The 70623-nt window shown below is 51.2% G+C and overlaps 1 protein-coding gene and 1 long non-coding RNA gene across 2 annotated transcripts; one reads left to right on the plus strand and one right to left on the minus strand.

Annotated features, from left to right (window-relative positions):
• Positions 1-578: 578 nt before the first annotated feature.
• On the plus strand, positions 579-4611 carry LOC123945908. The gene is made up of 3 exons (XR_006819529.1): positions 579-699; positions 3625-3779; positions 4282-4611. It is a non-coding gene; the product is annotated as an uncharacterized LOC123945908 (long non-coding RNA).
• A 1614-nt stretch (positions 4612-6225) lies between these two features.
• Positions 6226-39473, minus strand: VDR (vitamin D receptor). The gene is made up of 8 exons (XM_046011146.1): positions 39326-39473; positions 28458-28588; positions 21333-21517; positions 20975-21095; positions 17946-18117; positions 11073-11224; positions 10747-10863; positions 6226-9235 (listed from the first exon to the last, which is right to left on the minus strand). The coding sequence occupies exons 1-8, from the start codon at positions 39469-39471 to the stop codon at positions 8976-8978; spliced, it is 1284 nt and encodes a 427-aa protein (XP_045867102.1). The 5' UTR covers positions 39472-39473; the 3' UTR covers positions 6226-8975.
• Between the last annotated feature and the right edge of the window lie 31150 nt (positions 39474-70623).

A 70623-nucleotide genomic window follows, 5' to 3' on the forward strand; every position in this document is an offset into this window, starting at 1 on the left:
TCCAACTACTCCCTTCTCCTGAGACATAAAGCCTCGTTGTCCACCCCCACCCCTTGCTCCCAGGAAACAACTGAACCAAAGTGTTTCTGGTCAGTGCACTAACAACCCGCGGGAGGGCATAGCCTTTGGCTCGGTCTCAGCCAACTCTGTACGTGGTCTGAAGACTAAGTTTTGGAGATATATGACCAGGGGTGATGGTCAGAATATTGAATGACAGAATGAGGATTCAAAGGATCTGAGCAGACTAAGGTGTGGGATAAATCAAATCAGATAAGTAGGAATCGAGAGAAATGCTGAGTTCTACATTTTGGTCCAAAAACAAACCGTCCACGTGGGGAATGAGGGAGATATGGCAGATGCTTTAGGGAGAGGGAGGTACTGAGCATGTATGGGTTCTGAAGCCACCCAGGGTCTTAACTTCTCAGTTTCCAAAGTTCAAGGGAAGGTGTTTAAATTTGCATAAGTCCGTTTGCATTTCATTTTCTAGCAGGGACCCAGGCAGATTTTTTTTTCCCCCTTAACATCTATGGTGAAGACCAGATCTTTTCGAGCTCACTGAAGTGGGTAGGACGTTGCCCATTATTCATTCATTCATTCCAACCTTGTGGAATCCCTCGTTCATTCCAGTCTGGTGGGAAGCCCCAAAGGCAAGACGGAAACTTACAACACATGACCGTGGATGCTTCATTCTACAGTAGGGTAGGTGAGCACTTCTCCCCGAGAGAGAGGGCGCGCAGGGCGAGGGGTGGGGTGCGGCATAGGGAAGTTCCAGAAAGACTTTGTGAAAGACTTGAACCCTGAGCCAGCAAAGGCAGGAGCAGTCAGAATCAGCCCCGTAGAGAAAACCGAGGGATCAGGGAGGAGGGGAGGGCATGGCTGGCCCCAGAAACAACCGCACAGACAAAAGTACAGCGTGGGTCTCAGAGTGTAGTCTGGGGATCCCTGTGGGCCTCTGAGCTCCATGCAGGGCCCTCGCAAGGCCAAAACGACTTTCATCGTAAAACTAAGGCATGGTTTGCCTTTTCACTCTCATTCTTCCACTGCGTACAGAGGAGTTTTCCAGAAGTTTCATGGTGTGTGATATCCCTAACAGACGGAATGCAGAGCTAGATATGAGACCCCAGTTGCCTTCGATGGAGCCAAATGGTAAAGAGACTCGCAAGACTGTAAAACAATGCCTTCTTGTCCTCAAATTGTTTTGCTTTGGAAAAAAAGGTTATTTGTTTATTTATTTTTAAAGCTTTATTTGTTGTAGAGAGAGAGAGAGGGCACCCAGGTGCAAGGGGGAGGGGTGGGGGGAGACAGTCTCGAGCAGACTTCCCGCTGAGCACGGAGCCCCACAAGGGGCTCAGATCAAGGCCTGAGCCAAAACCAACAGGCGGACATTTAACTGACTGACCCACGCAGGTGCATCCAGAAAAAGTTTATTTTTAATAAAAAACGTGTTATTTATGTTAACACATTCATTATTGTTACTTTTTTTTTTAATTTAAAAAAATTTAAGGATGCCTGGGTGGCTCAGTCGGTTAAGCATCTGCCTTCAGCTCGGGTCATGATCCCAGGGTTCTAGAGTCGAGTCCCGCATCGGGTTCCCAGCTCAACGGGGAGCCTGCTTCTTCCTCGGCCTGCCATTCTCCTTGCTTATGCTCTCTTTCTCTCACAAGTAAATAAATAAAATCTTTTTTAAAAGATTTAATAAATACTTTAAAAATGTCTCAATTTAAATTTCCAACATGGCCAATATGGGTAGACACAATCCCACATACATAAAAGCTCTTTGGGTCCTTATTTTTAGTAGTGTAAGGGGGTCCTAAGACCAAAGCATTGAGAACCACCGTTGCAGAGACCAACCCCCAAGGCACATGAACATTCAGAGACCTGCAAGGGGCCTGGACCCAGCAGTAGCTGGAGTTTCAATGTGTGGACAGTGACACGTGAGAGGCAGGCAGACGGGCTGGATCGTGGCGGGCTGTCCACCTCACCAAGGGAGCAAGGATCTAGTGGACAGTGGTAAAGAAAGAGCGTCACTGGAAGAAGTTGGAGACAATATTTATCTAGAGTTCCATGTGTTTCCGATTTCCGTGCCTGGCTTCCCATCTCCCTCACCTCTCCGCGGAGGGTGGTTTAGGTAGTGCTGCTTTGGGCTTATTAAGTTGCACACCTGCCCTCTGGTGGCCAGATTGCACAATGATTCCTTCCTCGGGCTCTAACAGCTATTTGGGGAGCAGGAGCCCTCCCGTCCTGAGGCCAAGGACACCACCTGGCGTGAGTCCAGAGGGCTCAGTGGGGATGAGTGGTCAGGGGATGGGAGTAATGTCAACTTCTAATGAAAACTTACTGAACCCTCCCTCTGCTCTGAAGCCTAATAATAATGCCGCCCAGGGTTTCTGAGTCATGGCTGCATCCAGGAAGTGGGGTTTGTTTTTTTACACTGATCCCATCACAATAGCAAACCAGAGGTAGGCACTATTTTGTTGCCATTCTGTAGGTGAAGATTCTGAGGCTCGAAAATTTAGAAAATTGCCCAAGTTCCCCCAGAGCCAGGGTGGTGACCCAACGGTTTATGGCGCTGAGTGATTGACTCGCCATCTACTTGGTGGCTTCTGCACGTGTTGCTGGGGGATGCTCTGTCTGTAGGTCTGTCTTGTCCTCCTGGACTGCACCTTTCTTAAGGGGCAGTGACTGTCTTAATCACATCTGTATCCCCAGCACTGAGCTGATGCTTGTGTTTGAATGCAATAAAGCCAACGCAATCAGGCTGGACCTCAGAGGAAACCTGGAGCCAGCATGGAAGGTGTCCAGAGGCACAAGAACTCAGTCTTGGGGGGGCCCTTGGCTAAGATGTGTCAGATTCGCCCCCTATGCCCCACAGCTGTGATTCCAGGGATAGCCTGGGAAGCCAGGGAGCGAGTCCCTTGTCCATCCTGCTTGGTCCTTGGCATGAGGAGGCAGCAACAGCACCAACCAGGTGCCTCCAGCAGCAGGGAGTCAGGACCTTGCTGGATCTCAGCTCCTTTACAGAGATGGAGAGAGGCCAGAGCGGGAAACAGAGGGAGGAGAGGGGGAAGAGGCCAAGCAGGTAGCTCAACCCTGTCCCTATAGGGCAGTAGCACCACCTAGTGGTGAAGTTCAAGATGATTCAGGAAAAGAGCACTAGATCGTCCCTAGCTGGGAAAATGCCAGGAACACTCTCCTCTGGAGGGAAGCTCCGGGGACTATTGGGGTCCCCCTCCAGAGAGCCAAAGGGCAGGGCCTGGGAGCCTTCTGGCCCCTCCCCAAGCAGAGCAGCTCACTCTGAAAGGTCCCATCTGGTTGTACAAACTGTGAAGAGACACACCTCCAAGTCCTACCTGCCCTTGGCTGAAAAGGGCGACGGAGCTCAAGGTCCTGTCAAGGTCATACACTCTTCCTGGGGACTGGCCTGCATCCAGTGACTCGCTGATGCAGGGATAAAAAAGCCGGCTTCCTCACCTTAACTTGGGGCCCTGTGAAGGTTCATCCCGGTTTCAGAACTCCCCAGCAGGGCTAGTTGAGATCACACCGTGGCCCTACTTCTTCCTCTCCCTGATCCATTTGCTTCCACCTCTCTTCAGTAAGCTCCCTGTACTTCATTCTGCATTTCAGAGTCAGCTTCCTGGGACCCTGACGAGCCACTCCCTCATACATCCTGTATGACCTGCCGGACTATGGAGACTCCAAGACGATTGCAGTCGTCTGGAGCAGGGACCCCTGCCACCCACTGCTTCTCATCCTCCTGGGCACAGATTTGCCTACACTAGGTACGGAACAGACAGGACAAGGGCAGGACGAGACCTTCCCTTGGGCTGGGAGACAGATCCCACCCTGCAGACAGCCTCTGAGGAGCCCCACCTGAAGCAGGAATCACCGACCTGAAGGCTCAAGCCACTCCAGACAGGCGCTGTCTGTGTGCCCCCCCCGCCCCCCCCCCCCCCCCGGGGCTGAAGGAACCAATCTTTCCCCACATGCTGCTGAGCTATTTCTGTCACATAAAGCTTGGGAGCTATCAACTCCATGGCCTGTGCTTTCCCTTTCTGTCTCTCTCTCTCTCTCTCTTTTTTTTTTAAGATTTTATTTATTTATTTGAGAGAGGATGAGTGAGAGAGAGCATGAGAGAGGAGGAGGTCAGAGGGAGAAGCGGACTCCCCAAGGAGCTGGGAGCCCAATGCGGGGCGATCCTGAAGTCCGGGATCATAACCTGAGCCGAAGGCAGTCGCTCAACCAACTGAGCCACGCAGGCGCCCCCTTTCTGTCTCTTTTAAGGAGCAGACCTGTTCACAGCCGCCCAGTTCCAGCCTTGCCTGGTGTAAAGGGAGGATGTTTCCTACATAGCTTCCATGAAAAGCTACAGTTGAGCAGAGTGGCTGTCTGCTCAGCAGATCAACACGATTAGTACCAGGTAAGAACGCCTTGTGCAGACCAGCCCTGTCCAGCAGGGTTTCAAGCAGCGAGGGAAATGCTCGAGTCTGGACTGTCTGTTCCCGTTGCCCTGGAAATGTGGCTAGCGTCACTGAAGAGCTAAATGTTTCCTTTTTACTGACTGTTAATGAATTTCAACTTAAATAGTCACCTGTGGCCACAGCATTGAACAGCACGGGCGTAGAACCAAAGCTTGCAATATGGAAACTTCACATCGCTTTCTCCTAACACTAAGGTCTTTTGGGGGTGCCTTCCTCTCAGTTTATGGGACCACACAGCCTTGGAGACCCTGCATTCCTCTCGATCATCCATAAAATGCTAAATCAGATTCCCCTAATGGTTTTCCAGACCTTCCTCTTCACACTTCTCCAGCTGGAGACATGCCCGTATAGGCAGCTGTTGATTTCCTTCTCAAAGCCCATTCATCATTCCGGACAGAATAGACCTCGGACCCTATCCCCAATTCTTCTACTACCAACCCATCTTGTGGTGGCACTATAGCCTTTCAGATAGTTCTGAAAAATTAAAGTAAATTACACCTGCAGGGTTCCAGACTATCTGACTTATCCTAAAATAAATGCCCGTTTGCCCATGATTTCCCCATTCACAGAGCACGATACTGTGTCTTTGGTTGGGTCTTTTTGTTTGCTGAGTTTGGGGATGTGGCCTTTGTCATACATCTCCCTTCCTTGGGGAACAGAGTGGGACGCATCAGCTCCTCTGGGTCCCTTGGGAGTCCGTTTAGGCACAGGAAGCATCTGCAATTCTCCACACGGCATTTCGAATACGAGGCACATTTTTTGCCAGCAGTGGCCTGGTTCTCATTCTTGAGGTTCTCAGGTAAGAGCCACACTGGGTTGGACCCAGCATAGGTGACCCCAGGCTTTCCACGAGTAGAGCACTGTCTGATCGATCACACATGCCGGGGCCTCCTGTGGGAATGGGAACCCCCCTTCCATCCTCTTCCGTAGAGAGCTGACAAGACTATCGGTCATTTGCCAGGCTCCTCAACTCAGTTGGAAGCAGAATGGTGCAGGAGTGAATTAATGTCTTCCGGAGCAAGCTGCCGAGGGTTCAAATCCCATCTCTGTCACTTGCCACCAGTGGGGCTTTGGGCAAGTTACCCCTCTGTCAGATGGGGTTCGCAGTAGCCCAGCTCCCCTGGGATCCACGGAAGAAAAAGCAAGTTGGTTTGCCTAAAACATTTATTTACAGTAGTACTTGCTGCAAAGTAAGTGCTATGTGAGTATCAACTAATTTTATTACCACAAGCAAATCTTTCTTCGTTTATTTGACAAATTTTGGCAACTCGTTATTCTCTTTGGAAATCACTGAGAAGGCACTCTTTAAAGCCTTCTTTTGTTTCTTTGTTCCTTTCCCTGGATCTGTCTTACATTCCGACCTTCTCTGTTGGCCTCCCTTGCATTCCCCAACTTGCCTCTAGTTAGCCCCCAGAAGGATCTTCCCATCTCCCAGAATCTTGCGTCTTTAGCATCTAGGTACACACTTTCCAGCATTACCAATAATATGGTTTTAACCATTTTAGACTTCTAAATGTCTAGACTCATTCTCTCATTCTAAAATAGAATAGATAATAATATTTTTTCCCACTTCAGTCCTGTGAAACCTCACTTTTACTCCTGTCTTTTCCTCCCCCACTCCCAGACATCCCTTTGGTGGTGAGCTGGTGTTCTGGGCCCCACGGCTGAAGAGCTGGTAGCTTCCAGGGTTCCAGTTCGGTGCCCTAGAGCAGGCGGGGCCAGAGGGAGAACTGGGAAGGTAGAAACATTACAAAGACAAATGCATTTTATTGATAAGGCAACAGCATTATACAGAGCTGAGGCAGAGACCCCATTGGGCCACATTGGAAGGGGGGTCTGATTCACATTGAGACACAGGCTGAGGTGTCCCTCCCCCTCCTGATGGGTCAGAAGGGTGACAACTCAGGGAAGGAACGCAGGGGTCCAGGATCTAGATTTGCTGTCGAAAATCCAGACCCTCCTCTAGAGGACTAGGGCCATCTTTAGTGGGGGGGGGGGGGGGAATGGGGTCTGAGCTCAAGGATGGTGTAGCCAGTAGAGCACTGGGTGGGGAGTCCCCAAACCAGGCCCATCCCTGGAGCCCTTTCCTTCTTCTTCTTCTTTTTTTTAAAGATTTTATTTATTTATTTGACAGACAGAGATCACAAGTAGGCAGAGAGGCAGGCAGAGAGAGAGGGGGAAGCAGGCTCCCCACTGAGCAGAGAGCCCGATCTTGGGGCTCGATCCCAGGACCTCGAGATCATGACCTGAGCCAAAGGCAGAGGTTTAACTCATTGAGCCACCCAGGCACCCCCCTGGAGCTCTTTCTAACTAGGTGTCTGAGCTTGGGGACCACACTCTCCTCCAAGAATCAGGTTTTCTTCAGCAAGGGAGGTGAACTAATGTGGTGATTTTTCAGCCTTTTTGCCCACTAACTAGCATGCCAGACCAATGTCTTCTGCAGCCAAAATCCAACAAGGGCCTCTACCTCATTTGTGAAATAACAGCGAGGACAATCACAACAGCTGATGTATAGAATTTGTTTACAATGTAAGTTTTCCCCCCATAAATCTCTCTTCCTCCGTAGTAGGAAAGGACTCCCTGCTACACTGGAATGTGGTGCAAGATGGAATCCGATTCTGAAAACAACTCCTGGCTAATAAATATCGGCCTCAGCCACATTGGAGGCCCTGAGCCATGAGACACGTGGCTGTCAGAGGTTTCTCCACCAGAAGGAGCCCGGACCCGATGGACACAGACAGTGCTCCCCGTGGAAGTCTCCCTGCTCCCCAGGGGCTTTCTGGGAACAGTGGGGGAGGGTAGAGGCTGACAGGAACTCCTCCCCAGAGAGGCACCGAATGTAGCCGCATTCCCCACACTCAAGCAACAATCTGAGGGACCCTCTCCCACTCCTGAGAGGGCCCCTCTGCAGCGGTCCCACATACCTACGTCTCACTCACCCACCCCAGAGGAAACAGAGTGTGCTCCCACCTCCCTGGCTGGGCCCGCTATAGAAGGGAAAATGGAGTTTCAAGGTCAGTAGCCCCCATCCCTTCTGGATTCGGGGTGCTGGAGTGAGAATAGGAAGGGCAACCCCACATGACCCCACCCTAGATGCTCCCTTGGCCTAGCCATCTGAGGCCAGACTGCGCTCCCACCACCCACAGCGAGGTGCTGGAGCGCTAGATCCTGGTCTCAGGGGGACGGCAGACGGCAGTCTCAGAACTACACTTAGACGGACCCCCGGGAGGGCATGGTCTGGCCTGTGGGGGTCTGAGGTTCTTCTCTTCCATCCCTCCTTGCCAGGTGGAAAAGAGCTGGCACCACGGATAAACAGAGTGGCACTGCTTCTCCAGACGGTGGGAGAGTTGGGAGAATATGCCCATCTCAGGATCACCCTCGACCATTCTAGGGTGAGGCCCCACCGGCACCTATGGCCACTGGTTCTCCTTCCTGAACGGGAGGTAAGGGACTGGCAGGGGGAGGATGAAGATGCTGCTGGGCATTTCTTTGCAACCTGGGGGCAACTCACTCTTGCCACGTAGATCATGGGACGGAGAGCTCTGGTCTCTACCAACCTCTTAGATCCAGGGCAAGGAGCGATGGGCTTGGAGACAGGGGCAGCTGTGGCCACCATCTACCACTCTCCCATGAGGCTGGGTTTGCCTGTCCCCCAGTCCCTGGGCCCTGCTCTCGTCCCTCTTTGGGCTTCTCAGCGGGTGGGGTCTGGGCTAGTGGTCCCTGCCATGTGGATAAGGCCCACCAGAAGCAACTTCTGGGAAGAATGTTACCATAGCAATGCGATGAAGTGGGCACTGGCCTGTTAGGGGAGGGCCCTTTGGCCAGCAGAGGTGGGTGAGGGGGGAGTTGTGACCCTTGTCACCTTGTTTTTGGCCATCCTTGGCAGTGAGTATCCAGACCAGCCAGGGCTGAGAAGGCAAGGGGAGAAGGCTCCATCATGGCACACTGCCCTGGGACAAAACAGCACAGATGGGCAGCAGGATGGGACAGGGCTGGAGGGTGGGGGAGGGTTTGTGACTATTATTCATCATGGGGGAGGCAGGAGGAAGGAGATCCCCACTTGGCTCTGGACATTCAGGCCTGGAGTCGGGGGAGGTACAGGTAACTCTGTCCCTGAGGAATGGGTGTGTTTCTCCTGCCTCACTGTTCCCTCAGCATCCATCAGCAGCCATTTTTGGATCCGTAGGGCCATTCCTAGGGCAAGGCCCTACCCTCAACATCTGTCCCCGCTCCCCTACTTGAGTTTCTTTATCAAACAAACAGCGACTCCTCACTGAGGTCTCAAGGGACTGGGGGCAGCCTGCGGCTGGCAGGAGAGGGAGCCCTGGTGTTAGGTCTGACAGGAGACAGGCTGGGTTGGGTGGCAGGGGAGGTGGGGGAGGAGGGGCTGAACTCCGGAGGGGGTGGGAAGGTGTGCCGGGCAGTAGCACGCCCCAGGCTGGGGCACAAGGCTCCAGAGGAGCAGCCCCGCCCAGGAGCCTAGGCAGGCTACCCTAGTCAGGAGATCTCATTGCCAAACACCTCCAGCACGAGGGGCGTGAGCTTCATGCTGCACTCGGGCTGGAAGGACAGGCAGCGGTACTGCTTGGAGTGCTCCTCATTGAGGCTACGCAGGTCGGCCAGCTTCTGGATCATCTTGGCGTAGAGCAGGTGGCTGCCTGGCGGCGGGTGGCGGCAGCGGATGTAGGTCTGCAGTGTGTTGGACAGGCGGTCCTGGATGGCCTCCACCAGGGCAGCGTCCTGCACCCCGGGACGGTCTGTGAGCACAGGGAGGCGGGAGGAGAGGGAACAGGAGCTCTGAGCCAGGTCCTTTTGCACTCTGTCTCCCCAGATATCTTCCCCCCAGACATTCAACCTCAGTATCCTCCCAGGTCATCCCCCGTATGGCTGTTGACCTGGGACACCACAGTCCCCCTTAAAGCCTCTCAACCATTTCCCCTGCATTTTGGGTCAAGGGTCCCAGGTCGCATCAGGCTCTGTCTTCAGCTCAATTCTCTCTGTCTCTAGGCTCCATGTTTCTAGCAGTATCCTGATGTACCGTGCCCTCTGGCCTCCAGGCTTCACATCGGTGTTCCCTCTCTCTAGAACTTAGCTGACCCTTCAGGCAATAGCTTCCAAGATCTTCCTCAAAAGGGCCATTCCCAGGGCACCTGGGTGGCTCAGTGTGTTAAGCCTCTGCCTTTGGCTCAGGTCATGATCTCAGGGTTCTGGGATCGAGCCCCGCTTGGGCTCTCTGCTCAGTAGGGAGCCTGCATCCCCCCCCCCCCCCCGCCGTCTGCCTCTCTGCCTACTTGTGATCTCTCTCTGTAAATAAATAACAAAATATTAAAAAAAAAAGGGCCATTCCCCATGACCCCTACCTCCATTCCCCAGACTGCATCAAGTCCTCTCCTCTATTATACCCTGCTGTAGTATCAGACACGTGTTTAGTTTTCAAACTTTCATCACATGAGAATGAGTCATTAAAGAGCAATTGTTTAATTTCTCCTCCTACGCTTCATGGAAGAGAAGTCTGTGTCCTGTTTGCTGCTGAATCTCAATGTCCAGCACAGTGCCTGATACCTCGCAGGTGCTCAGTAAATCATGGCTGAGTACAGGAAGGAAGGAAGGAATGAGTGAGTGCTGACTGGGTAGGGGGTGGGAAACCCATGTTCCTGCCGTGGGTCCCCAGCCCATCCCTGATCAGAGGCCATTTGCTGGTTCCCTCAACATAGGTGGAGACAGCGCTATCCCCCTTAGGCCTCTTCACCAGTACCACAATCATCCACCAGTACCACAAAACATACCAGGACCCCAATAACCTCCTTCCCAGCCTCTCTCTCTCTTTCCCCACCCCAACAGACAGAAAAGCTCAGGGTCACAGCACAGTCTCCAAAACCCATCAGGTAAGCTTTCGAGGCAGAAGCATGTATAAGGCCCAAGTTTTTCTAACCTACCTCACAGGTGATCTCAAATGTCAGCAAAGTTCAGTCCAGTTCAAACGAGAGCAGAACCTGAGTACTGGGGACATCCAGACCTGTCTAGGGCCTGAGAAACCCCATTCATCTGGTTCCTCAGAGTCCCACCTCTGAAACCCCTATGGTCTCAGGACCAAAGGCAGGGAAGGACCTCTCAGCATACACATATCACATGGGCTGTGCAAACCCAGCCAAGTGGGTGCCTCCTGTCTCTCCTTTTGCTCCCTCCTCCCTCCAGCCTACCCAGCTGGCCCTCAGCCTTGCTGGACCCCTTCCCCAGTCCCTGAGTTCCCCACTGTGAGGCCCCATACCTGGGGAGACAATGCAGATGGCCATGAGCAGGACATGCTCCTCTTCATGCAAGTTCAGCTTCTTCAGCCCTACCTGGAACTTGATGAGGGGCTCAATCAGCTCCAGGCTGTGTCCAGCTGTGAGAGAGACGGCCAGATGCTGCAGGCGGAACTGGGGAGCCGCCTACCCAAACCACCGCACCCCACCCCTGACCCTGATGGGGCTCCCTTCTCACCCTTCTCTCCCTGTAGCCCCTTCTGCTGTGCCTGACCAGGGCCCGTGACCCCAGGAAGGGGGGAACCAGAGTCTGGGAGCTGGAGAGGGAGGAGGTGGGGCCTGAAGGTACCTTTGGTCACATCACTGATGCGGTACTTGTAGTCGGGGCTGCCACAGGTCCAGGACATGTCGTCCATGATGAAGGACTGGTTGGAGCGCAGCATGATGACCTCGATGGCACTTGACTTCAGCAGCACGATCTGGTCGTCAGAAGTGAGGTCTCTGCCGGGAGGACAGGGAGGAGTCAGGTTACTGGTCAAGAACTTCCAATCACGTTGGGGCGCCTGGGTGGCTCAGTGGGTTAAAGCCTCTGCCTTCGGCTCAGGTCATGATCCCAGGGTCCTGGGATCAAGCCCCGCATGGGGCTCTCTGCTCAGCAGGGAGCCTGCTTCCTCCTCTCTCTCTGCCTGCTTCTCTGCCTACTTGAGATCTCTATCAAATAAATAAATAAATAAAAATCTTTAAAAAAAAAAAAGAACTTCCAATCACGCAAATTAGCACACTGTTCACACAGGCACCTGCCAGGTGACCAGCATGTGCCCTGGGTCCTTCACTGAAGGGCTGGGGTTCTGACTGGAAGGGAAAAAACCTGTTTCCCTGAGGGAGAACATGTCAGGCTGTGATTGTGCACCAAGGTTGGAAGAAAAGGAGCTCAGTTACTAAGGCAGGGATAACCCAGGGACTCACCAGTGTCCCCAGGCCCATGCAGCCAGGGCTATTAGGGGCAGGAAGAAGAACCTGGGGAAACGCTCAGGGTTACAGAGGGAACATGGAGGTCAGCAAGAGGTATGGACCCAGTCATCTTCAACACCTCCCATGCCTTCTTTTCTTTCCCTCCTGTCCTCTGGTCCTTCCCAGAAGTAACCCTCGGCCAACTCTGTCTCCAGGACATCTCTTGAGTCCTTGACCTCCTTCCCACTACCATCAGGACTGTGCTGGTTAGAGCTTTGTCATCTTTCTCAGTTGCCTCTGATTAGAACTCTGGAACCAAGTCTCTCTCGGGTCTCTCCTCCATGATGCTTACAGCTGCTGTAGCGAGATATCGTCCATGCTCAGAAACCCTCACGGACTCTCAACCCTATGAGGGTCGAGCCCATACTCCATCCCTTGGCTCCAACCTGTCTTTCCAGCCCTCTTCCCTTCACAAACTCCACCCACCCTCCATTCTAGAAATTTCACACTACTCCACGTTCAATGACAGGCGTTCTTACGGCAGCTCCAGCCAAGAACACCTTGCTTCTTTGGCTGCATCTCATTTTCCTGACTCTGAACCCGGGGAGGTCCCCCTCGGAGCCCCCCACCCCCTGGTTACCTTCAGTAGGATTAGAAGCATTTCTTCATGGCCTGCCGCTTGCACATTTTCTTTACCCTTCCCCCTTCAGCTCCGCCCCTTACACGCTTGTCTGTGGCTCTGAACTGCCAGTAGGCAAGCTATTTGAGAGCCAGCATCCATTCCCAACGACCTCAGCGTTGCCCGCACAATGACTACGGAGCCCTGAGCACAACAAGGTCAATAAATCTGTGCTGATGAGTCAAGGGCCCAATGACTGGTTCCACTATTCTGAGTCACGAGCTGGGCTTGCCTGAACAATGACAGGGAAAAAGCAGCACCCACGGATCAACTTGCTTCCAGTTTCCCATCCTTTTCTCTCCCTGACTGCACATTTCCACCTGGAAATTCCACCTGGAGAGGGCTGCCATCCTCTCCGGGGCTGCACTTGGGTACGTGGACAGGTGAGAAACAGATGCTGGTGGATGAGAGTTCTGTACCTACAGGTGATGGATGATGGTTAGGATGGCTGCAAAGGGTCTGCACTGAAAACAATCTCCAAGTGCTGGAGTTGGAAGCCCCTCCCCCTTAGAGGCTACGTGACCCCTTTCCTTCAGCATTCCTAGCAGATGCAGGATCCTTCTGGGGCCAGGGTACTTGAAGTCTCTGGAGATAGCCAGGAGGTTGTTAACTCCTGGGTTAATAACTTCTTCTATTGAGCTACATCCACTGCGTGTAGTTCTGTCCTCTCAAGAAACATAGAACCAGACTTCTGCATTAGCCATGGGGGTTCTTTTAACCATTTAAAGAAAGTTACCACGTGTCCCTGTGTCTTCTCCAAGACAGACAGCCCCAAAGACACAGTGTCTAGACATCTCACCACCCTTGTCACTTTTCTCTTGATGGTCATATACATTTTAAAAATAAAGAACTAAAAAATAAATAAATAAATAAATAAATAAAAATAAAGAACTAGGGGCACCTGGGTGGCTCCGTCATTGTCTGCCTTTGGCTCAGGTCATGATCCCGTGGTCCTGGGATGGAGCCCCGCATCGGGCTCCCTGCTCCACAAGAAGCCTGCTACTCCCTCTCCCACTCCCTCTGCTTGTGTTCCCTCTCTTACTGTGTCTCTGCTAAATAAACATAAAAACTAATGCCTCATTTTGGTTTTAACTCATCATATAATTAAAGATGCTCATTATGAAATCTTCAAAAAATATGGAAAAAATATAAAAGCAAGTAAAGATCTTTCATAACCACAATGACCATTTTGGTGTATTTCCTTCCTATCTTTTTTTAAACGCAAATCTCTCTCTTTCTCTTTTTTATTTATCTGTGAAAGAGAGAGTGAGAAAGAGCGCGTGCACCTGCACACACAAGTGCGTGAGTTGGGGGATGGGCAGAAGAAGAGAATCCTCAAGCAGACCCCCTGCTGAGTAGAGGTCATCTTGGGGCTGGATCTCAGCCCCAATCTCAGAGGAGATCATGACCTGAGCAGAAACCAAGTCAGATGCCCAAACGACTGAGCCACCCAGGCGCCCCGCAAATCTCTCTTTTTAAAACATACTTGAGTTCCTGGTAATCGTGTTCCACTTCCTACGTCATGAACATTTCTTCAGCCCAGTTCATAGCAAGTTGCATAAAATTACATCTTATCAACATACTGTAAAGTTATTTAATCAGTCTCCCATCCACCTATTTTTGGACATTTTGGTTGCTTCTAACTTGTGCCATGGTAAGTAATTCTGTGAGGCATTTCTTTGTATGTTTTGTTCAATGGCCCTTTCGAAATGGATGGCTGGAACTGAACAAAGCTTGCGGGAGAGATTTCAGGGGCACCTTGCTTATTATGATCTCAGCACGTGGCTTCTATGAAAGCAAACCTAGAACAACATCAGATGATAGCCAGAAACCCAGGGACTTTCTAAGTGCAAGTCACAGCCAGAAGAGGGGATGGTGGCCAGTGTGGGGGGGACAGGTGGAAATGAAGGAGAAATCAATAAGAGAGCTCCTTCCTGCTGACAGGCGCCAGGTCTGGCTCTGTGCCTCCTCCCCAGACCTGTGTCATATTTATAGTCCCTGATGAGTTTTTACACTGGTGGCCAGCTGCTTCTGGACACCTGTGAGGTGCTCTGGAGATGTGTGTCTGTCTGTCTGGTCGTCCCCACCCCCAGGCAGAGCGGGCCTCTCCTCGCCTGCTTCCCACGGTCCCTTGGTCCCTCCGGCAGGCCTCTCTTGGTTCTTATCTCTTCACCGCAATTATCTCAATGTCTATCTCTTCCATCAGACCCTGAGCCCTGGAGGTCAGGAACTGCTTCCTAGTCAACTGGTATCCTTCACAGTTTAGGGAAGAAAGCTGTTTGTTACATAGATGATCAAGTGAATACCGGAGAGGACATGGGAGGAGGGCTGCACTATGGCCTTAGGCCTTTCACCCAGGAAGGAGCGGGTGAATAGAAACAGCAGTGGGGTCAAAGGTCTTTCACCCAGCTGGGCTCCAGCTCATTTGGCCTGGTCCCTCTTAACACCTCTCTTGGCAGTGAAACCTGGGGGGTCCTTTTTTCTCAGGTCCAAGATGGCTCCTGGCCATTTGGATGCTGCTCCTGATTTCACTTCCTCTAGGCCTGTCTTCCTTCCTTCCTTCCTTCCTTCCTTCCTTCCTTCCTTCCTTCCTCTCTTTCTTTTCTTCTTTCTCTCTTTCTTTCTTTAAGATTTTATTTATCTATTTGACAGAGAGAGCACAAGCAGAGGGAACTGCAGAGGCAGAGGGAGAAACAGGCTCCCCACCAAGCAGAGAGCCTGACATGGGACTCGATCCCAAGACCCTGGGACCATGACCTGAGCAGAAAGCAGATGCTCAACTGACAGAGCCACCCAGGTGCCCCAACTCCAGGCCTTTCTTTTGAAGCGCTGAGGGCGGGAGATTTGTGGGGTGCAGACGGAGAGGCTGAGGGAGGGGAGGTGGGAAGCAGGCGCGGGGCCAAGGCACACAGTGTGCAGTTCACACCCAGCACGGCCTATTCAGTCCCGCCCCACTTTGGTCCCATGCCTGCACACTCCATCACCCCCCCCCCGCCCCCTGCATTCACCCACACAGAAGTCTCATCCTGCCCTCCCCACACCCTCCACCCCTGCCTACAGGCAGCAGGATCAAAGCAACCAGGGACGCAGCCACTGTTCTATCATTTCTTGGAAAAATAGAATCCCTAAACACAGAAACCCCCAGAGCTGGAGGGCCATGGGGCTGGCCCCACCTGGGGCCCACCAGAGCCTGGTTCTGGCCTTGGTCCAGGCTCGGTGTCCCCTCTGTCCAATCACAGAGAGTATCCACATCCACATGCCCCCCACCCCAGAGCTCTTGGCCAGGCCTGCGCCATTTTCACTAGGACACCTTCCATTCTGAGATTTCTTAGTCATGCCAAAGACAGAGAAGCCAAGCCAAGCACGTGCAGGATCGCCGTAACCCATCTGGGATCAGTAGCTGGATGGATTCAGTGTCTGCTCCTACGAACCTCACGTCGACCATGACTGTGCGGCCAGACTAGGGAACTGGGGACAATGAGGCTGGATAGGGAAGGAAGGGGCCAGACTGCAACTCATCCTTGGAGAGAGACACCATGCTATTTGTGTCAGAGTATATGTGGCCAGGATAAGGGATGGGGACCAAGGGCATGGGAGAAACACGAGGCTTTGGGTTACTTACTTCAGGGCGGGGGAGGGTGTGTTGCGTCAAGGTTATCTGGTTCAATGAACGGCTTTTTTAAGGACAGTCAATGTGGCCATGTGTGCCATCCCAGCCACCACTTAGAATCCGCAAACCCAAGCATCTGGACAGAGCTCCCCACCAGGCTAGGCAAGATGAGCCCTGCTCTCAGGAGCTAGGGGAGAAGCTGGCCTGCTGGTATCCCGTCAACACCTTGAAGTGTTTCTCTCTCTAGCTGTTTACACAAAACAAGACTTTGGAGCAGACTGAGTTTGCAAACACTAGCTTGAAGAGTGTGGGAGGGAGCTGGAACTTGTGCTAAGCACAAAGTGTTGTCAGTTCCAAGGAAAGGCTCTGGAGGGTAAGTCCCAGGCCCAGCATGACACCGAGCTCACAGGTGACACTCCGTAGCTCATTCCTGCTGGATGCCACACAGCAGCCCTTGTTCCTTCTGCCACCAAAATGTGCAACTCAGTGGGGGTGTCCCAAAGGTGTCTCGATGCAGTAAGCGAGTTTGTTGTTTTTCTCTTCTCTCCAAATTTCACATGAATTCCGCGGGGAAGAGCACAGGAGAGCAGAAAATCACACAGAGCTGGCTGTCTCAGGGCAGACACCAACTGGGAGGAACTGGGCTGGGCGCTCTGAATTATCGCCACCTAGCTGTCAATGCAGTCATGGAGACAGTGACTGATGGCTTCCTTGTGTGGCAGAGAGATTCACCACACAAGAAAGAGCCCATCACGTTAGTTCCCCCTCAGAGCAGGCCCACGTCCCATAATTTGGGGCTCCCAGAATTCCAGAACTGAATCTGAGCATCGGCATCTAGAAAGCACTTGGAAGTCCCTTCTGCTGGCAACCGCAGGTATCGCTCCTTGAGTGGATGCCAACAGTAAGTGCCAGTGATTTCTTTCTTTCTCTTTCTCAATCACATTGTATATTGTGTGGCAGTGCTTCAAATGATATAAATAATGTGTCAATATAGGTATAACTACTTCCCAACATTCTACTAAAAGCATCTACACTTTCTTCCTTTAAGAATCCTTAACACAGGGGCGCCTGGGTGGCTCAGTGGGTTAAGCCGCTGCCTTCGGCTCAGGTCATGATCTCGGGGTCCTGGGATCGAGTCCCGCATCGGGCTCTCTGCTCAGCGGGGAGCCTGCTTCCCTTTCTCTTTCTCTCTCTCTGCCTGCCTCTCTATCTACTTGTGATCTCTCTCTGTCAAATAAATAAATAAAATCTTAAAAAAAAAAAAAGAATCCTTAACACACACACACACACAAAAAGAATCCTTAACACTGCACAGCTATTTAAATGTAAGTATGTGAGCCATTATTACCAAAACAATAAAACAGTTGAGTGAAATTTGCATCAGTGACTCTCTAACAGAGGATCTTTACTCCAGCAGCACCCCTTACATCTATCTGTTTTGGCAAAGGTCTCTGTATGGTTAGAAAAAGGCCTTTTCACGGAAATTTGGGTGAAGCAGGCCCAGGTTGTGTGTGCCAGGAAAACTGTCTCCCTGTGGGATCCCTAAATTATTTCACAAGTCGCCTTGTGCAACCCTTTCTCCTCTCTGTCACTTCATTTTGGTTTCAGATTTGGGTGTGGAGGGCTAATGGAGGTCTAATTTGAAGGGTTAACATGAGGATTAGACCCAAGCCAGCTGGAGTGCACATGACAGTGAACTTGGAATTCTGGACCTTGGCTCTGACACATACTGGCTCTAGCTTAGGCAAATGATCCTGGCTAGCCACTGAACCTCTATGGGCTTCCCTTCTGTCATCCTGAAACTGCCAGGGACGGAAGGCTCTCCGGCACTGGCCTGCTGGGTAATGCTGGATGGGCTGTACTTCCCAGAGATTCTGATGTAGGAAGCCTGGGACAGGGTATGGGTCTCTATTTTGGGAAGCAGTGGACTAGCGATCTCTAGGCCTTCTTCATGCTCAGTCTAGGAGTCTGACTCTTCTTACCTGAACCCTGGAATCATCTTGGCAAAGCCGATGACCTTTTGGATGCTGTAACTGACCAGGTCAGCCAGATGGGGCAGCATGGAGAGCTGGGACAGGTCAAGGGTCAGAGAAGAGTCATCTGAGTCTTCTTCCCTCAAACCCAGATTGGAGAAGCTGGTTGGCTCCATCACATCTGGAGAAGGATGAGGAGAGAGAAAGAGCTACTTAAGGATACTTGTGCCAGGTACCTTCCTGCTTGGCCCCGTGAGGACCTCCTCTGCCCTATCTGCAGGGCTAGCCAGAAATGCCATAGTGACCGCCTCTCTCCAAGGTCATTCTTCAGCCCAGGCTTTCCTCTAGAACTCCCCCTGACTTTTCTTTCAAGCAGAGCAAGGCAGTAAAATCAAAGATCAGAGATATTCCAAGAAATGAGATTTCCTCAAGCCATGATTTTACAGACTGTGTGTGGTTTCTAATGACCTCAAATTTGGAATCAATGAACTTAGAAAATGAGGATCGGCCTCACTAGTGATCAAAGAACTACAGAGTAGAACATCGAGACTTTTCACCTATAAATTAGAAACAAATATGTTTAAATGTGGATGCCAATGTCAAGGAATTAGGCAACCCTTGGGCCATGGGGTTCTAAAGGAAGCCTACATTTGTGCAAGTAATCTAGAAAGCTATTTGATAGTAGGGGTCAGAAGCCCACGATTATGTATATTCTTTGATCAGTAATCCCACTTCCATAAATTCATCCTAAGGGGGAAAAAAGCTGGAATAAGTGCAAGAATTTAGTACAAGCATACTGTTAACTTAATAAAAAGCTGGGACACAATCTAGATTAGATACGTTCTTGTACATTCATACCCCAGAATACCAATCAGCCTGTAAGCATATAATACAGAGGTATACTGATGACATGAAAATATGATATGATGTACTGTTAAAAGAAAAAAGCAAGTTCTCAGATTGTGTATAGCATAATTTTACTTGGAAATACACATATGCATTTAAAGAAAATTGGGGTGCCTGGGTGGCTGAGTGGGTTAAAGCCTCTGCCTTCGGCTCAGATCATGATCCCAGGTCCTGGGATCGAGTACAGCATCAGGTTCTCTGCTCCGCAGGGAGCTTGCTTCCCCGCCAGCCCCACCTGCTTCTCTGCCTACTTGTGATCTCTGTCTGTCCAAAAAAACAAAAAACAAAAAACAAAAAACTTTAAAAAAAAAGAAAAGAAAGATGGAAAAGAGACATATCACAGTGTTAACAGTGATTATCTTTGGGTAGTAGGTCTAAAGATTTTACATATATAAAAATATATATTTGTTTTATATATGTACATATATATAATTTAGCTAATATTTTCTGAATGCCTACAATAAACATGTATTACTTTTGCTTAATATTTTTATTTTATTTTTTAAAGATTTTATTAAATAAATAAAATGTATTTACTTGACAGACAGAGATTACAAGTAGGCAGGCAGAGAGAGAGAAGAAAGCAGGCTCCCGGCTGAGCAGAGAGCCCAATGCGGGGCTCGGTCCCAGGACTCTGGGATCATGACCTGAGCCGAAGGCAGAGACTTAACCCACTGAGCCACCCAGGCACCCCAACTTTTGCTTAATATTTTAAAATTAAAAATGTTAACTAGTTTGAATCTTATTATTTATTTATTTAGTAAATTAAGTAATCTCTATGCCCAACATGGGGCTTGAACTCATGACCCCGAGATCAAGAACTGCATGCTATGTCAACTGAGCCAGCCAGCATATGCTGTACTGAACTTGACATTGGTGGGGCTGCGCACCTCATATCAATTAACCTATGAGGGTATCAAAACTATTGACTACTATGGAATTATTAAAAGCTGAATGTATAACATGAAGACTGATCCTCATCAATGGAAACAAATAGCCTACCAAGTGAAAAGAGAAGCAAAGTAGGGAGAGGAAATTAACACTTGGGAAGAATCCCTCCCTCCAAGACGGGGACTCAAAGGATCAGTAAATCTCAGCAATGTCCCTGACCACCTCCCTCCTGTCACTCCTGGTTGGGCAGATACCATGTCTGTCTCCACTGCCATTCCTGTCCAGCTGACACTGAGACCCCTCCCACCTCTCTGGGACCTGGGCCTAGATCCATCAATAAGTCTGGAAGTACCATATCTGAGGGTTCTAGCTCCCCAGAGGGAAAGGGTTTTCCCACCCCTGCCCTACTGCAGGACCCACGCAGAAGGCAGCAGGGTGGAGTGAGAGGCAGAGGGATGAAGGACGGGGGTAGGGAGATGGTGGAGCAGGAAGACGAAGAAGGTGGAAAAGGACCATAAGAAGGAAAGCAAGGATGAGCTGGAGATGACGGGTTGTCTGGGGCTATGGTGACCCCCCCCCCCCAGAGCTCAGGGTCGGGGGGAAAGTACAGCAATGGGACCCACATGCTCTTCCTTCACCTGAAAGGTCACCTTCTAGGCTCTGATGGCTGCAGTTAACGACACTGTTTTATATATTTGGAAGTTGCTAAGAGTAGATCTTGAAAGCTCTCCGCACAACGAAAATAAAAACCTGACTGTGTGAGATGACGGGTAGTAGCTCTAGCTGTTGTGGTAATCATTTTGCAATATATACATGTATCAAATTATTATGTTGCATACCTGAAACAAATACAATGTTCTATGTCAATTATATCTCAATAAAACTGGAAAAATAAAACAACAACAGACCCCCCTCCCTCCCCCCGGAAAGGCCCAGGCTCAAAATACCAGTTAAAGGAAACAGGTTACCCACAGGGAGGAGGGCAGGAGCAGAAGCTTGGTGGGGAGCAGGGACTTTACAGACAGACCCTGCCTGTCCAGAGCCCAGCTTGGCTTCTTCCCCAGCATGGGCCCTTGGGCAGTTAGCTTGCTTCTGTAAACAAAGGGCAGTATTCTGAGGACACTGTGGGGCACACGGTTTGAAAGCGCTACCCACCCATCTATGGCCAAGGACAGGTGGGCCGTGGGAGCTCTGGGCTCTCCTTCCACTGCTGGGCTCACTGGGGGCATGCATCGACTCACCTAGAGAGGCTGTGTAGTTATCAGAGCAGGACGAAGATGAGTCCCCAGAGAGGCTGGGCGTTTGGACGGAGGAGGGCCTCGAGGAATGGCTCCCTCCACCACTTTCCCCACGAACTGGAGGCTGGAAGGGAGAGATGGGCTCACTTTCTTCCCTTGTCCCCGATCACTGACAGGAGGGGCTTCCAGGAAGGCCTGCGGGGGTGGGGAGGGAGGCCTCCCCCATTCCGGAGCAGCACCCCCACCCCCCGCCCCTGTTTCTCGCTGGCCGCGGCTCTCCGGTCCCCACTCCTGCGCCCCCCAGCGGTGGCTCTTCACGCCACAGCCCATCCTTCCCCAGGCAGTCCGCTCGTGGGCGCACCCGGAACTGGGAGAAGTCGGCATAGGTGGGGTCGTAGGTCTTGTGGTGGGCGTCCAGCAGGATGGCGATGATCCGCTGCTGCTCCTCAGAGAGCTTGGGCCGCAGACTGTCCCTCAGGGCTTCCTCCTCCTTCCGCTTCAGGATCATCTCTCGCTTCCGCTGCACCTCCTCATCTGTCAGGATGACTGTGGGGCAAGAAGGGGGCGAGAGAGGGGCTTTGAGGAGGGTTGGGCCTGCAGCGCCTCGGAGAAACCCTCCTCCAGCTGCTAAAGGCACAAGATCGGAGGGGCGCACAGGGTTGGGGGGCTTCCCGCCATGGGGGACTCTGGGCCCACTCCATGGACGGAAAACTGGTTCCTGTTGAAATGGCAGGTGCGTGAGATAGGAGGAAAAAGGATCTTAGGGGTGGGAATGTTGGGCATTATTAGTGAGTCTGTGTTCTCCAGAGCAAGTGATGGGACTCTGGGCAAACTGAACTCTCTGGGCTTTGGTCATCTCATTAATCAAACAAGCAGTTTGCTCCATACAACCTCTTCTACGGCCCTTTTGTGGTCCCTTCCTCCAGAAAGCCTGTGTATGTGGGGTGGCTGAGGGGTCGCTGAGTGACAACCCCGACCTTGGAGGATGGACTGTTTTGAGAACTGAATGCATGTGTAACACAGACCAGCTGCTCATTAAATGTCAAGTCGTGTCTCTTCTTCCCCACATTCACAGACCCTGATCCTGAGGGATGGGGGTTGGAGTGGGGAGTGAAGAGGGTGAGAGTCACTGTGTGGCCAGTCCCAGTGTCAGAAGCTGGGAGATGCTGAAAGACACCTCCACCAGGGCATTCCCACGCCCAAGTTTCCAGGCATGGAACTTGGGTGTCCGATCTACTTTGACCAACTTAGAAAGACTTTGCGTCTTTGGTTCCTGCAAAACAACCCCTCCTCCAGCCTGTCCAGTCTTGAAAGTTCTGCCCGGGGAAGTTTTTGAGCCCTCTAGAATTCCCAAAGAGAACACCGCGCAGCTCTCACTGGCTGTTCTCTCCAGTTGCAAGCCAGCGTGCCTGACAAAGGGGAGAACCCACGCCCCCTGGGGTGGCGCCCACCTCACCAGGCTGGGCAGCTGCCCCGGGGGGTGGCAGGGCTGCAAGCGGGGATGCCTGGCACAGGGGTGAGGCAAACAGACTTCCGGGCCGGGGCGTGCAGAGTGCTGACGGCAGGAGTGGGCACTGGGGCCCTCGGCCTGTAGCTACTTGCTGGCTGCTGGTGTTGCCAGCGCTTCTGCCCACAGAACTGGGGAGTTTCACAAGAGCAGGGAAAGCAACCAGAACCCCAGGATAGGTGGGTTCTGGGCTTCAAGAGCGGCCCACTGGCCCAGACCCCTGTGGGGAGAAGGAAATAAGAGGGTGGGAGGGGAGGGAGAGTCTGTGGAGTGTGGGTGGGTGGAAGTGGGCAACCAGAGCCTCAGTTACAGCAGGAAGGGAGGCTTGTGGCAAAGGAAGGCATGTTCCCTGCACAGCTGGGGAAGCCATATGAAGAGAACGACTGGAGGAGGCCACGCCCATGTGACTGACTCACCTGCCCACAGAGCTGCCAACCCTCTCCCACGGTGGGTGTTTGCTCAGACCCCACGGGGTCAAATGGGGTGGAAGAGGAAGGAGCAGGGAGCATTGCATTCAAGGCAGGGTACGAAGCCCAAGCCGGGGGAATCCAAGATTAGGTGTCTGGTCTTTCTTGCTCACCTGAGGGTGGATGCAGGGGGTGCTGGGGCTGGAGTGGGGGGGGTTAAGGGGGGTGCTCCGCTAGTCATGCCACAGGCATCCTGGACATGCTTCTTGGCTTGACTGGGCCTTGATACTCTCTTGGGATTCTACAGTGTCACTTTCCTGCTCAGAAACTATTTCTGGATCCTTTCTGCGCACCATGGTCCAAATTAAAGTCAAGATGCTCCATGATTTTACTTCTTCCTAACTTTCCAACCTCCTTCCCCCATGCCTCTGGACACAGCTTCTGCTCCGGTCACGTTGAGACTGCTGGCCTGCAGACACGACCCGCTCAGTCTTGTCACTGCTTTTCCACTCATGCCGGCTGCCTGTCCACTGGGTCTTCCCTCTCCCATAGCTGCGCAAGTCCTATCTTTTCTCCAGCACCCAGACTTCAGCCCTCTCTCACCATGAAGCCTTTCTGGATTGCCCCAATCTGCACTGAGCTTTCGTTTCTTATTTCTGTGGTATGTCTACTGTTTCCCGCACACATTGATACCCAACTGTCTTCCACTCTGTAATAGTTATGGTTAGTACAACCTCCAGTAAATGGCCAGATGGAGGGAACCTGAGATGTTCAAGATGTCCTTCACTAGAACGGTAGGCTTCCTGGGTTTCCCTCCTATGGAAGGAAGCCAGCGAGCCCAACGAAGCTTCCTGGCCATGGTGTTTGCTCAGTAGTATGAGAGACTGGACACCCAACACATCGACACTGATTGTACCTACTATGTGCTAGTCATTGTCCTTTGCTCAGGAAATGACAGTGAGAAGTACACCAACACTGTGTGTGTGTCCTACCATGTTGGGACGGTACATGTCAAATGCCAGCCAGTCCACCAGATAGCTGAGCCCGGCTCACCTTTTCAGTTTAAATAATTGTGACTGAAATATTTTCAAGACAGCATACCTTGTAAGAGAACACCTATAACATGCAACCTTTACTTATCATTTGGAACAATTACTGGACTTTGCAGGAGCGAGGTCATGACCTCAGGACTGGACAGCGGTGTCCTTGCACTGTGATTCGGCCTGCTGTGATTCAGAGTTCTTGTGTCTCATCGCTTTCAATCTCCGCCTCTCTAGTAAGCTCCGTGTTATCTCTTCTTGGTTCCTGCCTCTGGGGGGGTGCTTTTCTTTCCCTTAACTGTTAATTTATAGTCTGTTGGGGAGCTGGAAATCATGGTGATCAAGTTTTAGGTAAGAAAAAAGATCTGTTAATAAAAATGGATAAAAAATAAAGAATTTTTTAGGTACCGGGCACTACGCTAAATGCTTCTTAAATATCAACTCACAGATATTTAGTTCTTATAACAACCTCTTAGGGCAAGAGCAAGTATTCCCATTTTGCAGATGAGAGACCCCCAGGCCCAGAGGCTGGGTACCTTGTTCAAAGTCACAGCTAACATGTGGTGAAGCTGGTACTCAGGCCTGGGTAATACGGTTCTAGAGCTCATGGTTGTAACTACTGCCCCATAGCTCCTCTGATTATGATTGGCTATGACTGCTCCATAGGACTCTTGTCCTTAGCTGTGGAACACACAAAATGTTCCAATCCATCTGAAGAGTATGAAAAAATAAATAAAGTAGCTAAGTTCATAAATGATTTACTCCAAAAGGACAAAGTTAAGAAGATTCAAGGTTAACCTCATGACATTGTTCCTCCCAATCACAGTATCAAACGGTGACTGCCATCCGGTGTGCAGCACTAGAGAAAAAAGTGCTGAGATCTGGCATCTTCTACCAGGGCTACCAATCCACACCCCTCCCCTGAGGGTGTGCCTCCCCTACAGGCAACAGTGCCTGTAGACGGAGTAAGTCATCAGGCTCTCACATGTGCAGATGCTGTTGTGATTTAGGAAGTAAGTCTTTATTTAAAGGGGGTTACTAATTTCATAGGAAATTTTAAAAAAATCATTTTCTCAACGAATCGCTACTGAAAATGCCATTACTATCATGTAGGAGGACACATGTTTTGGAGTTGAAAGCCATTGACCTGGAAAAAGAGCAAACAGGTTCTAAAAGGGCATTTGATGGGTTCTCCAAGGAATAAGACACATGAGCTGTGTCCTTGGGCCTTGTGAAACCCATATGGCAGCCTAGTAGCTTTTGCCTTCCCTTTAGGCTCCCTGCTCAGTGCTAACATGGCTTTGTATATGTTTATTCCCATGCAAGATGTTCCCTGCTTCATGAAGTCTATGGTTGCCTTAGGAAGTCAAGATCCGAAAGCATGAACAACAACAAAAAACACCTCAAGTTGCCCCTGGTGGCCCAAGGACAACATTAGAGAAAAGAATATAATGTCTTTCCCAATGAATGACACAGGCAATATCAGATTTGGGAGATCTTCCTGACCCATAGACCAGTGGAACATGCAGAGGCACAAGGAAGCATAATGGGGAGCTACTACTCAGTCATTCAACGTGTATTTACTGAGCACCTATGCCATGCCAGGCGTTGTACTAACACAGGGTAGAAAAGACACACATCTCTAAAAACATTAAACAAATTCACATAAAGGTGCTTTTGTGCAGGACAGGCCAACAAGAAGCAAGAATCCAACCACAAAAGTTCTTGGGCGCCAAGCACAAGGTCAAGTCGACTAGGACTTGAGGAGAGAGAAAGGGGAACAGTCTCTTGAGCCCATCCCTAAGGGACCAGGCAGTGCCTGGAGGAACTCTGGCCCACAGAGGGTGCCTGGTGGGCTGCACCAGGGTGGGGTCCCGAAGCCTGGCATTTGGAAGCAAACAGACCTAGGTTAGAATGCTGCTACCATACCATCTTATTACTCAAAGGCACGAAATCGGAATTACTCTGAGCTTCCCCAGCTACGAAAAAAAAAAAAAAACTACAGAAGTATTCACTTATTTAGGGATTCTTGGGAGAATTTAATAAGAAAACACCCATGTTTGATGCAGGTAGGTGCTCCATAAACATTTGTTCCCACACCCAACTCTTTCCCCTTCCTGAGCTCCCTTTAGGGAAGGGCCCCCTCTCTGCTTCTGCCAGAAGGGAGCCTATGTTTGCAGCGCCCTTCAGAGGGAGCCCTGGGCTGTCCTGTGGTTTTACAAATGTTGACACAAAATTGTCTCTGGGAGGTTGAGCCTTAAGGCAGCCCAAGCCCACATGATAAACGAGTAGCTCTCCTCGGGTTCTGAGCTGGGAGCTCCAGGCCCAGACCACTGTGAGGACTTCTCTCAGCTGGGCTGACTTGAGGCTGAGAACTACAACTACATCTTACAAGCCCTTCCTGAAGGACCTTCCCTTGGAGTCGTAGAGAGAACAAGCCTAGCGCTGGCTCAAGGTCTTCCTTTAACCAGAGCTCTGCGGCCCAGGCTCCAAGAGCTCAGCTCTCGAAGCCCAGGGCTACCTCACTACAGCTCCCTAAGGGCATCCCGAGGGCTGCACTGGGCATGCAGCAGGGTGGGGTGCAGGGCTCTGTGGGGGAGGACTGGGGCTGGGTTTGGGGTGGCTGAAGCACAAAGCTGTTGGGGTTTGGGGTGGGCATCCACTTCCGGATTGCTGGCTCCCATCACCACACGGTGTTCCTAGGGGCACCCTGATGCTCCCAAGACCTGTTTATCTCCGTGGATGCAGTGCTGTCTTTGGGGACCAGAGGAGATCTAGAAGCAGACATGGAGACTTGCTTTCTGACTCTAGTCCTGATATTTTTACCTTTCTGAGTCTCAGATGATTTCTAAGTGTTCTTCCTATTCGAAGTTGATCAGACATCTCCTCCTTCCCGAGACATAGGAGAGGAGTGTCGGGGGTGTCAATGAAGCTGGTCCCACCCAGAACCTCTGGGGCAGAGTCTGACTGAATCCCAGCCGTGGAACTGTGCTGTTCTTGGCTGGCAGAGCCTCAGAGCCAGACTCCCTGCCCCGCAGGGGTTATGTGTCCCTTGGGGGCAGGGGCAGGGGGCGTGCTCACTGCATCTTGTTTGTGTCCACACCAGTGCCTTGCACAGAGCAGGCCGCCCTAAGCCGGTGTGTGAGAAGCCCCATGAGGCACTCAGTCTTGGCCTCCTCTGTTCCAGGATAAACAGAGGAGTCGGGCGGGGCAGGGGACGGTGCTAGGAGAGATCAGCGTGTCTAGGCCTGCACACTCCTGTGGGGGCGAGGAGGAACAACAGCCTGGAAACTTCTTCAGGGCCTGCCAGGGTTGACTGGGGAGCCGGGAGCAGGAATGAAGGACTGCGACCCGCTAAGGAGGGAGCCTGTCAAGACTCAAGCAGGAGGCACCCCCATGAGAGTCTCCATTCTGTCTCTGTTCCCCAACAACAGAGAATTTTTTTTTCCTGTCAAGAAAGAAGTGTTCCACCCCCGAAGCCCTGTCCTGAGACTCTTCCCTTTTAGTGGACACATCTTTCGTCTTCCTCGTACCTGCGTCCCTCACCCCCCAAAACAGTAGCCTCATAGCCAGAAGGGCCTCCAGGCACGCCTGCATCTGAGCACCCCTCCTGAGCCTCCTCAGGTCCGCACCTTAAGTTGTCCCAGGGCCGAGGAGGTGAGCAGCATGCAGACGGCAGGCAGGGGTGAGCAAGAGGCCGAGCAGGACAGAAGGTGCGGAGGACACCGGTGCCAGGACCCGCCCAGGGCACTGGTCTGCAGCCCAGGGAAGGCTGGTCTAGCCCCTCCCGGGGTCTGCTGAATTCAATGGCTATTCTGGTTACCAAGTAACCAGAGCGTAGATGCAAAGTCCAGGGGTTGTTTTTAACCTGAGGGTTAGAACAAGTCAGTCTGCCATTGGTCCTTTCCTCCAGTCCTGCAGCTGGACAGGAAGTTCTGCAGACCCCCCCTTCTCTCTCCCTCTGGATCCAGAGGGCCATCCCAGAGTCCGGTGCTTCCCCTCACAGAGTCTCTCCTCTGGTCCCCCCAGATCTGCCCCTGGGGCCAGAGTGGCCCAAAGGCCGGGTCGGGGAGGGACCTGGATGCTAGCCAGGCTCTGAGTGCATCTTCTCCCCCAAACCCCTGCCCCTCCCCAACGTCAGCAGCCCACTCTCCCAAAGTCCAGACAACCCTGGGTCCTTGAGCTTCATCTTTTCCCTGAAGGTCCAGGAATAGGGAGGCGAGAACAGTAATCTGTCTTGGAGGAGGACTGATCTGGGGGCTTACGAAGGCCGTGTCCTGCCTCTCCCTCCTCACAGGCACCCCCATGGGATGGGCCCTTCCCCGAACTCTGAGACACAGATCCAACTGAGGTTTGTAGGACCCCCCTGGGGCCTCTGGCCCTATTGTTCGGGCCGCAGGGCCCAGCTCCAGGCCCCAGGTGCCAACAGCCCCAGGGGAATAGTACGGAGACCTCTCGGACCAAACCTGCCTACAGAGCAGCTCCCACCATCCCCTTTCAGTACCACCCCTGCCCTGGCCCCGGGTACTCACACTCCTTCATCATGCCGATGTCCACGCAGCGCTTGAGCCGGCAGGCCTGGCAGTGGCGGCGGTTGTCCTTGGTGATGCGGCAGTCCCCGTTAAAGGGACAGGTGAACAGCGCCTTCCGCTTCATGCTCCGCCTGCCCGGGGAGAGAGCACATGCCACCTCTGGGTCACACCCCTCCCAGCCCCTGCCCTGGCTGCCTGCGGGGGCTGTGACAACTGAGACTGCCCACAACCCACCCCCCAATCTCCATGTCACCCACAGAAGATTTGGGGCCCAGCCCTGGCCACTCTCAGTGCCTACCCCTCCCCTCCCCCACACCTCGCCTCCTTCTTTCACTCCCTACTCTGCTCCCATCATCGCTTTGATTTACTTTATTTTTTTAATGTTTGAAAGGATTTATTTATTATCACTTTCATTTTTTTTTTTCAAATGAGCTCTACACCCAACGTGGGGCTTGGATTCATGCCCCTGAGATCTAGAGTCGTCTGTTCTACCAACTGAGCCAGGCCAGACCCCTGATTTACTCTTACGGTCCTCTACGTCCCAGTTTTTTTTTTTTTTTTTTTTTTTTTTAACTACACAGGAAATACATGAGTGAATTAGCCTAGTGACGTTTTTAAACTACTAAAATCTGCAGAGTAGCCCTCACTGCTTATAGCGAGCCATTATGGGAGGCGAGGACGCTGGGGACGGCTTTAAGTCATCCAGAGTTTGGAGATCTCGGACTAGAGCAGGCCTAGTCCAGAGACAGACACGTGCGCAGGTGCACGGAGAAGGGAGAGAGGGCCCAAACCAGAGCTGGAGGTAGCCAGATCACACACACAGAGATGAAAGGCCCGATGAGTGTGCGGGAGCCCTGAGGTCTGGCCTGGACTTTCTGAAAGGCAGAGGGAGCAAGGGTTCTGCCAGGACAGAAAATTGCCAAAGGTTCTTAGCTTGGGAAGCCAGTCCCCCTGGCGCCCCTGGTATTCTATGTAAAATTGTGCATGTAGTGGTGTGTATACACATGTGTCCGTGCATGTGTGTGCAAGTTTGAGGGCTCATTTTCCTAATTCTGGCTTTCTGCTGCCAGCCACACCACATGGCACTTTCAGGAGGTTACATCATCTATGTCCTTGGGGTTCCTCATACTGTTCCCAGCCCCAGTAGGGGCAGGCCCATTTTTTGGTTTTGTTTTGTTTGCTTATTTGTTTGCGTTTTTGCCCTGGGACAGGTGACAGGATTTAGCTGGAGAAAGATGGTGGCAGAATCACTTTCTCTGGGACCAGCAGCATCTTACAAGTTGATGCTCAAACCTTATGAGCAAAGGCCTGGCTCCAACCATTTCCCTCTCTCAGAAGTGAGCTGGTCACACACTAGTTATGCTTCTTGGTAAAAAAAATGACTCACTGTTCACATTCACTAGAAGATAAATGGGGTTTAGGACGAACATTCTCATCAGTCAGCATGGACAGAGGGGACCCATGGGACAGAGGAGAAGAGAACACAGAAATGGCCTGCCAGTAGTCACAGGTAACCAGACTCCCAGATTAGAGGATCCAAGAGACTATTGGTGTACCTCCCCTTTTTATAGCTGAGAGCACTGAGGGGAAGAAACTTATCAGTGAGGGGAGTCAGCAAGAAGTGAAGGCTCCCCAGTTGGCTGTTAGAGACATGAGGCTCGGCTTTTGGCTCCTGGGATTGAACACATGACTCTCATTCCTAGAAACTCAAGGTGCTCAATGAAGTGGAGCCTCCAGGCAAACAGCTCCAGGCAGCTGGCCCTTGAGAACAACTCAAGACCAAGGATGACCCGTGGCCTACAAGGTAGTTGCCCTTGGTTTTGGACCTTGGCCCCCAGTACCGTCCTGTTGCCCCTCTCCTGACCCAAGAGGGCCCCCGGTAGACCAGGCTGCAAGGGGAGGTGGAACCACACGAGGCTATGGGGGTCAACTCCAGCTCACCAATGGCCACACCCACCCTATGGTGACTACCCAGGGAGAGATCACATACCAGGCTTTTGCCTACCTTTATGGAAACAGAGAGCCTTTCTCCTTGAGTCTCCATCCATCTCTGGTAGCTCTCCAGAGGGACAGGCAAATATAGAAGCACCTTAGCTACCTGAAATGAACTACTACATCACCAGGGGACATGAGAATCATTCACCCCTTTACTCCTTCCCCTCCTTCCCACTCATGGTTCCTGAGGCTCCGCCTGTTACCACAAATGTTCAGGCCCCAGGATGCCCGTAATTCTCTAAACTTACTTAAGGGCCAGAAGTTTCTAATTCAGAGTGAACTCTCATTTCCTTTTTTTTTTTTTACAACCAGGCACTTTGCCCAGGAGCTGAGGGTCTGCTCTCTCCTCCCACCCACTGTCTTGTCTGGCTCACAGCTCTTCCTGTTAATTCTCTAGGGCTTGGGGCGCCACAAGGAACATATCACGCATGTGGCACCTCCAAACACGTGAGCCAAAGCCCCTCACCAGCCCTGTGCTGGGGACTGAGAGCTTCTGAGCCCCCCAGGTGGGAGGAAGTCCCATGCCCCCCAGGGACCTATCTCTCCTTCCTCGGGCTCTAGGGCACCTGCCTCTGACTCTCACTGGGGGCACCCCCCAGCTGCCGGGCTCAGGAGGTTGTGGCACTATCATCTTTCTTTGATCTTCCTCACTGTAAATCTGAAACCCACCCCAGGCCTCCACACACAGGAGTGCTGGAGATAGCCACGCAGCCCAGCTCTGCCGGACAGCGGGAGTGGATTCTGACGAGGTTGCGGTTGCGTAGGAATCCAAAAATATGCAGAGCTGGCTTCAAAGAAAATACTCGGGGGGGGGGGGGGAACCCCAATGTCCTTGCTCCCAGCTTTGTAGTTAGAGTAGAAAGCTCATGAATACTGAGAAGCAAAGTGGGAGGAGGGGGAGGGGGAGGAAAAGGAAGGAAGGGAGGGAGGGAAGAAGGGAGGGAAGGAAGAAAGAAAATGTTAAAAGTCCTTCCAGGGGCGCCTGGGTGGCTCAGCGGGTAAAAGCCTCTGCCTTCAGCTCAGGTCATGATCCCAGCGTCCTGGGATCGAGCCCCGCATTGGGCTCTCTGCTTGGCTGGGAGCCTGCTTCCTCCCCTCTCTCTCTCTCTGCCTGCCTCTCTGCCTACTTGTGATCTCTATCTGTCAAATAAATAAATCTTAAAAAAAAAAAAAAAAAGAAAAAAAAACAATTAAAAAAAAAAAAAAAAAGTCCTTCCAACCAAGGCACATTATCCCATTGCACGGCTCACACCTGTGCTTTTCACCCTTCGCCATACTTTGTCCCAAAGAACACCGACTTTGTCCCGTTTCTCCACAGTATTTGAATGATGTAGAAAATAGCCTATAAATTTATAGAGCTCTTGAACTATTATGAAAAATTATACTAAGCACTCTTCCCTGCGTCCTCTGAATACAGAATCAGAGACGAGACCCTAGATTTGTAGCCAGGAGAACGGAGGGCAGCCATCACAAAGAACTGTCACACTCTGGAGTGTCAATCAGTGTTCAGGGAGGGAATGCTCCCTCTCCAGCTCCGACAGGGAGACCCAGGTCATCCCCACCCCCAAACTGGCTTTCAGGTGTGTCCAGCCCAGCATAGTTGCCAGGGCTGTGGGTCTCTCAGGCTCTGGGGCCCAGTTCTTCCTAACTCTCCTGGGGTTTTTTTCAGGGTGGGTCTCTGGTGATGCCCTGCTAAGGGCATTTCCGTACATGTGGCTGACATCTAGCCTCTGCCTGCAAGGAGTTGGGCAGCCAGACCAGTCAGCCCTTGCTCTGTGCTTTGTCCCGAAGATCCACGCCCTGTCCTGCCTTCCTCCCCATGCTAATTGCTTGTGAGCTTCTTTGGTTTTGAGAAACAAGAGCTTCGAGTTTCCATGAGAGCCCATTGCCTTAGCTGCTCTCTCAGCCTGGACCCTGTCATCCTCTGGGTGGTTGGCAATTATACCCCAGCTCAGGAAGGAGGGGTTGGGGTGGTGCCACCGGGCTAAATATAGACACAGTTTCTAGAAAGTCAGGGGTGAGAGAGGACATTGACTAATTCATCAAAACATGACAGACAAGCTGTTCACAGAAGCATGAAGTGCCTGGGGCCAGGGACTCAGGCCTGGGACCGTAGAGTCCTTGGGTTGGTGGCCCCAGCACCAGAGACCCACCCTGAAAAACCCCAGCCTGGGGCCAAGTGACGGCTCTGGCTTTGTCTCCACTGCAACCCTGAGTATCACAGAAATCACAGAGCCTACACTGGATCCAGGACCCTGGTGGAGCTCCCAATGGGAAAGACCAACAAGGTCGGGACCCATAGGGCATCTTTATATGTGGCAGCGTCAAGGCCTTCTCGGGAGAGTTTAAAAAGCCAACTCTACAGAAAGCTAGGTTAACACTATGGCAAAGAGCACGAGCCCCCTTTTTGGACAGCAATTGGGTCATATTCACCAATATGTAAAAGGCACAGAGCTTTTAACGCAGTGAAACTACTTCCAGGCATTCATCCTGAGAGTCAATCAGCCCACTGGCCCAAAGACACGTGCATAAAGGTGGTCGCGGCAGCACTGTATGGAGAACTGGTCCGTTACAGTACAGTAACTCCATACGAAATGACGGGGCCACGGGAAGGATGGAGGAAGAATGTGGCCGTGGGGACTAGCTTGAGGAGGTGTTCTGGAGCAGATCAAAGCAAGAGGCAGAAGGGTGAGGATAGCATACTCCTACCTTCCTGTGCACACGCGTGTGTGTGCACACACACCCATGCTCTGATATCGAGAATTTGGAAGCGAACGCATGAGTTGGTCATGGTGACAGCTTCCAGAGGAGGTAGGGACGTGAGAGTAGAGTAGAGAAGACCCACGTTTTACTGAGATGTCCTTTTGAACTATTGGCTGCTGCTACTTTTTTTTTTTTTAACCATATACAGGGATGATTTACACACACATTCCAGGTTCCATGACAGAGGAGAGAAAAGGCTATCTGCTCTCAGATACAAACAGTGCAGAAGGACAAGGATAACGGTGAGGCACTTGCTGAGGGCCTTCTCTGCTCGGACTCCGTGAGTTACCGCCAATGTTCTCACCAGCCTTGCAGGATGGGCTCTATCCCTATGCTACAGGTGGGAGGAGAAGGCAGTGGGAAGTTAGACCTCCTGCTTCATGTCCCACAGCTAATAAGTATGAAAGTGGGATCAGAATCGAGATCTGTTTGATTCCAAAGCTTCCCTAATATGGCCCTAATTCCCTAATTCTTCCCTACTATGGTCCTCATCATGAAGGTACCCTATTTCAATCCAAGCCAGAGCAGCAGTCCAAACATGCCCCTAAAGTCCAGGGGCACCTGGGGGACTCAGCCAGTTAAGCATCTGCCTTCAGCTCAGGTCATGGTCCCAGGATCCTGGGATGGAGCCCTGCTCTCTCTGCTCTCTCTGCTCAGTGGGGAGTCTGCTTCTCTCTCTCCCTCTGCCCCCCACCCCCCCGGCTTGTGCTCTCTCTCTCACTTACTCTCTCTCTCAAGTAAACTAAAAAAAAAAAATCCGGGCGCCTGGGTGGCTCAGTGGGTTAAGCTGCTGCCTTCGGCTCAGGTCATGATCTCAGGGTCCTGGGATCGAGTCCCACATTGGGCTCTCCGCTCAGTGGGGAGCCTGCTTCCCTCTCTCTCTCTCTGCCTGCCTCTCTGTCTACTTGTGATCTCTCTCTGTCAAATAAATAAATAAAAAATCTTAAAAAAAAATCCAAGAGCAGGCAGCACAGGCTGTTTGAAGGTCTCCTCTAGGACAAAGCCATTGGGAAGAAGCAGTCCCTGCGATGGGCAGGTTGGAAGTGTGGGGTCACCTCTGGTGGTCCTCTCCACTGGCGCTATGCCATAGCACAGAGAGGACCCCCCACCTGTGTTGAGAGTGACTCCATGCCAATGAGCCTTGATCCAAGTGCTGAGTTCCCAAAGACAGACAAGATCTCCTTCACACGCTTGCCACTGCCTTTCTCGACAACTCCAGAGATATTTCCTCTCTAAATATTCTGACCTCCTCTACCCAGGCTTCCAAAACAACTCTTGGCTGGTCCATAGATCACCTTCCTTATTCTCTTTCATTCACAGCCTGGAGCCACCGTGGAAGAGGGCCAGCCGCCAAGCCGAAATGGACAAAGTTTTCTCCAGCAGCACTCACTTCGTGGTGACTCATTTACTTGTGCCCGTAGAATGCCCTAGGCAGCTGCTCCTCTCTCCTCTCTGTTTCCTCCAGTGCCTGTGAGCACTTTGAGTTTTAAGTCCCTGGACCTCTGCCCCATTTCTCTGCTCACTTTCACATCACGGCTCCCGTGGTGTCCACTGGGAAACTTTCCTGGAAGCCAGAACACTCCTTGTGTTCCCAGATCCTTACCAGTCTGCCTTTTGACCCCTCCACTCCACAAGACTCATAATGAACACGGTCCCTGAGAACCTTGGGCCCACTGAACAAGAAGGCATTTCTCCGCACTGTATTTGTTAGCTCAATGCTGGTCATGAGGCATCTGGATTAAGAAGGTATCAACAGGCAAGAGAAAGGCAAGAAGGAGAGGCAAACAGTGATCTGTTTCTCAACCCTGCTTTCCAGGACCACCTCTTAAATTTCACTGTACTCTTCAATCTCTTCATCAAAGGGGTCTCTCTGATTTTCTTCTCTGTCCTTTACACCTTTCCCTTCATAGTAGAGCCTGGATGGAGGCAGCCTCCCATGACCAGAGATTCGTTCACCTCCATCGATCACCTCCATCGATCAGTCTTCTACTCTGTAGTAGACCTACGTATTTTTCCCCTCTGGCCCTTACTTCTGCTCTGGTGTTAACATAACTGAGACACATAACCTCTTAGAAGCTTGCCTATGCCAACATTTTATTCACCCTGGAAATATCCTTTTTCCCTGAGGATGTCCACACATTCCAGGGAGCAGGAAGCAAAAACAGCACGAAATAACTTGTAGGAGGAAACAGCCAGAGATGGTCTCTAATTCTTGACCAACAATCAATAGAATTGTGGTCACTGTCCAACCTTCATAATCCTATTTTGGTTTGATTATGAGTTTTGGACCTGCTGAGATGACCACAGCTAGCTCCTAGGGCAGGTAAGTTTGACTATCTTGGAAGTCACACTGAACACTGAATGGTCAAATGGGATTACCAGTCCCCCAGTGCTCAGAGAATCGTCAGTGACCCAGCACTAATGGGATGCTCTTTGAGAATGACCGTGAAAGGGCAGGGTGAACTCCCGAGAGAAAGACTGGTTGTGCTTATCTTTGTCTTCCTAAGGATGCAGAGCCGGACACAGAGAAGGCACCCCCACTGGTAGAGACTTTTCTTTCTGGGATCAGGATTTTGCAAACAGACATAAGTGACAAGAGGGTTCTATTTGAACCAGACTAAGATGGAAAGACACCGAATTTAGATGAAGCAAAGGAGAAGCAGGCGAAGGGGGGAAGAAAAGAGGAGTAATTATGTATACTTAGTTGATTCTTATTGGCAGCAGTTACATTCTGCAAAATCAACGTGAATGCTGAATCAACACACACTGAACCATTGTTCCTAGGGTTAGCCTGCAGCAAGCCTCTAATCACAATGTTTTCATCAATCAATCAATACATCACCTTGTTTCATGTGTGCTTTCTATTTAAAGACAACTTACTTTGTATATATTGTTGATTCATTAACACTGAACTCGGCCAACAACACTATTGCTCATGTCTGAACGAAGCTTCTTGAATACAGATTTCTCTATAAGGCACATCAAAGCTTTCTTGTGCTTAGGGACACTTAACAGCACTTTGGCGCTGTGCTAAGGGCCATCTCAAACAGTGAGATCACCATTGAAAAGCCCCCAAATGCAAAAACTCTGGCACTAGACAACCCACCAAAAGGACACTTTTTTTGTAGCTAAAACAAGAAGGCAGAGCATCACCTTTTTCCTCCGTGACTGGAAACGTGTGCCTCGGGGGACTTGACCTTTTCACCACTCTGAGCACATCCAGAAAGGACCATGAAAATCCTGGAAGTACGGATGTGGGGATCACAAGGAAATTTCAACTGGTGGGCAAGTTTGTAAATAACAGAATCCACGAATAATGAAGATCGGCCATCGGGGTATGTGTATGTTTATCAAACGACATCAAGACAAACAATAAGAGATGTTGGCTCTTCAGAGAGCATGGCCTGGCCCAGTCATCAAGGCAGGGAAGGTAAAGATAGAAGACAGATCAGGACAGGGTAATGAGACAAAAGCAGCAAGCTGCCCATAATACCAGTACTTTCGTGCAGGGGTTTTTGGAGGGAGGGGCCAAGGGTGGGGACAGCACCCTAATGTGAGCATGGGTGTCAGAGCCCCCCACTGGTGACGTGGATATGCAAACACATTGTCTCTGTCCATTTGGCCATCTCCCGCACCTGGCACTGTGCATGAGAGGACCTGTCATCCCTCTGCCCAGATCCTAACACATCCCTGTCTCAAGGATTCAGAGCCTAGCTGTGTATCTGGGGACAGGAAGCCTGAGTGCTTGGGCCTGGAGCCACTCTAGTGAGGAACTGACCTCCAATGTGTCATAACCTCATAAGCAGCCACCTGAGAGTCCCATCTCCCAGAGCTGACCCCCAGGGACATGTGGCCTAGAAAGAGGGACTTGGGGGGCAGGGGTCTATGGATTCACCAAACAGCCCCAAGAACTGTGGAAGACCTTGGGTTGCAGATGGGTGACTTATGACCTCTGATGAGAGTCCCCACATTGCCAGCTCTTAGCCCAGTGCCTTGGTCATAGATGCTCATTCAAATGTGGGCAGCAAGTGTATGAATGAAAAAAACAAAAGGAGGGTAGATGGCTAGAGAGACTTGTGTTTATTTTATTAAGACAGCGTTCCATGAAGGACATTAAGTATTGACCTATCAGGCTCAAAAATAATATATTGTACTTTACGTCTTTTTAAAACAAATTATTTATTTATTTGAGAGAGAGAGAGACAGAGAGGAGAAGCAGGGGGAGGAGGGAGGAAGAGACTCTTAAGCAGACTCTGTGCTGAGCGTCAGCCTGACAGAGGGCTTGATCTCATGACCCTGAGACCATGATCACAATCCTGAGATCAGTATCTGAGCCAAAACCAAGAGTCGTTCATCTAATTGACTGTGCCACCCAGGCACCCTTATACTTTATGTCTTTTATTTTATTTTTTTCAAGATTTTATATGTTTATTTGACAGAGAGAGACACAGCAAGAGAGGGAACACAAGCAGAGGCAGAGGGAAAGGGAGAACCAGGCTCCCGGCTGAACAAGGAGTCTGAAACAGGGATGATGCCAGGATCCCGTGATCATGATCTGAGTGGAAAGCAGATGCCTAATGACTGAGCCACTTTATGTCTCTTAAAGCACTTTCATACATGTCATCTCATCAACCCTCAGATTAGCACTGTGTATGGAACGGGTCAGATATAAACTCAGGCGCTTAGTTGAGGTAACCGAAACAGAGAAGTCAGAAGATCGGAACCAGGACATGCAATGGCGCGGCCAGCTCCACAGCCTACGCACTTCTGCCTGCTCTTCTGATAGGAAGCAGCCCTGATGCATGCCCCCACCCTCCTTCTCCACGTGCAGGAGAGGGTCCAGGTGGCACCCAGGCTCTGGAAGGCTCCCCCCTGAAGGAAGTGCAGAGGAATCAGAGACGTGCCAACAGGACCTGGAGCCAGCGATGCTGCCGGTCTGGTTCCCCAAGCTGGGGAGCAGCCTGCCAGGAAGCCAAGTGGGCAGCCCGCGCCAGGCCAAACAGTCAATTAGCACCCACAGAAACCCCGCTGCCCAGCGACTGCTCAGGGCAATGAAACTCCAGGCCTGCTGGTTCCTGGGACAGAGGGCAGGTGAGTTGGGAGCTGTGTTCCCAGACGGCCCACAGGTCCTTGAGTTGGGGGTGGGGGGTGGGCAGGTACCGTACACGTCCCAGGCTCTGATTCACTCTGCCCTCAAAGCCACTGGGTGAGCTCTTCAGTTCAGAGAAACCAGGCCGACGTCGACATCCCCGTTCTGTACTTGATTCACTCTTTCCTCTCTTGATGGCCAAAGGCCCTGTTCTCTTTATCTCTTTGTTCACATTCAATTAAAACTACTCTAACAGAAGCTCTTTCTTTGATGGGTTCTTCCAGGCTTTTCTCTTTCTTGTTCTTTCTCCAATAAATAAATAATTTTCTCCTGGTTCCCAGACCTACACTGCAATGCATCGCTTTCCCATCCTGCCTTCCCGGCTTTCAATGGGAACACCCTTCGTCCAGCCTTTCCAGTACTTTCCCCATACTGTTGGCACTTGTGACACTGGGCTCACTGGAGGAGAGAAGAGGCAGTTGGTAGAGAAACTGGCCCTGACTGAGTAGGAATGCTGGCACATTGCTGACATTGCCCGAGATTTCCAACCTGGGCCAGAGAGTCATGGGTGAAGACATGGGCACAGACCGAGAATGGAGATCCAGCCCGGGTGCAATTCCCCTAGTTCCAAGGAATGGTTTGATTTGGATCAGAGGACGAGATCTGAGGCCAAGTTCTGGGGCTTCCCTGAGGACATGCCTGTGATCGTTAGTCTTTTAAGAGGCTAGTCCCGAAGGACAGACACATGGGGTAGGGTAGAGGCCATGGGTCAAGAGAGTCATGGAAAGATGGGGACCTAGATAACAACCTCAGAAAAGCCATTTCTGAGAGGGGCAGAGGACAGAGCTGAAGCTGAGGGGAGGGGAGGAAGGAGATATCCTTCCCAAGACCCCGGTACTTCCAGTGGCTTTAAGAACTGGCATGTTCAATGGGCATGGGAAGGAAGGAGACATGGAAGAGGCAGGGGTTCTCTTCATGGGAGAGAAGATTCTCCTTCCTCTTGCCCTTGGGGAGGACTCACCTGAAGAAGCCTTTGCAGCCTTCGCAGGTCATGGCATTGAAGTGAAAGCCTGTGGCTCGGTCTCCGCACACCCCACAGATTCGGGGCACATTCCGGTCAAAGTCGCCAGGGTCAGGCAAGGGAGTGCTGGCTGTCATCGCCTCCATCCCTGCAAGAGCAGCCGTCAGGCCAAGGCCGGAGCTGGAGTCAGTGCCAAGGCTGGGTGGCATCCTTTACACCCCCATCCCCATCAGGAGGAAGCTCAGTGAGGCCAGGCGGCTCCCCAGGTCCCAGGCCTGAGCAGGACTTCTTGGGTGCCCTCACCTTGTGGCTCTCCATACATGAGGCAGCTTCCCCTCCTGACTCTTTGTGGAGCAGAAGCTCCCTTCCCCATGTGGGGAGTGAGAAGCCATTCATGGTATGGTTTGGGTTCAGAGGCCACACTTGCCGCTGGCAAGTTCGTTTGGGTGACATGTTTAGCTTGTCTGCATGTGACAGACAGAAGCCCTCAGCCCCTCATCCTAGAAGGTGAGAGGAATGGAGTAAATCGACCACATGCCCAAATCAGACTCTGTTATTGCCATCGCCGCTCCTCCCCACGACATGGCTCAGCCCTGACAGACCCGTGTCCCCATTGTCCTGGCACCAATGTAATAAAAATCCTGGTCCCTCTTCTCCCCCCCACCCCCGTTATAAATTTTCACCTTGATTTGAGCATCCTTCTGAATAATGTGAGTCAGACAATTAACTGATTTTGTTTTCCGAGACGGCTTTTATAAATAGGCATTATCATCTCGAGATGGATTTCACACTTGAGAGAGGAAAGATAGAGGGAATAAAACTAATGGCTTTTGGAAACCCTTCTCAGGAAGCAGCTGACCTAACTCTTCCATTAGGCAAATCGAGCCCTCGGCTTCCCGTTCTCGGGCTCAGAGCTCCTCAGGCCTCCCCAAAAGGCTTCAGACCCTGCTACCTCCCACCTTTATCTGGGTCCTCACAAGGGCCACTGCAGGCTTAAGTGGCCCCTTGGCCCCAGGGCAGGGAGGGCCCTCAGAGCAGAAGAAACTTGAGAGAGAAAATCCATTATGAGCCAGTGCCACATTCTCCTACCCTGAGGTCGGAGGGGTAGATTCTGGGGGGCCCTTGGGAGGCTCTGAGCTTCTTTCCAATGCAATCTCTGAGCTGGAGTTTGGCATATCAAAGACCCTTCGAGTCTTATCCCATTTACTCTTCATATCGCCCAGGACATAAATGCTATTAATCACGCATTTTATAAATGAGGCCCAGAGGGATGCCTGGGTGGCTCAGTTGTTAAGCATCTGCCTTCGGCTCAGGTCATGATCCTGGGGTCCTGGGATCACGCCCCACATCGGGCTCCCTGCTCAGTGGGGAGCCTGCTTCTCCTACTCCCACTCCCCCTGCTCGTGTTCCCTCTCTCACTGTGCCCCTCTCGGTCAAATAAATAAGATCTTTAAAAACAAACAAAAAAAAGCAAATGAGGCCCAGAGAAGCCCAAAGCTCGAGGTATCTCTAGCAGCTAAGATTAGAACAGGCCCAAAGTAAATACTTAATTTTTTTTTTAATTCCACAAAGAGCTTCAAACCAAAGGAAGAAAGTGAGACAGATAAGGGTAGGGGTGGAGGGAACCCTGATTGCAGGCAGCTGTAAATCCCCTACCTGTCTCAGCTTTTCTTCTCCTGGGAACCATACTGGGAACTAATACTGATATCACTGCCCAGGCTTATCACAGCGAGATTGATACTTATTAAACTGTAATGTTTATATATACACATGCAGAGAGAGACTGACATAGAAAGACTTAAAAAAAAAAAGAACAAAGGAATGATTAACAGAAATCTTTGAGGGATTGAAATTGGGGAAAAGCATGCAGAGGGCCTCTGTAGTAACTATATTCTATTTCTTTGAGGGGTAGGTATATGGTATCTTACTATTATTATTATTATTATTATTAAAACACTGTTTTATGTTTTATATGCCCGTCTGTGTATCTAAGACATTGCACAATTTTTAAACAATTACAAATAGAAGAAAAAGCGCCTGTGTGTTTGTCGACATCGTCCCTGTAGCCCACCCCACGTCCAAGCCAATTCCCCTGGGCTTCTGGAGTACCCCACATATCCAAGCCGTGGGTAGGGATCCCAGAGGCCCAAAACCATCGTGGGGCAATAGGAGAAACTGTCTAGGATGCTTGTGGCTTAACCCCAGGTCAGCTGAGATGTTGCAACTATCCGTCATCATGATGTTGCTACAGAGTCTGTGTCATTCATGCGACCAAACATTTGGTGGATTTGGTGGAAAAAAGAGAAATCAAATGTAGGTGTGGGGAGTGGGGAATACCAGTCAAATTGGCCCAACAAGGGCACATCACACGGGCTCCCTGGGCATGCCATGATGCAGGAGATTTGGAAGAACAGGCTACCCCAGCATGACAACGTGGCCTTCCTGCAACTTTGTGAGCTGCCACGTGGACATCGGGAAGGATGCTGGCCAGGGGCTGGGGACTCCTGACTCCTAGGCAGGCCACACAGAAGGCTGGAGCACCAGCCAGAGGCCCACGAGAAACAGGACTATTTTAGGAGAACCAAGAGAAAACTCAGCCCTGTCTGGGGTTATTTGCTGCTACTAAGGAGCCAGGGCCCAGGACCAGAGTCCAGAGGTGGAAAAGAGGCCCAAGCATATACGACCTGAGAGCTGGCAGTCCCAGGCATGGCAAGCAGACACTGTGCGGGTCAGAGAGACAGAAAGGAGACTGGAGCTGGGGAAGAAACACTGCTATGCGGGACAGTCCCCTGGGACCCTGGCCTCAGAGTCAGCAGGCCACTCCCTTCCGAGCCCCATCCCTGCCTCCAGCGGGCTTTGGGTCTCCACAGGGGTGCCGTGGGTGCTGCTGACTAGGGACCTGCCCCATGTGTGCTAAGCCCAGAGTAATATTCTCTTCCTTTCCTTGCCCCCTCCTCCCCATGGTGCACACCTGCGCTGGGAAGACAGAAGGCCAGCGAGGTGGTGGCTGGTGAGTTAAACACCCACCTGATGGAGCAGGGGACCAGGGAAGTTGAGCCCAGGGATGCCCTCTGTGAGGTCACAGATGTGGCCAACCAAAAGGACTCTGCAGTGACAAAAGGGAAACACTTCATCTACAGCTCACACTGACCTCATAGCCAGTCCTCCGGGGAGCCCAGTGATCAGTAGGCGAGGTTCTTTCCAGAGACTTTAGTCTCCAGATCAGGGATGGAAAACGTGGCAGAGTGATTTGTTGGGCACAGGCGTGCCATGTCATCACTGGCAGGGGTGAGGGGTGGGAACCAGGCTGCAGCCAGGATGGGCCCTCCCTTGCAGGGGGGAGTAGCAAGGGGTGGGGGGCAGCAACCAGCACATGTTCCCTGCTGTCGGTGCTCCTGTTTCTTTCACAGCAGAGAATGTTGGGAGGGAGGAAAGGCTTTCTTTTCCCTTTTTTTTTTTTTTTTTAAGATTTATTTATTTGAGACAGAGAGAGTGAGAAAGAGCAGGAGCAGAGGGGGAGGGGCAGAAGCAGACCCCCACCCCCACTAAGCAGGGAGCCCTGATGCAGGACTCAATCCCAGGACCCCAGAATTGCCACCTGAGCTGAAGGCAGATGCTTAACACACTGAGCCACCCAGGGTCCCCGGAAGGGCTTCTCTCTAAGGGAGCTTTGCGGCTTCCACGACCCCCACCCCCAGATTTGAGGGATGCTCAGTGGGGAGCAGAGCCAAAGGGTGGCCTGGAACACAGCTGATGCCAGGGAAAAGAACCCAGCCCAGGTAGTCCTGCCAAGACACCTCAGCAGGGCTGGAAGCGGTACAGGAAAAGACTGCCACCCAGGACAGCCTCAAAGACAGGTGTTTGGGATGCTGGCCTGCAGACTGGGTGTAGGCGGGGCAAGTGCTGCAGGGGTTAAATATGGCAACTCGTTGCTTTCACACAGGATGTTTTCTGCTACTTTTAGCTCTTCCTGAGCAGTGCTCCACACCCCCGGCCTCAGCAAAGGCTGAAGGTGGACTGACTCCGGTGCCCAGAGTACGTGTGTCAGTGGCATGCTGGCTCATCAAGGTGGGGCTGTGGAATTTCACCCCTCCCACTTCTACCCACACCCAGCCCTCCTTGTCTACCCACAGAGACAGACAGACCACACACACATGCATGCACACTCACACACTTCCTTCCCTGATGCCAACAGGAGGTGCCTGACCCTGAACCCTGGCAAAGGCCTTTAAGCCAGTCCCCAGATGGAGAAGGTCTGGACCCCCAGATTTTGTTTCTCTGCCTCCCAAAGGCCTGAGTAGGCAGGGCAGGGAAGAGCCCAAGGAGATTCTGAGATGTGGCTCCTAGGACCATGGGCCCACTGAGCCCATTCACTATCCCCTTGGGCACTGCCAGTTCCCAGGGAACATCCAAGGAAAATGCAGATGGACAATGAGGGGAAATAACCTGAGCCAGGCTGGCCTGCTCCCCAGGGCCGTGGGTGGGAGGAGGCATACCTGCTGGGGACACACACAATGTCACCTACCCCCAAGCCAGGCTCTGCTTCGCTCCCCCTGCCTGTCCTGCCCAAGGTCCCCAGCTGACCACACTCTTCTGGACTCTACCCCAGGGCCTTATCAATTTCCCAGGCTTCCTGTGTGCTCCTCAGGGGCTGAGGTGAGGGCTGAGTTGGTACGGAAAGGACCACCGCTTTCCTGTCCTCGACCCCTAAGGTTTTTAAAAGTCAGACCTGAGATCCAAGTAGACTATCACTCTGGAGCTTAAAAACAGAATATGTGGCATATCTACTGTGTGCCAACCTGCCAGGCTCCATGCGCACCATCCACACAAGCCTCAAAACAGGCCTGGTTAGGTGGGGAGCTGTCCCATTTGACAGAGGGCAAAGCCAAAGTCCAGAGCACTTCGGGTTAGCTGCCCAGGGTGCCATGGCCAGCCAAGTGGTGGGGCCAGGGGCCAAACAAGAACTAGCTGAATGCAAGACCCAGATGTCTCCCCTGCTCCTGCTGACCTCCCCCTGCCCCCGACCCATTCCAGTGACAATCATCAGCAGAGACACCATACTCCGTACTGAGGTCTGCTCCAAGTTCTCCAGCATGCTCACTCATCTAAGCGTCACTACGATGACAGCAAGCAGACCCTGTGGCATGATCCCTATTTTAGCCACGGGAAAACGAAGGCACAGAGAAGTCGGTTGTCTTCAGAGCCCAGATACGAATGTAGGCAGCTGAGCCTCGAGTCCCACTCCATTGCCTTTCCTAAGGGATAGAGCTCAGTCATTTCCCCAGCCCAAAGTCCTGCATGCCCTTCACTTCTACTAAGTCAGGAGCAGTGAAAAGAACAATCCTTAGGCCATGATGGAAGAACCTCATGGTACTTTTCCTTCTGTGACTCCCAAAGTCAGAGGATGGCAAGCAGTAGCCAGGATACCCTCCCTGCCAGTCAATCCCTCTTACTGGGAAAACCCCATTCAACAGACGGGCCTCTCCTCCCCAGGCAACTGTGCGCTACTGGATGGCCCTTTCAGGAGAGATTAACCTAGATTTAGCCTGAAGTTCAAGTGCATGAAAAGTGGGGCAAAGAACACAGGGTAGGAAAAGGACCTGTGGAAAAAAAGCACTTAATACAACCCTCCTTTGCCACATCATACAACCTCCCAGCCCTCCCCGCAATTCATGTTCTGAGTACATAGAACATCCCATTGCTTCGGCTGGGACTGTCCCCAGAGCACCCTTCTCCTGCTGTACTGTAGAAACACCCAAACCCCAGGCACTGAGCCTCAGAGAAAGGGGGCGGGGAGCTCAACTCTGCAGAAAGCCCCTGGCTGCCATTCCTCTGGGGACTGAATCCCACATCAAAACCCTGCCTGAGCCTGACCCAGTCCTGACCTTGCCTTAGCAAGAAGTGAGGAGATAACGTGTTTCCTTCCAGTCACTGAAGCCACAGCCCCTGGCCCTCCCACACGTCTGTCTGTCAGCTCACACCACCTGCACCCCACTTTCCAGGGCTTGTGCTAAACGGGCATCCCTGGGCAGGCTCGCCTAGAACAGCCTCCTGGGGTCGTGGCTGCAGGGTGTGCTGGGCAGAGCCTGGGGAGAGCAGGATCAGAGTGCTGCTGGGCTTGCATTAACCCCGCCACATTCACTGAATCATCCTCAGAGCCCTGAGCACAGTAGCTCTGACCCTGGAGTATCCGATAGGCGGTGGACAAGAGGCCTAATCTCTAAGGTCTTTCCCAGGCCTGAGAGTGTGCAGCTCCAAGGCTGGATCTGCCATCACAATGAGGCCTTAGGATCACTCACCAAGCTTTCTCTTGGACCCCCTCAGGAACCCGCTGAGTCCCAACACCGTGCTAGTGCAAGTGAAGTTCACTTACTCTCAGATGTCAAGGACCAGGAAGGGCATGAGGGGTGTGGCCCCTAACGGGCCCTGTGGAGAAGGGGAGCCCAGGAGAGGGGGCCTTGCTTGCCAGGCTGGGACCAGAGGGATCAAAACTGAGCTTTCTCATTGTTGACATTGGCTCAGAGCTCCCCCTCCTTCTAGAAAGAAATGGAAAACTAAGTGATTTCCCAGAAGAGGGGGAAAACATTCTTCTTCCTGAAACTGACACACACAGAGAGAACGGCACGTGGGGCTCTCTCTGGAGTAGATGTGCTGGTGCGCACGCCCGCTGTGTTGTACGCGAGCTTGTGCATGCTCACCCGCTTCCTGGTGTTTGTTGCTTCATCTTCCTTTCAGCTCTGTCCATGGGGTGCTCAACGCTGTAGGACCTATCTCACTTTCAGTCATCTCTTTATTCTAGTGTACCTTAGGCACAGCAATGTCATGGCCAGCTAAGGCAAGGCCTTTCCTTCCTTCCCACCATCCCCAATGTATGTCCACATTCTTTTTCTAGAATAGTCACAGCATTACCTCCCAGAAGGAGCTGAGGGGGAACAGAGTGAAAAAAAAGGGAAAGGGGAGAGGAAAGTGCACTGTATAAACAGAATTTGTCCAAACTTTTTCTTGCCTCCTTGTCTCCCCAGCCCCTACACACACACACACACACACACACGCTTTAAATTACCATGAGAATGGTTGGAAATTATTTTCTGCAGACTATAATGTCCAAAGCAAAACTCAAGAGATATCTGTCACCTCAAACACCTCAAGACTGGAAGGAAACTCTCTCTAGTCCAACCATCTTAAATCCCCTCTATAATAATCTAATCTGTACTTGAGTATTTTTCCTGTTGAAGAACTGTCTCTCATGGCAATACATTTGCTTTGGATGGCTGTATGCCTAGAAAGTTCTTCACTGTGCACAGGTGAAATAGCCCCTGTAGCTTTCAATCCCTGGGCCTAGGCCAACTCTTTACAGCCATCTAAGGTGGACATAAGATGAAGCTACAGAGTTTTGGGAGGAAGGGTTGGTGGGACCATCCCATGGTGTCATTACACAATTACACAAGGGCTCATTCCTCATCTCCTGGAAAACTGTTGTAAAAAGTGGGAAAATTTAAGATGTTTATGATGTAAGTGAGGTTGCAGGGAGAAGGAGAGATGATAATGGGGCTGCCTTTAATTTTGACTTAGACCGTATGAGCTTCCAGGTATGACCATGATTCCCACAAAGGCAGTAAGTGAGGGTGTGGTGAGTACAGCATCTGCCTCTGTGGCCTTTGCCTGGAGAGAACAGTTTCCAGTCCAAGAAAAGGGCTCTGTAGGACAGCATGAGTAGCTGCATCAGCTCCCCCAAGCCTTCCTGCCTCCCTTTTGCTCAGCTATGTCCAGGGGAGGCTGGCCCCCAGCACTGCAGCGCCAGGAACATGGGGGAGGTGTCCCCAATTATTTAACGAATGACCAAACGATGGGAAATTGACTGAAATCCAGCAGTTGCAGGAAAGAGTTTACCCTGAAGGTGCTGCCTTTTTTTTTTTTTTTGGTAAGTTTTGTTTTGAGAGGGGAGGGGCAGAGAGAAAGGGAGAGGGCAAGAGTGTCTTAAGCAGACTTCCCGCTGACACAGAGCTTAGTCCCACGACATTGAGATCACAACCTGGGTGGAAACCAACAGTCAGATGCTTAACCCACTGAGCCACCCAGGTGCCCCCGAAGGTGCTTCGTAATCAAACTTTTGGGAAATACACATCACCTTAGAGAACTTGATAAAGGTCATGGACTGACACTCCGTACAGGGTCAAGGGTTAGTGGGCCAATCCGTAGAAACCACGCTATCAGCTCCCAGTGTATTGGTCATTCACCAAGCCTCTTTCTTAGCTGACTGTCCTACTACTGTTGGGAGCACTGGCAACTTCAAGGAGTTGAGTAGAACCCAGAGGCAGGAACCCACAGGGCCCCAGACAGTGGGGCTAGAGACACATGGCTTACTGAGATATATTTCCACTTCTTATCAACAACAATTATTCCTGCAAGCTGCTTTTTTCCAGTGGAAACTCTGCCCTTAGCTTTGTCAACAAGATTTCTGGGTTGATTACGGCTCTCCAGGTAACAAGCAGGCCAGACCCTGTCACTGCTGGAAAGTGTGGGCAGTCACAGTGTCTGGTAAAGCATAAGCAACCGGCTCATTCATAAGCTGCAGCCCAGTCTCTCTGGTTTTAGAGCAAAGAAACTGAGGCCATTAGAGGGGCAGGGACTTGTCCCAAGGCCACAAAGGAGGGAGAGTGCTTCTCCACCTCCACCCTGGGCAAGTTCCAAGACCTCTCCTGAATAGCCTAAGTAGCTTCCAGGGGGTCATAGTGGAGTGGGAGAGAAATGGGCCATGTGAGGAGAGGAGTTGTGGGAAGCCACAGAGGAGGCCCTGATGTGGGGACGGTGGGACTGGCTAACACCGATGCCATCCTGACATGCCACTCAAAGGAATAAAGTAGGTAAATCTTACCCACTTGCTCTTCCCCAACCAACTCCAACTCCTGTCTCTCCCCTCCATGGCCTGAAGAAATGGTCCAGGACTCAAGGCAACAAGGGAATATCTTAGAGGGGAGTGGTGTGTGCCTGGTCTGCTCTCTCCCTACTCTTGGAGGCTCTCCTGGGATACGAGGATCCCCATCCTTCCGTGGGGATAACTACTCCAGGCCAAAGTTGATGGGACGAGGAGACTCTTGGTCCAGTGACTTGGAGATCAAGGAATAGACATTGGAGCAGCCCAAATGCAGAACACCAAGAATACAGGGAAAGTGGTTCTAGGCCCCTCTAGGGAGACCTGAACTCATATTATTGTTAACGAACCTGATGGCTGAATGGGATTTAAAGCAACAATGATGGCCTTGGGACAATAGGAAAAGTCTGCTTCTCCCTTCCAAGAGATCTCCAAGCCCAGTTTCTGGCATCTCTGTGGGTCTCTACCCAGACTAAGTATCTTTCTTTCTGCCCAGGCCCCTGGCGCAAGTCCGCAGAGGCCTGAGTCCACCCCTGCTCAGACAGATGGCTTTGAGGACCATCCCATCCCAGTCCACCCTGGCCAGGCTTCTTTTACTCATTTTCCTCTGGGACCAATGCAGTCTTTGCTTCACTCAGAGACTTCCTGCCCGGTGGGAAAGGTCAGAACCCAAGCCCCAGGTCCCTCCAGCTCTGAGATACTCAGGATCCTCAGCATCAGATCCCTTGCTCACCTCTACAACCAACCTGGCCAGCCTGACATCCTGGGCAATTTGACTACCATCCAGCTTCCCCCGGAGTCCATTCTTGCATCCTCCTCTACAAATGGGGACATGAGAGCACTTGGGTCACGGGGCTGTCGCAGGGACCGACATCTCTGCGTAGCACTCAGCATGCTGCCTTGAGCCTGGGAAACTGTGGTTTGGGGGAAGCTTGAGCTCCTTGTTAGAGTTCTGAATGTTGTCAGAAAGGGCTCCAGAGAGGTGCACAGAGGGCAGAAAGCCTGCCGTGCCCCAAACATGCCACTCCAAACAAACATTTTCCAGAAAGCCATATTTCCACTGAACTGAGAAAAAACCGGCCACCCAACCCATTGGCTGTTGGCTTCCAAAAATCTGGCTGCTCGGAATGGGGAAAAATGGATTGTTCTAATCTCTCCCCTATAAGCAGAGAAGCTGAGTTACACATCTGGACTTTTCCACTGCAAGGAAGCAAAGACCCTGGGTCCCCAGGTGCCACCGATGACTGAGCCCTTCTGCTCATCTCCCCTCCCTGCCTGTCCTTCTGCCCTCCAGCGCCATCTTCCTCCTACTTCTGTCACCTAGGGCTGGTCATGCATCGGTCACTGATCTGTTCTCTCCTGGTGGGACCAGAAACTCAGTGCCCTGGTGACGTGGCCTGTGTGTCTTTGGGCCAGTGGTTCTTCCTCACCTGCTTTGCCCATGTGCATGCACAGAGCATGGGGGAAGACTAGGGCAGAGACTTGGGCCTGGAAGCCAGACGTGGCAGTGGGGATTGCAGCCACCCTGGCAACAGGGGGGCCCACCATGTCCTCAACCTGGACACTGGGCTGCTCTAGCTCAGTGGGTCTGGACTCCTGTTTGCCCCCAGCTCCTGGGGGGCCTGCAAAGCCTTTCACTTCTGCTGGGATGGGCTGTTAGGCCTGTGCCAGAAACAGTGAAGGATCCTGGGTCTGAGAAAGTAGGGGAGCTCCAGTCCTAATGGGGCTGATCTACTCAGAGGCACCCTCTCTATCTTCTGGGTTATTAGCGAGAGGGTGGACACTGCTCAGGTATTCAGGAAGCTTTGCAGGGCCTGGGCCAAACAGAGAGGTTCCCATCCACCTTAGAGCACAGAGCACCAGCTGTCCTTAGTTTCTGATTAGAATGGTTTCCCCCTAAAGATCTTTTCCAGAGCTTCAGCTTTGTCAGAGTTCCAGACAAACTTCTGTGTAGATCTCTTCTCAGGGACCCCCTTGGATGGTCAGAGAACAATAACATTTCTTCTTGGCCTCACACCGTGGGGGGCATATTGGTTCTGGCCTCTGGGGCCTTACCTTTGATGATGACCTCTGGCTGGCTTTAAGCACCAGCACCGTGGCAAACCCCATACTGGAAGTCAGAGACACAACAGAGAGACACACAGACACAGAGATCCTGCCCTCTTGAAGCTCACGGTCCACGGAGGGGGACAAACAGGAAGGACAAGTGGGTAGGATCCATGCTATCATACAGGTAAGCCCACAGGACACGAATGTGCAGGAGAGCCCCAGACTTTGTGCTGACAAGGTAAAGAAGGCTCTTCAGGGAGGTCACTTATCAGCCTGCCAACGGAGACAGGAAGGATCATAGTTCAACATGGCAGTGGTAAGGAAGGCTAATGAGGGTTCTGGGCAGACAGACCTTGTGCAGAGCTCAAGAAGCAAAAGGAGAAAGGACATGTCAGAGGCAGGGAGACTAGCTCTGCACGGCCGGAGAGAGGGAGGCCGCCAGGAAGAGAGGAGCCAACTGACCACACTCATCAGCATGGGAAGTGTCCCCCATTCTTCCTTCTACAGACTCTTTCTTCTAGTAAACCCACTGAATCGTGATTACCAGGAATTTCAAATTATCATAATGATATTTAAACTGAAGACTTTTAGACTCCTATCTGATTCCCATTCCAACCTGAGAAGAGCTCGAGTGTTGAGCAGAAAATAAAAATATGGCTGTCTCCCACTGGTTTATCGAGAAAGGGCCCCAAGGCCAGCAAAGCAGTGGGCCCCTTCTTCAGAGAGCAGCAGTCCCAACTGGTGCACACCCAGAGCCACCCCCTCATCCTCCTTTGGGGGAAATCCTCTAGCCCCTGGTGTAGGACTACCACCACTGAGCTGAAAGGTAAAGATAAAGGAGAGAGTTCTAGAAAACTCGGCCAACTGAATAGGAAGATAGATGTTTTCTGAGAGAAAACCAAAGAAAGAACAGAAGGCTCAGCAAGGGCAGACGGAAGTCGGTGACGGCTCAGCCGCACGTCACTGGGTCAGTCCCTACTGAATGCATCAGTCTGTCCGGGGTGGCTGTCCGGGGTGGCCAGATATGGTTGCTGGGCGCGGGGAGAGCAGAGTGGCACACAGCCACCCCATCCCCAAACCCACTTCTGCTGAGCCACTTGGCTCATTGTTCTCTCTCCTGGTCAACAAGGTCACTTCCTTGTTGCCAGGAATCGCTGTAAGGAAGGGCATCAGCCACAGACGCACAATGCTCACAAACAACTCACACCACGGACACCTGCGGAAAGTCCCCAACCCGTGTGGGCACACGGCAGCCCAAACCCTGGGTCGAAATGTCCATGCTCGCTGCTGGGAGCAGCACCAGCCCGGCCATCCCCTCAGACCTAGAGCTGAAGAGAGCCTTGTTCCAAAGTTTCAGGCCCAAATGGCCAGATCTGTCTGGAGGATTCTTCCCCAGAGCCACAACGTGGTAGCAAATAGCTGCATTTGTCCTAACCCCTGAACCCTCTCCAAACTGTAATCCCCTCCCACCGCCCTATTCACTGGCCATCTTCCTTTTCCTTGTTTTGCTTGGACACCCAGGGGCAAAGATGGAACAGATTTGCTACACAGAGCCCCTTTCAGGGGTGCTGCAGGGCTCGGGAGGAGCTAGCCGGGGTCTGCAGAAGAACTACCTCCTTCCTTCCTCAGTGGTTCGCTGTCGGCAGTCCCCAGCTGCTCTGGGGCCGGGCCTGCCCCCCACCTGGGCCTCAGCACCAGGGGACAGAATTGCCACTGCTTTCATTCAACATGCTTCCGCAGCAGCAAACATCCCTGGAAAAGGTGCCTGATGGGGCAGCTCAGAGCCTGCCCTCAGTTACGCAGAGTTGCTGTTAGTCAGACACCTGCTAGACAAGCCCCATGGGTTTGGGGCCCATCTCTGCCCCCCCTGGGGAAAGGGGGAGGGGAGGGCCCCCTCCACCTACCGCTTCCCCTGCACCACCCCCTTACTTCTGCCAGAGCTCCCCCCTGACCTGAAAAACAACCTTGCAGCCAGGCTCTTCGGAGGCTCAGGTTTGAAGTTTAACAGGGACGAAAATAATTCCCCGGAGTGAGCTATTTTCTGCCCAGCTTTAGGAACAATAGCTCCAGGTGGCAGGCAGTGCGGGCAGGCTTGGGGAGGAAGCTGGCCACAGGCCACCCACTGGCTTAGGGTCTTCTCCATGTCCCCCTTCACACTCCCCCCGGAGTGGGATTTTCAGGGAGAGGGACCCTAGGTGGGATAACCCCAGGTGAGGAGTGGGGGCGGCAGGGAAGGGCAGGCCTGTGGGAACCCAGTACTGCCTGCCCACTAGGTTTCAATCCTCCATGGCTACTCCTCTTTGATAGAATGGAAGAAGAAAGAGAAAACACTGTCCATTTACTGAGCCTGGAAAAGGGGATTCTACACTCATGTGCCTCTCATAGCACTGCTGTAGCAGCTGAGATCAATTTTTAAAGGGTTTTAGGAGCACATGGGTGGCTCAGTGGGTTAAGCATCTGTCTTTGGCTCAGGTCATGATCTCAGGACCCTGGGATCGAACCCCACATTGGGCTCTCCACTCAGTGGGGAGCCTGCTTCTCCCTCTCCCTCTGCCTGCCTCTCTGACTACTTGCGTGATCTCTCTCTGTCAAATAAATAAATAAAATCTAAAAATAAATAAAGGGTTTTATGCAAACTGTGATACTCCACAAAAAGGTTAGTTACTAATTTACAGTTATTCCCTCCAGGTTTTAAAAGGATGAAATTCAGTTGTGCAAGTCCAAGGCTGTGAGAGCATAGCCCTGTCCGGTAGCCCAAGGTCCTCACCAGGTGGCCCAAACTGCAGCATCCATGTCATCCACTGCCTACCAAGCCCAAGCCCCAAGTACCACTTACTTTCTTTACTTCTTTCCTCCCTCCCTTCCTTCCTTTCTTTTTTCCTAAACATTCCTTTGCTTGACTATTAGTTTCTTTTTGATTTTTCTACCCAGAACTTTCCTTCTAACACCTAAGGGAAAATATCTGACGGGGATCCAGAGTGGGGCATGGGGGAGGGGATTCACTCATGGGCTATTATTAGACTGATTTCATGATAACTCTCCAGAAAGAAACACTTGGCCCCTATAAAGTTTTCTGTCTTGCTGGGAAGTGGGCCCCTGGAGAGCCAGCCTGCCTTTAGGGAGGGGTTCTCAATCAACAAGGGCCTTCCTGGTCCTGCTCCGTCTAACAGTCACGTGTTCAAAGAAAGAAACTACCAGAACACACTCTGGAGGCCCACAGGCTAAACCTGGCCATGACCGGGTGCTGTGTGCCATCCCCATCATCACCACTGGTCATTATAAATTTTTTAAATGAGTTGTCAGTGTCTCTGAAAAATAGAGAGATTTCACTTTTGGATGTCCAGCTTCCTGTTAAAAAATCGTATAATCTGGCCACACAGGGCTGCAGTCCCGGAGGCCACCCTGATGGCCTGAGGTAGAGCTACCTCTCTGGACCAGACTGTGCCCTCCGTGCCCTGGGTCCCAGGGGGTGCAGCCCCCCAGCCTCACAGGTAAGAGAACAGGCTGTGCATGCAGCCTAAATGAGTGCAAACCCTGCCTCCCAGCCCCCACCTCCCCCACCAGCTGCGTCCCAGAACCGATGACCAGAGCTCTCTAAGCTCCGGTTCCCTCACCTGTGAGAGGAGAAAAAGAACAATAGCTACCTCATTGTGTGTCTAGTGCTCAGCACAGTGCCTGCTCAAGGAATGCTAATGCTCGTTCTAATGCCGAACTGGTTCAGTTCAGGAACCAACCAGCGACAAGCCCTCTGAACTGCAGGCCGGCTTCTTACAATGTTTTAGTCACACAAAGCACCTGCCCTTCAATTATCTTTTCTAGCTCAGGGGTCCCAATCTACCTAGAAACATATTTCCATCCAATAAACAGCAACTGAGCATATCTGTGATGAGTTAAGTATTGTGTAGAGTTGAGACACTCCCGAGACGGGTCCCAGCCCTGTTCTCAGGGGCTGGCGACACAGTGGGGACATGGACCATTGAACAGACAGGCTCAGCCCTGTCAGGTGCCATTGAGCACAGAGCTCTCCCCTCTCAGCCCTACCCCGAACGTCCAGGAGCTTGGCGTTCTAGAAGGAACCAGGGGTGTCTCTGACTCTTCTTCTCCTTCTAGGTTCCAAAACTTTTCAGAGCTTTTCTAAAAGACACCTAATGGCACATTAGCTCCACTTCCCCTCTGGGTTCTCAGGCTCCACACTTGAGTTCTTCTGTGGCAGTGTGGTTAACATAATTTCATCTCAACAAAGCCATTCAGATCTCCTATGGAGTTCATTATAATGGAATTTTACCTGAGGCTGTCATCCCCCACTTCTTAACATCATAGCACCCAAGATGTCGGTGTGCTTGCCAAATAGCTGGGCAGAGGTACCTTCCCACCCCTGGCAGAAGTCCGGAAATTCAGAGTTGTTTGGAACAAAGAACTCTGCCCCGAGGGTGTTTTCCAGCATCGTTCTGGCCAGCCTGGAACTGTCCCATTCACCCTCCACTGACACCACCTACTGCCTCTTTACCAGCCCTTCTCAGACAGGAAGGGGGGAGAAAAGATGGAGTTGAACAACCGGGAACCGTGCAGGACAAATCCTGGGCAGGTGAAGCAGGAGCAGACATTCTGGACTTCAGAAGATCTGAATTTAAGTTCTGGTTCTCACTTAGGAGCTCCATGACTTTGGGCAAGAAATTTAACCTCTTAATTTCTTCTTCTTCTTCTTCTTCTTTTTTAAAAGACTTATTTATTTATTTGAGAGAGAAGAGAGCAGGGGAAAGGGGCAGAGGGAGAGGGAAAGAGAAACTTAAGCAGACTCTATGCTGAGCACAGAGCCCAGGGGGCTCAATCTCATGACCCTGAGATCATGACCTAAGCTGAAACCAAGAATCAGACACTTAACCGACTGTGCCACCCAGGCACCCCCGCCCCTTTAATTTCTTTGAACATCAGTTTCTTCTTCTATAAAATGGGGATAACAATATTACCTACCCCATAGGATTATTGAGGGGCATACATGAGCAAATGCATGAAAAAACTTAACACGGTGCCTGGAATGTGTAAGTTACAATAACCCTTGGTTTATTACGATTGTCAGCTTTTATATGATATGTTAGCCTCACAGAGGTCAAAGGTTGGTGTAGAGAGAGACAAGAGGGCAGGGTTGGGGTGGGAGGTGCTTGAAGACTAGGTGGGGCCCTACCGCCGAGCCCAGCTTGGGCCTAGTGACCAAGACGAAACCCAGGGCAGAGGCCCTCGCCTGCCCCTGGCGCTGACAGGCACAGACTAGATGGGTAATTACAGGATTGCGGCCTGGGGTGGCCCATGCAACTGCCCAGGCAGCCACATTCTTTTGTGGGTGGCTGGGTGAGTGGGAAGTGGCTGTTGGTGTTGCTGCTGGGACACTGGGTCTAGCTAACCCCTATTCAACCCAGCACCTCCAGGAAGATTCTTCAACCTTGGAAGGGAAAAGGATTCTCTGTGGGCATTCTGCTCCTATCCCCAGGACACCTCCTCCGTTCTCTCCACCCTAATCCTAGAGCTCCCTAACCCGTTCCCCCCACTCAGATTGGACAAGTCAGAGGGTCAAAGATCAAGGCCAGATGTTCAACAATTAGTCTTCAGTTTACTTCACCTGGAGCCCTCACATGTTCAAAAAGCCTTGGACAGATGTAAATCTCATCTCAGCCCCCAGCACCCTGAACTCTGATTAGCTAATAAGCACAGAGTTCTGAGATTTCCATGTCCTTTTCTCAAAATCAATGCCCAGGAAAAATCTACCATCCCAATACCCTTGGCAAAATGCAATTCGGTGGGGGGTAATTGGCCATCTAGTTTGTGCCGTCACCAGGCTCTTGGTTGACCTGAACAGAATGCCTGAGCACTGGGATGGATGTGAAGCCGCGAGACCCCTCCCTCACTGCGCTGGATGCCCAGCAAGGAAGGTGTCAACCGCACGCGGAGACCCTGTGCAGAGCCTGTGCCCTCAGGCTGAGACCAGCTGTGTACAACACATCAGATAGGTGGACACAAAAGCCGGGAGGTTGATTCCATTCCCAGAGCCGAAAGGGACTTTAGAAACTCCTCCAGTGTAACTTTGTCGTTTTAGAAATGAAGTCTATATCAGGTGTTGAAAAGGATGGGAAACAACGGGAACTTTTATTCGCCTATGAAAGGAGTGCTTTTTGGTACCAGCGCTGTGGAAAAGGGTTTGGCCCTATAGAGCAAGGCCCCACCGTGTTCCCTGCGCCCCAGCAGCTCTACCCGCAGGCCAGCCCTTCCCCGCCCCCCGGAAACGCATACGCACCCCGGGGAGACAAGCGCAACATGTTCCTGGCAGTGTCACCATGATTAACTCCAAACTGGAAACAACCCAAACCTCCATCCCCACGAGGGGCTATGTACACATTGCGGCACATCCTTACCAGGGACACGACGCTGAAGGACGACTAGTGAACTAAGTCTGCGTGCGTCCACACGGACGAATCTCAGAAACGTGATGTGGAGTGAAGACCTACATCGCAGAGAGCATGCGCGGAGGTAAGCTCCAAAGACACGCGAAGGCAAATAATACATTGCTTTGTAAAGCTTACATAGATGATGACTTAACGAGAAAAGGGAAGAAATACCTAACGAATATTCAAAATATTAGTGGGGTGGAGAGGGAGGAAGGGGATGCAAATAGGGAGAGGAACCGGAGCTTTTAAGGCGCTACCGATGTTCCATTCCGAATTTAGGTAATGTGAACAGAACATATATAATACATATATACCATTTTATCCTTTAATCTATACATAAGTATATTGTGTGTATGATAAAAAGAATTGAAGACTCTGAGTCCCTGAGAAGCTAAATAACTTTCCCAAGCTCATCAGCCGACAAATGGCAGGAAGAGAAATTTATCAAATCTGAGTTCAGCCAGGTACCAAGACAGCCATTCTTGGATTCTAAAGGAACCTCTCACAATGATGAGCTTCTGGTCTAGTAGATTTGAGAACAACGACAAGACTCTTTACTTCTCACTGTTAAATTCCCAGCAGTTTGAATAGTTCCTATCACACAGTAGGCCCGCAGTAACTACTGAATGTGTGCCCATGCTTTTCCAGGGGTTACTTCATGCCTGACACTTTACTTACCTCATTTCTAGTCCCCACGCACGCTCCATAAGGGAGCTATTCTTACCCCAGTTCAGAGATAAGGCACCTGAGATTCCGAGAGGTTAAGAAACCTTTCCAAGGTCACGAGCTAGAAAGTGACAAAGCCAGTATTTGAACCCAGGAGTGCCTAACTCCAACCCTGTGTTCCTCCTATTCTGCGAGGCTGCTGGCACAGTTTCTGAAAGCACTGTTTAACATTTCAGTGGTATGCAGAAGAACCTTGGAGGCCCCCGGTGAAGGGTGGGCTAAGCACTTTTTCTTCCTTCTCCCGCCTCTCTCCAGGCTGGCTGGCCTGGCCAGGCCCAGCACCGGCCAGCAGGGCAGAGCCATGATCACGGGTTACCTATGCAGCGCAGCAGCCTGCCGCATCTCCTTCCACCTTGGTTTCCCATGTACATGCCGGAGAGAGTGACAGCAGCTACCCCCAAGCAGAAGCTGTCAAGATTAAAGGAGATAAGAAATTTTACAGTGCCTGGCAGAGGCTGACGCATGCGGCTAGAGTCCATTTCTCCTTCCAGGTAAGCTAGCTTCAGGAGTGTTCCTTAAGGAGTGGCTAGGTTGGGAAATGGTAAACAGGGATGAACTTAGTTCCCGGGACAATGACCTTTCCTTGGTGCCCATAGCACATAGTAGGTTACTGATACTTGTTTGAAATTGACGGAGTGTTACTTGTCTTCCAAGCCATTCATATCTTATTTGATCCCATGCAATCTCTCTGCGCAGAGCTCTCTTTCTCTCTCAAGTTGTTGTCGGCTGTTTTTACCCAAGTTAGGTACCCAAGACTACTGGAGAGGCCCTGAGGCCTGTGGGTTCTGGCAGAGAGAGACTCCTTTGAGAAGCCACTGTCCCCAGAGTAACCTTTGGGCACACTGAGTTTGCACCCAGGTCAACCTGTTCAAACCAGTTAGTAAACCCAACCCTGCCACTCACCAACATTTATTGCTGGCTTATTATGCACAAAGCATGGCACTTGATGCCATGTGGCTTCCCACTGAATGCAGAATTGGTAGGGTTCTGTGGAGGTAAGACAGATCCAAGCGTGACTGTCCCACTCCTTGGCTGTGGAACCTCCACATGTTGCTCCACCCCTCCAAGCCTCAGTTTCCCTTGTGTACAAGGAGCATAGCAGGGGCTCCTATCTCACAAGGTTGTGGGAGCTCTGAGAGGCCCCACATGCCATGTACCTGGCACAGCCCTGGGTCCTACTGAGCTCAGCGTTCAGAGTAGATGTTCCTGGAGCTGCATCCCCAGTGCCAGCAGGTAGCACAAACTGGATGTGTCACTAGCAAAGCCTTGGGCCTCATAGGTGCCCCACAGTGCCTGGAATGTCACACCTTGTGCAACACCTCCAAGCTTCAACCTGTGGTTGGAAGCCCAGTGAGAGGCAGCAGCTTCCCAGGAACTGGCTTCTGGGTCCTGCCCAAACTCTACTTGCCCGCTGGTCTAGCTGCCACACCCTACTCAGGACCAGGACTCTCCCCAGTGCAGAATGGGGACTTTGTGTGGCATCTGGTTCTGGAAACACTACTTAGCCTATTCCTTGGCACAGGACCTGCAGGGCAGGTTTGCAAAAGCATGACACACGCTCAGATGCCCCTAGCGCCTGTTGCTTCTGCTTCTCGCTTTTGCCATCTGTGGATCAGCCGCCCCCTCTTCCCCTTCCAGCCCAGGGGTTCTCTTCTCTTCTCTTCCCTGGCCCCACAGTTTTCCTCAAAGGGTGGGACTTCCCAAGAGGTGTCCACCTGTCCTCTTCATTTGTTGGTGATTAGAACAGCTTCCTTTCTGCCAGAGTGGTCAGTACAGACACTAAGGTGACCTCCTAGTCACCTTAGGAGTGACTAAGGATGAGGCTCCGCCCCCACACGGGGCTCCCCGGACCCCCTGAGGGTTCTCCAGGGAGCCCACCCTGAGCATTTGGACCATAAGGACCAAGAACACAGAAGGGAGGGCAGTTTCTTCTCTACATGTCACTGCAGCAGGATACAGTCACTGCCACCAACGCTTAGAGCTTGGGTTGAGCAACAACAGTCTGTCCCCGCCCTAGACCATTTCCCCAATAGTCAGACTAGAGGAGACAGGCAAACTCCAGCGTCCAGGGGGACTGACTCCATCTCCTGCTAAGAGGTTTTTCTCTGGCTCTGACCTCCACTCTGTTCACCAGTTCCCCAGAAGCTGACTACAAGTGACCTGTGCCCTTTATCCACACAAGCAAGGTTTGACTACCTCCTCTTCTCGTTGTTTACCCGCTTGGGAGCTGGACTTCCCTGTGGTATGATGTGGCCCCCCGAGATCTGGGAAGCTGGAGAGACAAAATGAAGAGGCTGCAGTTATGGGGGAAGAGGGAAGAGGAAGCACGAGGCAAAGTCTTGGCTCCATTGTGAATCCCATTTCCCCCAGGGGCAGCTGAAGGGGAGTTGGCAGGCCTTTCTGTCCCCATCTGAGATAGGGGTGGGGCAGGAAAATCAAAGGTGAAGCCAGTCATAAGCCAAGGGTGAAGGGAAGTCATACAAGCACGTGGTAGGTTGGGCAGCGGGCGGTGGGAGAAACTGGCTGTGGGCAGTGGCATGGCATACCTCAGGGAGAAGCCTAGAATTGGCTTATTGGTACCAGGGAACAAGGTGGGCTATTTGGGGCTGCCTTCAGAATTAAGCTACCTCCATCATCCCCTCATCATGAAGGAATTCCCTCACCTTCTCTTCCTCGTTAAACCCACTCCCACCCATCTTCCCCTCACCAGTGTGACCTCCGCTGGGTTTGGAGAATGACTGACATTCAGTCCCAGTGAGGCCTTGACAGCTGCGGTGTGTGTCCATTGTCCTGACATAACTTATTAACAACACCCCTGTCACACTCAAAGTCTCCCAGTTTGGGCAGTAAATTATATGGTCACTGTCTCTAGCTCACCCCGAGGGCATGGCTGCAGGACAGGGTGAAGAGGGGATTAGAGAAAAGCATGACTGGAAGCAAGGCCCTGTGGTCCAGAGTGACAGCCAGGCTAGTTTCTGCCCAGCTGGATCCTCTCAGAACCGGATGGTAGCAAGGAGACAGCTGAGAACAGCTGCCCTTCCTGGTGCTCACACCATCTCAGGGAAAAGGCCCACTTTGATGGGTTCTGCTTCCTGTCATCCCTCAGAGGGCCTAGCACCAAGCTGGGTGCCTAAGAGGCTCTTAACCAAACCTTGTCATTTCCTTCCTTCCCTCTACCTGCATCCAAAACAGACTTGCAGCAGTGACAGAAGGCTGGGGGACTAGAACTCATCCTGTCCAGCAACAAACTGGACCATCACCTGAGTTCAGACTTTCAGTGCTCCTGACTCTGTCTCTCCTGCCACCAGAACCCAACTGTTAGACAAAGACAACAGCAGGTTTCTAGCAGAGGTTCCAGAAGCAGATCTCAGCTGAGTTTGCCACTGTCTCCTAAGGATATGGGGTGCAGAACTGAAGAGCTGGAACTTGTCTCCTGCTTGGATAACTATTTGATCTGGCCCCTGAGCCCCAGGCCAAACATGGAAGACACTGGCTTCAGAAACTGGGTACTTGCTCTGAGATTAGGGGGTGGGGGTCCAGGGGTTCCTCTTGGTGCTACCTCCGGGACTTAATCCCAAAAGGAGATCAGTTCTGAGGTGGGATGGGAAGAAGACAGAGAAACCACAAACATGAATAACCAGAGCACCTCAAACTGTACCAGACCTTCCACAATGTTTCTACAAATAAAGTACGAGGGCCTTGACCAAGGTGCTATGAGGGTTCAGGAAAGCTTCCTAACTCTCCTTCCCACCATTCTTTTTTTTTTTCTCCTTCCCACCTTTCTTACCTCATTCTTCTCTTTTCTTACATTTTTTTCCCTCTTCTCTCCTTTCTTATTCTTTGCCCTGGAAAAGGTCCAAGTTGTGGCTAATGAGGGAATAACCAAACTGAAGCCATGGACCCTACCAGAGTACAGACTGTGAATCCCCAGTATTTTGCAATCTGAGTCAGCCCCACACCACAGCCTGGTTGTGGGCTCATTTCATACAGGTACAGAGAAGCTGCTGAGTGGAGGTACTGGATTCGGAGGCTCCTATTTCTGCTCAAGGATCTGAACTACCCAAAACAAAAGCCAGAGAGAAATTTACAGTCTTACTACCTCCTGGTCTGGCTGCATACCATTTGAGAAGGATCCTCAATCCCCTCCAGCACTTGGATATGGAAGGGACGAGGAAGCGCCCCCCTCCCAATACACAACATTCGAAGTTCACAGAGTTGAGGTTCCCGTGCCCAGACTATTCATTTCCACCTCAACAAGCACCCCCCCCCCTCGCCAGCTTGGCTTAAAACTTTCTTTGACAAGGCCATGGCTTCCCTAGTCCTAGAATCTTCTTGAATTCTTGCGCACACCCACCTTATTAACAGAGATGGGCCACTTACAAGATCACTAGGCAGACATGGAATGAGAAGCTGGAAGTCTACCGAGCTGGGATGTACCTCCTGATTCTTGGAGAAGGAAAAGAGATGTGGATTTACCACAAATCCACAATCTCTTCACAGTCATACCATAGCGATCCCATAATCATCGCTGTGTTAGGTGTCCCCATCACAGGAGTGGCCGCCAGGGGCCATGAGGAAGACAGCTTTCTGGCAGGGAGCTGGAGTGGCACTGACTCTGCCTAGGAGAGCTTCTGCAATGCTCAGAAAATGCCTGCCCAGTTGCTTGCCTGGGCTCTGGCCCCTCTGGCTGCAACTGAGCCCAGACAGGAGGCTGACTCACTCACCGCAGGGAGGAGGAGGAAGAGGAGGAGGAGGAGGAGGAGATGCGGGAAGGGCCTGTGCTGGGAGATTCAGTGCTCTCCCAGCCCAGGCAGCCTGGGTGTCAGCCTCAGTGGTCCATGGGGGAGGGGGGGCTGTGTCCACTGCTCCCTCCAGACCCATGTTATTCTCTCCCAGCTACTTCTCCTGAATTCTCCCCCACCACTCACAGACCCCTCACTGCCCAAACAGAAATACTCCCTGAGCCCCCTCCTCAATTAGATGTTTGTCCATAAGTTCCTTTCAACATCTACGGATGGGCTCTCCTGAAAAAATAAATCCAGTGCATTAGGGCCAACTAGGTCTAAAATCATCGGTGGTTAAAAAGGGAAAAGAAAAGAAAAGAAAGAAAAAAAGAAAACACCACTCTACTTAAAAGATCCAACTCCACCATCGCAGGTGACCCTACATAGGTCCTAGAAGATGATAAGGCCACACGCATCCCACCTCCAGGAGACTTCAGCACCACCGACAGCCAGTCTCCCCTTCTTACCCCTCCACTCCACGCCAAAGCTCCCCAACAGAGGAAGAAAACAAATGCCTCTTGTTGCCCAAGTGCGGAGCGCTGTGCTAGCAGAGAATTCGTGTGTTAAACTCCCTGAGCACCGAGGAGGTCGCTGCTCCTCTCGCCAGCCTGGCACGGACTTTAGCTCTTCCTCAGACCTCAGTGTCCCGTCAGTGCCTCAGCCTCATGGCACGACAGCCCGGATCTCAGGAACCAAGTTTGCCCCTGCGATGTAGACTCTCGTGCTTGCACCCAGGCACTCAGGGCCGGTACCCCCGACGCCCCTCCCCCGGACCCAATCCCGATCGCGGGACCCGCTTCCCCGCCGCTCTCGGCTCCGCACCTGGTCCGGCGGGTGGGCACGCTGCTCCGCGCTCCCCGCGCCTCCCGCTCGGCAGCTGCCTTTTGACAAGCAGAGACAGCCCAGCACCTGGCCCCGCCTCTCCAGAGGCCCCGCCCCCGGGCCCGCCCCTTCCCGTGGCCCGGCCCAGAAGACCTGCCTCGCCCGCCGAGAGCGCTGGCGGCGCTGCAACCATCTTGACTCGGAATCAACTACCCGGAGCCACTGCCCGGGGCGGTCCTCCGCGACTGCGGTGCACAGGGCGGGACTTGCTTCTGTCCTCGGTGCGTGAGAGTTTTGCGTGGTTATGTGTGTGCAGATCCACGCTGTGCCCGCGTTAATCCGTGTTGCATTCGCCCACCTCCCGCCGCCGTGGTTCTACTCAGGCTGCTGCGGACGCCTCTCCCAGGTGCGTCACCCCCACCTGGGCAGACCCGACTGGGACGTCGTCATCTGCCGGGCTGGGGGCGCCTGTCGCGGGCACCGTCGGTTCTCTCTGCGCTCGTGGAAGATGCCGGGCGCCGCTCGCCGTTGCGTTACCTCTGCAGCGCGCCAGGGAGCCCAGCCCGACCCCGCACGCTAGGATAAAAGAACAAACGGGAAACGGGGCCTCAAGTGGAGCCTGGAGCTGCGTCGTTGTCCCCCTCGAAGTCCCCTCGCCCGCGACCGCAGCTGATCCCGTCTCAAACCTCGTCGAAGCGAGCTTAGTCTCAGCTGCCCCGGGCCCTGGCCCCCGCCATCCATCCCATATGACACTGGTGTGAAGAGAAGAGAGGAGTTAAAGAGTGTGTCATGAGACCTGGAATTGTAGGTAGATGGGGAAAACACGCCATAGGAAATTTTGCCTAGGAATTACAGCACTTCCTTGACTATGTGCTAGGCACCGCTCTAGATGCTAGGGGAGACATGAAAAAGATGTGGTCCCCACCTTCTTAGAGCTCACTGTCCAGTGGGGGAATGTACAAAGAAATACAAAGAAATGCAACATAATATTCTATAATGAAGATGCCCCCAAAGCCATCCAGCATTTGGTGAGCTCCTTTGGGAAGGGGAGGAAACCATGGCTCAGAGGGACAAGCTGAACAGGTGGAAAGCTGAGGCATAGCGAGGTTAAATGGCTTGCCCAACATGGCATAGCTAATCAGTGAAGGATAGTACCAGTCTGCTGGTACAATAGGCTCTGAAACATTTATGAAACAGTTATGCTAGACTATATGATAATCGGCCCCTCTCAAACTCTCAATAAGTGGATTTAGAGAAATGGATTGAGGCTAAGCGAACGAAGAACCTTCAAACAGCAAAATTTGTCAAGGGGCACTGAAACAGTTCATGAAGAGAAAATCATGGAAACTTTCCCTCTGGAAAAGTTGAAAAAAAAAAAATAGAAGAGACACAGACTGCTTGAACTTGGGAATGGACCATCTATTCTGAAAAACAGGTGAAGGGAAGAGCCCCTCTGGAGGTCCTACCAGAGTGATGGATGGATTCCTGGCTTATCATGAAAATAAAAGAAAGAATCCCCTTGCCCGAAGCATCATGGGAAAGAAAATATAAGAGGAAATCTCTAGGGATGCCTGGGTGGCTAAGTGGGTTAAAGCCTCTGCCTTCAGCTCAGGTCATGATCTCAGGGTCCTGGGATCGAGCCCTGCATCAGTCTCTCTGCTCAGCAGGGAGCCTGCTTCCTCCTCTCTCTCCGCCTGCTTCTCTGCCTGCTTGTGATCTCTGTCTGTCACATAAATAAATAAATAAATAAAATATTTTTTTTTTTAAAAAAAAAGAGGAGATCTCCAACAACTAACATCTTGGGGCATTCTCAGAAAGTTCTATGAACCTCTGAAAGAAGTCACGTTTGTGGTGCTTAATTGGCCAGATGAGGGAACCTGGCAGCTTGAAAATAAACCTTATCAAAAAGTAGTAGAAGATGACTACTGAGTATTCATTCTACAGTCACTGACTATTAGTCTCTTCTCACAGCTGTTCGTCTGATGTTCATCACAAGTCGGGCAGAGTAGAAAATACTCACCCTGTTGTACCATGATGGGCAGAGTTGTTAAGGTTCGTACAGTTGGGGAGTAACAGTCACTTGAACCCGGGTCTTCTCTCTGTACTTTCCATTGTTTCACAGTGCCGCTCAAAAAAACCCAGTTATATCCATGGGCTTTTCACCTATTGGACCACCATCTAGATAACCCAGATTTGTAGATTGTAGATGTCTTCAGAGTTCCCAGCATGCACTGCCATGAGCCCCATCACTTGTTCCTAACCAGTTTATTTTTAATCTTCCCCCAATACCTGATCTGCTCTCTCTCATCTGTCTCTGCAGCCCTATCCTCTGTCTGGCTCTGTCTCTCATATCAGACCTGCTGTGACATCTCTAGGCTGAAATGACCGTCAGTTCTCTGGTCTTTGTAGCATGTACTGTCTGTATGATATGCTTCACCAGGTGATAATGTATATTGAACAAAGATGGATCTTTCACCTCAGCTTTCTTCTTAGAAACGCTGTTTTGTGAAAGTAGAAAAGCAAAAATACATGACATTCACTTCCCCCAGTTTTGTTGTCATCAGTAATTGGCTCCTAATCCTACATCGCCCTAGCCAGGGACTAGGAAGGGTGGCTGTTCTTCAGATCCTGTTTTCTTGAAGACTTTGGTGATGGTCAGCCTCCCTATGCTACACAATAGCTTTAACTCCTCTCACTTGACTGAATTTGACACATGTTCTAGAACCTCAACAGAAAACACTAATTTTCTCTTTCTTTTCCCCGAAGTTCACATTTCTCATATTCTCACTTGTGCCCCCCACAGTGTGGGGGGGTGGTGGGGGGTGGTCCTTAGAGGGTGTTCACATTGTGCTTTTGTCAGTATTCATCTTTGCAAAGTTACATCAGTCAACATCTCATAGGCATTTGCTGTGTGAAGTTGCCATGCTATGGTGCCATGGACCCAAAGATCTGTAGAGAAACAAAAGAGCCCTTCCAGGTGTGAACTGCCTGTGAGGGAAGATTCCAGAAGTGCCAGGCTGAGGTTACCCCTGTGCACTTCATTTCCCAAAATCTGGGGAAAAGCAAAGCCTAGCCTCTTGACCTCTCTACCAGACTTGGGGTGGCTTGCCTGGCCTCAGCGGATGGACTCCCCTTTTTTCCAGGCTGTTCACTCACCTTGAGGATGGCTGGCATTCTCTGACCTTTTTGCCAGGGGGCCAGAACTGGAGTGGATCGTGTTGTCCCTGTGAAGTTCCCAGAGACCTGGTCCCCATGGACAGAGTATTATAAGCTGCCCAGAGGCAACACTCCTGGTAAAAATATCCCCTTTGAACTCGCTAGAGCACTCCCACCTAACTATTTGCTTTCCCATTTTCTAGGGCCCCTTTCCCTCCTTAAATATTTTAGAGTTACGAGCATGGTAGAAATGAAGGGAGGACTCTCAGCAAATTCCCATAGAACACTCTGAGAGACAGAGATTCATGGATTCATAAAGACAGAAGCCACCAGTCATCCTCTCAGTTCCCTTGTTTTAGAGAGTAAAAGACATGAAGTTCAGAAAGGTTAACTCATTTGTCTTCTCTAATCCATGCTAGTAATGTTCACTCTGTTTATGTTCTAGATGGTGGAAATGGAATGAATAAATGGAAGCAGCTGTAAGCAGAGAAGGCAACCTCAACAAAGGGGTCTTCCCAGGACAATGTTTTTCAAAATTTTAACTGCAGCCCACAGTAAGAAATCGTATTTATCATGACCTAGTATACCCATGCATATGTGTAACTTTTATGAAACAAGAGATGCCCGGTAAGATTTTCTATTATTTTCCCCACCCTTCCTTCCTCCTTCCCTCCCTTCCCTTTTTCCTCCTGCCTTCCTGCCATCCTGACTTCCTTCTGTCTTTCTGTTTTTCTTTTCGGAATCCATCAAACTGACCTTACAACCGACAATGAGTTGTTAGCGTGAGGTTGGAGAAGGCCCTCTCACCATAGGGTCCCCTCATTTGGAACCTGCACATTGAGATTCCCAGAAAGGCCTTTGAGAGAGAGCTTGGCTTCTACAGAGCACCCTCAGAACCCTGGAGTGAGTCCTGGTGGCTCCAAGGCTTTGAAGGCTTCTGTCCCCAAGGCCACATGGTCAGAGTTAGGTCACTGAGAAAGCATGTATCCACTTACTTTTTGTGGCCTTTAGCTCAGCTGCCTTACCATTCTCCTATCGTTTCCAGCTTCGAGGGGTTCTTTTCACCTTAGGAAGTTTTATGGCACCTCAGAAAACCTGACTTCTCCAGAACAGCACAGCTCTGGAGGATTCGTGGGCAATGCCATAAGTCAGTGGCTACAGAGTCGTCCTGCCCAGGAAGAGTAGGGCACTGATGGTTAGTTATTCAGTCCAAATTCATCTGGCTCCAGGGCTCCATTCCCAGTAGCCCAGCTCATGTCTCCATTGCTGGGGCTTTTGGCATTTGTCTTTCCCACCTGCTCCCACATCCTTGAGCCCTAGGCTGCCAGTGGCCCACACACAGTGTCTGCTGGCATAGTAAAGCAGAGCCTAGGGGCCGGATGAAGGAAGGCATGGACTCCCACCTGCACCTCTAAACAGAGGCAGCTGCAGAGCTCTCCCAGCCTCCCAGGTATTTGCTGGGCTCCCATCCAAACCCCAGCAGACAATGATGACTCTTCAAGCCTCAATTCCAACCATGGAGACCAGCAGAATAAACTAGAAACTCAGGGTCCTTTTCCACCTACAGTTGCCTGTGGTTGTAAGTTTTGCAACAACTACAATTACCCTAGTAGGAGATAAAGAGACCCCTGGCCCTTCATCCTCTGAAAACTCTTATTTTGCTCCTCTAGGGAGGAGTATCTTGTGAGAGAGCCTTGTTGGGGAGGTATATGGAAGGCCCCATGGTGGTGGAGTAGGTCTTGGGAGCAGGTGAGAACACGGGCCCAGTTACATCACTCCTGCAAAGGTCAGTAGGGGAAAGCTGACTGTTGTCCGAAGAAGCCCCACTTGCACAGAAGGGAGTCCCCTAGGGCAATTGGGCAAAGAGCTCCTTTCCTTCATACCCATGAGCAGAAGCCTCACAAGCCTCATCCTGGGCACGCCTGCTTCTTTCTCCAGAAGGGCAGGAAGGATGTTCCGTAAGCAGTCCAGGAATGCATTAAACAACTCTCCCCTGAGGCCCCAACTCCAGAAAGATGTGGCTGTTGACAGCTCTTCTCCTTTGCCTTTGGCCTCTGGCCTAGGACAAACACTGCATAGCACGGATGCCCCTTTGTTGTATGTGCCTCATTGTCTTTTGTCATTAAAAATGCCACCATTGTTGAAACTGTTGTTTCTGGTGTCCACCTCCATTTCCAGCGGAGTCTTGATGGTGGTGCCGTGTTGCTTTTTGTCATCCACATGTCCTCCCAGCAAAAACGTGGTCTCTAAACATTTTTGATCGTAAAAACCTACTGGCAAAAAAAGTTGCCACCCCCATACATGACTAGGATTTTTAAAGTTCTATCGTTAGCTCTTAGCTCATGTCACGCCATGCAGTTAACAGGGTGACTCTTTATCAACACCAGCAAATGTAAGTATCTCAAATAACAATATTTCGTATTTCAAATGATGTTCTTGATACTTTTAAACTTTTTACTCACGTCCCTGACACTGCTTCTTTGCATCCCGCAGCTTCATCCAACATACCTGACACGTGACCCTCTCATAAACGGACCAAATGATGGTGTTGGTGTTAATCTGTATATTAAATGTATTAAAGCTTAATTTTTAAAAGATGAAAAATGAGTAAAAAAAGAAAGCTTTTAAGACTGTCCCACTATACCCAGTAGATCATGTAGTCCAGCCTCTCTTGGAGAACTCTGCACTAGAGAACAGGGAAGTAGGATTTAGAGCATGAGGGTTCAGCAAATGTAGGTGACCCATCCAAGTTTACACTTGGTGAGTTGCTAAGCAGGGACCAGAGGCCAAATCGACTGCCTGGAAATCCAGGTCTCGCTCTTTGCATCACCCTGTGCCTACTCTCTCCTCTGTTTTGTGAAGAAATGGAGGCACATTATATATGAGAATCTCTTGGACGTGGAGAAGTGAAATTCTTTGATCCACTTGGCCTATTAAAGCAAAACCTGAGGCAAGACCCAGGTAGAATCTACTGTGACCATTGTCTGGAACCACAGCTGCCAACAGTCTGATGCCACAGGCCCCCAGCAGACAGAACCAGAGAGACAAATAGGACGTGCTCTCCCAGCACTGACTATTAGTAGGAAAGGTTGTGCTGCCCACTGTGGGTAATGAGGAGTAGCCTGGCCACCACCGGAGACTTTCCTTCAATCCACATTCTCAAGGAGAGTTGTTGCTCAGTTAGGGTTCCTTGAACCTGTGTGTCCAGCTTGAAGGACCTCTGAGTGGTTGTTGCCAAGCTAGAAAGAACATGGTGAAGAGACCTGATCCACCAAGGGCTTCAATTCCTTCTTTATAGGCTTCACCTCAGTTGCACATTTTATCCATAATGCTCCTCCTCGCCACCCTTCTTCTCTGCCCAGACAAGCCAAGTACTCCTTAGAACTTTCTTTCCTGACCTCCCTCTTCTCCTAGCTTACCTCACATATCTTTGTACCTTATTCATCACTAAGCTCGTCTGTCAGCTGGTGGGGAGTTTAAGAGCTGACGGTCAGTGAGTCTATGACTTGGACCTGCCCAGATAGGAGAATAATATTCCAGTTGCCAACACTTCCCCACAGTCTCTGTGCCTTTTGGTCTAGTAAAACCCAAAACACAGGTGATGATAGGTCAAGAGAAAATATTAAAGCAAGTAGTTCAGGAGCCTGGTCATGAAAGTGCCCACTAGTCTCCTCACTGGGTGGAGATAGAGGTTCTGAACAGGGTGTTGGACCCCAAATAATGAATTACTGCAACTGAGTCTGTGTTCTATGTGCTCAAAGTAATCTCAGTATGCCCGTTTCCTGTCCTTGTTTCCTCCCCACGAAGAACTTTATGCTTGATCTTGACAGGAATCAGAAGTGAATCCTAAAGGCAAATGTCAAGATCACCACTCTTGCTTCCTAGAGATGACTAATTCAACCACTTCTGCCATTTTGGGAACTGGAACTCTGGAGGAACACATGCTCCTACATCATCTTCCCCTCCCCCACTTCCTCCGCCATTCCATGAGACTTAAACTTTGGACTGATATGGTATACCCTGTCAGTTGTGACATTGCAATCTGCCTGATAGAGAGGCTGATTTGGTGCCTGCTGCTGGTCTACTTCCTGGTCAAAGCCCTGAATTTGAGTAGACACAATCCCTGCTTTGTGATTAATAATAGTTTTCCCTCTAATCACTTGTTATCTTACTGCATTAGACTATCCATTGACATTTGATCTGCAATAATTAAGGATTTATTGCCATGTTTCTTTCTCCCAAACAACACACACCCTTCAAATAGAGGGCATTTGAGGACAAGTGGTGTTGGAACCAGAACAGTTGACAAAGAATTGTATGTGTCAAGGTTGCATTACCTTCATCTCAACACCAGCCTTGAAAAAGATGTTTCATTTGTAAGAGTACAATGGATTAGATACCCTGAATGACCATCTCAGTTGAAATAACAATTTTAGCAACAACTTTAATTAA

The sequence above is a fragment of the Meles meles genome, chromosome 7, assembly GCF_922984935.1.
Source record: "Meles meles chromosome 7, mMelMel3.1 paternal haplotype, whole genome shotgun sequence".
Lineage (NCBI taxonomy): Eukaryota > Metazoa > Chordata > Mammalia > Carnivora > Mustelidae > Meles > Meles meles.

What these genes read in the sequence shown, in the direction of transcription:
- VDR (XM_046011146.1), bottom strand. Translation starts at nt 39,471, where the DNA reads ATGGAGGCGATGACAGCCAGCACTCCCTTGCCTGACCCTGGCGACTTT. An exon ending in TAACTACACAGCCTCTCTAG is followed by an intron (nt 18,118 to 20,974) that starts GTGAGTCGATGC and finishes ATCCTTCTCCAG; the next exon opens with ATGTGATGGAGCCAACCAGC. An exon ending in CATCTGCATTGTCTCCCCAG is followed by an intron (nt 9,236 to 10,746) that starts GTATGGGGCCTC and finishes CTGTGCTCACAG; the next exon opens with ACCGTCCCGGGGTGCAGGAC.